The sequence below is a fragment of the Lepisma saccharinum genome, chromosome 28 (genome assembly GCF_977018435.1).
Source record: "Lepisma saccharinum chromosome 28, izLepSacc3.1, whole genome shotgun sequence".
Taxonomy (NCBI): Eukaryota; Metazoa; Arthropoda; class Insecta; order Zygentoma; family Lepismatidae; genus Lepisma; species Lepisma saccharinum.
This window is the reverse complement of record NC_139256.1, coordinates 23,412,008-23,472,955: the sequence shown is the minus strand read 5'-3', so window position 1 is coordinate 23,472,955 and position 60,948 is coordinate 23,412,008. Positions and strand designations below refer to the sequence as shown.

The 60,948-nt window shown below is 38.0% G+C and overlaps 4 protein-coding genes across 4 annotated transcripts; 1 reads left to right on the top strand and 3 right to left on the bottom strand.

Annotated features, from left to right (window-relative positions):
- Positions 1–4,472: 4,472 nt before the first annotated feature.
- LOC145980688 (uncharacterized) lies at positions 4,473–10,092 on the top strand. The gene is made up of 2 exons (XM_083113746.1): positions 4,473–4,530; positions 9,326–10,092. The coding sequence occupies exons 1-2, from the start codon at positions 4,519–4,521 to the stop codon at positions 9,977–9,979; spliced, it is 666 nt and encodes a 221-aa protein (XP_082969872.1). The 5' UTR covers positions 4,473–4,518; the 3' UTR covers positions 9,980–10,092.
- Positions 10,093–15,290: 5,198 nt separating this feature from the next.
- LOC145980685 (uncharacterized) lies at positions 15,291–19,864 on the bottom strand. The gene is made up of 2 exons (XM_083113743.1): positions 19,831–19,864; positions 15,291–16,720 (listed from the first exon to the last, which is right to left on the bottom strand). Exons 1-2 carry the CDS (start codon positions 19,840–19,842, stop codon positions 15,515–15,517), a joined length of 1,218 nt encoding a protein of 405 aa, XP_082969869.1. The 5' UTR covers positions 19,843–19,864; the 3' UTR covers positions 15,291–15,514.
- A 9,557-nt stretch (positions 19,865–29,421) lies between these two features.
- Positions 29,422–34,310, bottom strand: LOC145980682 (uncharacterized). Its single transcript, XM_083113739.1, has 3 exons — positions 34,259–34,310; positions 29,973–32,580; positions 29,422–29,486 (listed from the first exon to the last, which is right to left on the bottom strand). Exons 1-2 carry the CDS (start codon positions 34,268–34,270, stop codon positions 30,013–30,015), a joined length of 2,580 nt encoding a protein of 859 aa, XP_082969865.1. The 5' UTR covers positions 34,271–34,310; the 3' UTR covers positions 29,422–29,486; positions 29,973–30,012.
- An 8,969-nt stretch (positions 34,311–43,279) lies between these two features.
- Positions 43,280–50,317, bottom strand: LOC145980690 (uncharacterized). Its single transcript, XM_083113748.1, has 3 exons — positions 50,222–50,317; positions 47,965–48,517; positions 43,280–43,352 (listed from the first exon to the last, which is right to left on the bottom strand). The coding sequence occupies exons 1-2, from the start codon at positions 50,231–50,233 to the stop codon at positions 47,999–48,001; spliced, it is 531 nt and encodes a 176-aa protein (XP_082969874.1). The 5' UTR covers positions 50,234–50,317; the 3' UTR covers positions 43,280–43,352; positions 47,965–47,998.
- Between the last annotated feature and the right edge of the window lie 10,631 nt (positions 50,318–60,948).

The following is a 60,948-nucleotide window of genomic DNA, read 5'->3' as shown; positions in this document are numbered from 1 at the left end:
CTCTATAATCCTCTGTTGGACTTGTGTTGAGTCGTCTGCATATGTTTGTGATTGTCGATTTATCCACCTTTATCATCTTCTCACCATTCATCCTCATCTTCGTTAATAGCAAAAAGTGGGAGAAGCAAAGTAAAATAAATCAAATCATTCATTATTGGTTAGCACATTGCGCTACGACGCAGGGCTAGGGTGACCAGACGTCTACTTTTGTGGATAGAGTATAGCATTGACCATAGCAAATGTCCTGCATAGAGAATGTCTCCACACATAACGATTATCATAAAAGGCATATCACGTGGAGCGCGTTAAGTATTCAAACAATCTGGGAGCTGAACACGATCCCTTTTCCGACTGAGTCATTAGTACATTATTCAAACTCTTTGTTTCGCCCTCTGAGAATGTTGGAACGCATTTAGTCCGTTCCTCTTCGATTGATTGATTTGATTAATTTTCCCTCGCTTTTCTGCCGCTTTTGGCTAATGATGATGAGGGAAGATTTTGATGAAGGGAGACTCACAAAGAACACCGATGCCCAGGCCAGAATTCGAACAAGAGAAATTGTGGCACGGTGTTCTAACCAGTGATGTGCCGTAGACTATAAGTTTACGACTACATGCGTTGTCTACACGTAATCTACGCGTAGATTACATTGGGTTGTAGTTTACATAGACTACGTAGACAATCTAAAGTGCATTAAAATTAATTTTCAAGGCTTTTACGAAAGGAAAGTGACATTTTCAACTATATTGGTTCTTAACGAAATGAAAGAATCCTATTTACAACACAATTTCTCTTTTATCAACAACTATGGAAGAAGATAAATAGTATGCAAAAAACAACAACAGATGGCAGTCGTGAGGCAAGAGTGGTATTTTTCCCATAAAACACTAGAATATTTCCTATATTAGGTTTCTCCCTAGGTGAGAAATTGTCCGAATTTGGAAGAAAGAGTATGAAAAGTTCTCTTCACACATCAGCAACTGATACGCAGTATAATTTTCTTTTAATTCCACGGCGCCCTTTGCTAAGTTATCACCTTTCGCCATGTTGTTTACATAGATTACCTAATCTAGGTGTATAAAATAGTCTACGTGTAGAATGTAGACTATCGTTGTTTACGCGTAGACGCACATCACTGGTGCTAACCAATCAGGCCAGAAATGTTCGTGGCATTAAAATCATATTTCTTGACCCAATCCAAACTACCTAAAATTTTAATTCGGTTTTTTGGAAAGGTCGGTATTGCTGCTACAACAATTCTTGTCTTCTTCTCCTTCTTCTTCTTCTTCTAGCCTAACCTAACCACCACAGATTATTTACTACCCCAAAAGGCTACCAGCCAATGGGAATGCTTGAAAAGGTTGTAGCAGCAACCACTACCATTTGAAAATAAGTTCAAGGGAAGTTTACTTAGGAGATTGCTTTCGTTGCTTAAAGGAAAGAGGACATTATTGAAAAAGATCATCTGAGAACTATATGTGAGCAAAGTGTTGGTAATTTTTTTATTGATTAAATTATGATTAATGGCAAATGTGTTTCCATTTTTTACAGTGTCCTCTTTTTCCGGACTGTGTCCTCCTTTTTCGCCATTCTTTGTCCTCTTTTTTTAATGTATATGTCTGGTCACCATAGCTAAGGGTCCCAGGTTCGAATTCCGGCTTGAGCATGGATGTTCGTTGTGAATGTCCCAGACGAAGCAAACTAATGATCTAATCATAACTGGTAGTTTGTATCCTGTGTCTCTTCTAAAATAGTCAAAGCAGAAATTAAATCACATTGTGCTACAACACCGATTAACATTTTCAGTGTGCAGAGAACATCAACAGATAGTACTTTCCTTAATAACGTCTTGCGTGTTGAGACATCGTTTTGTTGCCAAGAAAAACACCATTTCCTGTTATGTACAGTCACCGGCAATATAAATGGGACACTTAGATCCTGAAAGAGCCGTTACCCTGCATGGAGTTTGTGTGTTGCCTAACTCCGAGGCGACAGCCGAACTTCGCCTTACAGTTAAGCAACACGCACAACACATTGCAGGGAAACGGGTATTTCAGGATGTAGGTGCCCAATTTTAATTGCTCGTGACTGTACACGGCCATTCAGCACAGACTCAGGGTTGCCACTGACATATTTTTTTCCTGTAGGAAAACGACAAAATATTTAGTGTTCTACAGACGGATTATGTGACCATTCAAGACAGTGACTGACGAATCGAGTGTGATCACTTCTAGAGAAAACGTGTGGTACTTTTGTCTAATACAAAGCATAAATAGGGGTGCGTACATGATTGAGGGATGAGAGGTTACGCCCAGCGACATCTGTTAGCATGACTCTATTGCTGTAGCACATTCTAGTTTTTGTATGTTACCCGGCGGAAAACACATGACAGTGGCAACCATGACTACATCACATTGGTACTACGATAGAAAATGCAGTTCCGACACGAGGTCTTATACCAAAACGCTGTGAAGAAAAACTGTTAGTCTTCATGTCTTCTACGCCCTGTATAATGTTGTCGTGTTGCACGAGGACACCCTGTATATGGTGTTTGTATGGACTCCAATGCAGAACTTGTTTTCTAGAAACGCTTAAAAACTCTTCATAAGGCAGTTTACTATGGTTACACAAAAGGAGCGGTGATTCAAAATTAATCACAAGAATTGTGATTAAGAATTGAAGACTACATGTACTTGATGGTGTACGAGTCCACTGATATTTAGACATGTTGGAATTTAGTATTTGTTGTTACTTTTAGATGTCTTCGGAGTATGTGATCACTTGATTTTAGATACTATACATGTAGATTGACTCGTATATTAATTTATTATTATTAGATTAATTGTAAAATCTCCATTTACTGTTAATTCTTAGATTCCTAACCAATTGTTATGTTTACCGACAAACATGATTTTTAATGGAATCTAGGCGCTGTCGTACACTTGGTTTCTTTAGCCTGCAGTGGCATAGTAGAATGGAATTCATAACTATTACCAAGAAAACTGTCCCCCAATACGCTCATTAATTTCGTTCTATGAAATGCGAGATCCAACAACTGATACACGACTCCAGCGAAACAGCATAGACAGCATAGACGTTCCTCAAGAGAAAATGAACCAAAAGATAATGATTGACAATTTTTACCCCACTACTGAACACGTTGGTTCCCTTCCAGATGACCACCCTTAGGATTGATGTTTGAATCCGAATACTAAGGGTTTGGAATCCTGGAAGCAATATCTGGATTCCCAATCTTGGATACAATATCCGAATCCCAAACTTTTGCCCCATAATTTCAATACCGAATCTACGTGGAATCCCGAATCTAGTATCCAACATCGGAATTCTGAATTCTGGATACAATATCCTAATTCGGAATCGTGGATACAATAACCTATATTAATTCCGAAACTTGCATTCAATATCGTAATTCCGAATCTTGCATACAATATTAGAATTTCCCATTTTGGATACAATATCTGAATTCAGAATCTTGCATATAATATCCTAATCTCGAATCTTGAATACAATATCCGAATTCCGAATTTTAGATCCAATATCCGAATTCCGAAATTGATTCAATATTCGTATCCCGAATGTAGGATCCAATATCCGAATTCCACATCTTGTATCCAACACCCGAATACCGTATCTTGGATACAATATCCGTATTCCGAACCTTTGATGGAATATTCGAATTCCGAATCTAGGATCCAATATCCGAATCCCGCATCATGGGTTCAATATCCGAATTCCGATCTTGGATACAATATCCGAATTCCAAATCTTTGATTCATAATCCGAAATCCGATCTCAGATTCTATATCTAAATCCCGAATGTTGGTTCCAATTTGCAAATCTCGAACCTTTCCAACATCAGAATTCCGAATCTTTGATTCAATATCCGAATCAATCCCTAATATTGGATACAATGTTCGAACTTCAAAACTTAGATTCAGTATCCGAATTCGGAATCTTGGATTCAATATCTGAATCTATTATGTTGTATAAAATACCTGAATTCCAACACACATAAAAAAATCTCATTCATAAAACACGCTCCCTGCAGCCCCTACCTAATCTCAGCCTCGATGAGAAGAAAACCGCACGTTTCCTACCCACGCAAAATAGACCGCCGTGAAAGAAAACTTAATTATTCCCATATTTGCTTTAATAGAACGACAATATATACGTTTCACCGCAGCACCATGTGGGGAACTTTATTATATCACACGGCTACTTCCTGTAATCTGTCCGCCGGGTCGTTCATCTCTTGCCACGAGCAATGTAAATTACGAGCACCAGAAGCAATCAGTGCATAGCGCCATCAAGATTTCTAATTGTTTTCTTTAAGGGCGTAAAACCACAATTAACAAATCAGGAACTTTATCATGTGATCGTCACTTTTTCCTACCATGCAACGGTAAAGAGTAGAGGTATATAAGCGCTAGTCTCCGTCTCCAAGACAACCACTTCACTGCTTTTACCTCTTCGAGTATCACCGCCTGGTAACCAACAATGAGGATTCTCGTAAGTATATGAACTTTCAAGCTGGAACGGGCGATGTTATCTGTTGAGGGATTGGTTTGTGAAAGGATGCTATTTCCTCGTAAATCTCAAGAGGAAATTACTGAAAGTTCTTGTAAGCTGCGGTCGTGGTACGGAAGATAGGGTGGGATTATTTCCGTAACATATCTGGCTGTTTTGCTTTGGCTGCTTGGAAGCGAGTCTTAATTCCGGAATCAGCAAATCAACGAGCGCGCTGCTGACGTCATTTCAAAGGAGCGCCTATCGCTAACACTGTTGCTCAAGCTCTAGGCTGTTGGTAGGCTCGCTAGTTGGACACTCTCAATAAGCTGGAGATGTTACGAAGATAAACGGAGTATAAGAGTGCCGGATTCGTATGGTTTCTTAAGGTGAACTATATCCAAGGGTGTAGGGGAAGATTCTCAGGTCTCATCCTGTCTACCCTGTAGTGACGGTGAAGGGGAGATGGGCGGCTAGGGCCCCCCTTGGACCTTCGATTTTGGAAAAAAATAATTTCGCTATGAATGGCATCACCACTGTCATATTCACAATTTAGTTTTAACTTTCCAACCCCTAAGAATTTTTGTGCCCCTTCCCCCATAATAATCGGACATTCTGCTCTCATCAAATATTTCTTGCGTCACTACTGCTCTACCGTCTTCGAAACTGCATTCATACAGGCTAACGAGGTTTTGGTGTCTAGATACTTCTCTGTGGGAGGCGCCCTGTGTTTCCATATACCTCTATACACAAATCGGTATGAATACTTTAAATTCGGATATTACCTTCGATAAAGTGTTAATATCAGTAGAAACCGTTTCCATAACATAACGTTCCGGAAGTCCTGGCATTCATTTTGGTTAAAATAGGCAGGCGAAAAGGCACTTATAATGTGATAAATAGGCACCAAAATGAAAGAAAAATATGCACAGTGTAAGTGAAAAAAGTGGAAAATTCCAAGCCACTAATATCTATAATTTCATTCAGATAATTACAGTCTACATTGTACATGAAAACACATTTCTACTTTCCTTTTTTACCTTGATTGCACATAACCGCTGGTTTTATTTTAACATTCATAGATGTCTCTATGAAATAATGATTTTTATAACTGCAAATGATCCCTCTACTTCGAACAGGCTATTATAACTGGATTCATATTGTCAAGAAAGGAATTTCCATCTTTAAGAAAATCACAAATTGTTTTCAATTTTTTCAATTCCTCATTTGTACGTTTGCTCTCTTCCGCAACAGCTAACCCCTTTTCTCCAGGCACTTTCATCAGCTGGTACACCGATTCCTCAAAGACTTTCTTTGATGCTATAAGAGTTTCACTCCTTTTTGCAGCTTTGTAATTGTATCTGGCAACACTACAATGCGCTTACAAATAAGAATTTTGAAAGAAAAATAAGTTATATAATTTTGTGAAAAAACATTCTAAAATGTAATTGAAAATGTCAAAAGGGAATTAAAATTTAAAATAGGGTACAAAATAGGCAAAATGTAAAAGCTTCTAAAACATTAGCCACAACATAAAAAAATGTATATCAAGACAAATTTTATCAATATATGCACCAGGAAAAAAACAGGTATTTTGCCAAATTTCCAGCCTCTATCCATAACGCATATTTCCTTTAATTCGTTATTGTTAATAAGGGGCTTGTTCAGTGATGTGCCGTAGACTATAAGTTTACGTCTACATGCGTTGTCTACACGTAATCTACGCGTAGATTACATTAGGTTGTAGTTTACATAGACTACGTAGACAATCTATAGTGCATTAAAATTAATTTTCAAGGCTTCCATGAAAGGAAAGTGACATTTTCAACTATATTGGTTCCTAAGGAAATTAAAATAATCCTATTTACAACACAATTTCTCTTCTCTTCTATCATCAACTATGGAAGAAGATAAATAGTATGCAAAAAACAACAACAGATGGCAGTCGTGAGGAAAGAGTGGTCTTTTCCCTATAAAAGACTAGAATATTTCCTATATTAGGTTTCTTCCTAGGTGAGAAATTATTCGAATTTGGAAGAAAGAGTATGGAAAGTTCTCCTCACACATCAGTCACTGACACGCAGTATAATTTTCTTTTAATTCCACGGCGCCCTTTGCAAAGTTATCACCTTTCGCCATGTTGTTTACATAGATTACCTAACCTTCGTGTATAAAATAGTCTACGTGTAGAATGTAGACTATCGTTGTTTACGCGTAGATGCACATCACTGGGCTTGTTACACGGTAAGGAGTATAAACACTGATGTAACCTAAGATATAATTAATCGATCAACCTGTACTGTCAGAACTTACCGTAAATTTTACAGTATTCAACCGTTAAAATTTAACATTCTGCCTATTACTTAAAAACAACGGGAGGAAAATTTTTCTTCATAAGCGTAGGCACATTCATGACGTCATTTCTTTGTTCCATAGCTAAAAAGTGACGTAAAGATGGCATCGAGAAGCTCGTGTAATATTTAGTACAGACACACGCCCACATTTGTTATATATACACAGGCTGATAGTACAGCAATAGCACAAAAAAAGGTTCCAAATTTAAATTTGCATGTTTCATCTTGCACAAGGACAGATAATGATTATGAATTGTTGCTATGTGTACCATAATATATTTTTCAAAAGGAATCATAATATTTACATTAATTAGTTTAAGTATGGAATAGCTGTTAATGCTTGGTATTCAAAATAGAACACAGTCAATTTATTCCGCCATTTAACTACTGTAAAAAAATGAACATGAATAAACTGATGTAAATTTATTTATTCAGCTTTTAATACTCGTATATAAGATATAATTGTTGCACACAACTGCCATTTATGATCATTATCTATCAGTATACAAAATAAAATATGCAAATTTGGACTATTTTGTATTATGTCTCAATGCTGTACTATAGGGCTGTGTATATAATATATATTAGTGTGTGTGTGTGTGTGTGTGTGTGTGTGTGTGTGTGTGTGTGTGTGTGTGTGTGTATAACCAAGCAGTTACCGACGTCATCTTTACTTCTGATTCTTACCATAGCACAGAGAGATGACGTCATCTTTACTTCTGATTCTTACCATAGCACAGAGAGATGACGTCATCAAGTTAAAAAGAGCTCTAACCAATAAATAGATGACTTCCTGTTTAGTCAAGGGAACTTCTATTTACGTTGATCGATACTATTAAAAGTTCCCACAATGTGCTTCCTTGGGCAATATTTCGTTGCACATCAATAAGTAGATGCATTACAGATATCCCCGACATGCTGTGCCAGACACAATTAAAGAGCAAAGGCAATCCGGTACATCTTCATTAAGAAGACCAATCGTTCGAATCAAAGGACCGTGACAAATTCATCGGAATTTTCTTCTGGATTGCAGCACGTAGACAAACGAAAGTTGATCCAAGAGAAAGTACATTGTGTGATTGACTGTTACTAAACCGTGACGCTTCACAAAATATATGCATATTCGTGTTCGGAGTAGCACAAGAAAGTAAAAAAACTGACTCTCTGGCAGTCCTATACCCGAAGAACTGGTTCATCTCAGTGTTGTCTCTTCCGTCTCGTCTTGGCCTTCCTGGATCTCCGACCATCAGGTTTTCCAAGAAGGGTTTTGCAATATATTGTTTCTTCTTCCATGGTCTAATATCGTAAGATTTTGTAGGCTTAACCTATTTTACCTCTGTAGTGCATAAATTGACGTAAATAAAAAAAAAATCATATTATTTATTACATTCCCAAGAGAGGAAACAGTTTTCCGATAGAGCAATAGTTAATCTCTCGGTTACATTAGTCAATAGCAGTGGAAATTGCATTGATTCCAAACCCAGTGTAAACTGCTGACCCGGTATATTAGATTAAGACATTTCTTTTGCTAACTGTAGAAACGAAGTCCTAACCCTCTGCCATTTTTTGTTTATTATTGTTATTATTATTATTATTATTATTATTCACACAGAAAGAGCGGCAGTGGTCCATTTTCGGCCTCTGTGGGACTAGGTGGACAATACAGTGTACATTACGACACCAGAGTCCCTGGTTCGAATCCCGTTAAGACATGTTTGTTTTCAACTGTCTTGAATGGGAAAAGCAGGGAATTGAGTCAAGTTTGAGAATGATTGGGGAACCTCAGTTTAGTGGTTTTTCATTTACAAAAAAATCGGTAGGGTCTCTGACTGCTATACGGCAGACACGGAATCGATTCCCAGGGAGAATGATTTCAGGTGGGAATGTTCAGCCTCTAATCAATGTGTACCTTGGAGGGAGATAACAGGAGCGTGGTGCTGAACACACCATCTCCACAAATGCCCAAGATTATGGATGTGCGTAGCCATGAGTGCTGTGACACAGAGAACTGCCTTAAAAATCTCTTCCTTATAACCTGTACATTTGTTCCTAAAAGAAGGTTAATATTTGAAGACTAAAATTGGTAAACGCTGTAAGTGCCACAATAATTCAAACACCGTTTTCCACGTTAAACTGTGCAATGTACCATGCTTTATAATGTGGTAAACGTGAAATCTGGCTGGTAGCCCTCTAAGTAATTCAAAGAGGTCACTAGTGTGAACGTTCTTAAGGGCTGATGTGCGAAACGATGCGATTTCCCAACACTTTCGTCTTTGGCACTTACAACGTTTACCACTTTTAGTCCTCAATTGTTTCTTCTGTTTAGAAATAGTCTTTGGAATTCGCAACCTCAAACTTTTCAGTTACGGTTGTGACAATATGTGTTTAAATATACTTGCACACATTGAATAAAATTAATTTTTTATTATTATTTTTATTTCCAGGCATGTGTCTCCTTCTTGGCTTTGGCCATAACAGCTAGTGCAGAGGAAGGGTCACTGGAAGAGAGGACGTTGGTGAAAAGAGGTATCCACGGATTCGGCTCAGGTGGTTACGGCGCAGGCGGTTACGGCGGAGGTGGCCTTGGTGCAGGTGGCCTTGGGGCAGGCGGCTACGGCGCAGGTGGCCTTGGGGCAGGTGGCCTTGGGGCAGGTGGCTACGGCGGACAAGGAGCGATCGGCCATGTCCACCACAAGCACTTCACCACCATTGTAAAGAACGTCCCGGTCCCAGTACCGAAGCACATTCCGGTTCCGGTCGTCAAGAGCGTTCCGGTCCCTGTGCCCCATCACGTGCCAGTTCCAGTTGAGAAGCCAGTTCCGTATCCAGTCGTGAAACCATATCCAGTTCCAGTCGTCAAGGAGATCCCTTTCGTAGTCGAGAAGAATATCCCAGTGCCAGTGCACTACCCAGTTCATTACCCTGTGGAGAAGCCCTTCCCAGTGTACGAACCCAAATCCTACGCCATCCCTCATGAAAAGTACATCCCCATCAAGGTACCAGAGGTCGTTACCATCACCAAGGGACACCATGGAGCTGGATTGGGAGGTGGCTACGGAGGCGGTTTTGGAGGTGGTTTTCTTGGCGGTGATATCTAAGCTGCTGAGACTTTTCCCTTATTTATATGACGGCGTCGTCCCTCGTCTTTCACCCTATTTTTTATACTTTGTTACGCATCAAAATGCAATTAAAGATACATATATAAACTGATAAACAATGTTATTTTACTCATTAAAATGTTACCTTATTTTTACACTGTTACCGTAAAATTTACAATATTATACCGTTAAAATTTAACAGTGTGCCTGTTAATATGCTAAAACGGGAAGCAACCGTTATTTTCTTGTGCGCAGGCCTATTGTCTAGTTAAAATAAGAAGTATAGATGGCGCTCAAAACCGTTGGAATATTAAATACATATATACACTCACACATATTACACACAGCTAAGTATAGTGTAGTATTGAGACATATAACTTTTTCCTCAAACATAAATTTGCACATTATAAGTTGTGTAAAGAGAGATGACGATTATGAAATGCAGTTTTATATATCTTAAAAGTACTTTATAATGCTGAAGGAAATTAATTAGGATAGCTGGCCGGTAATACTTGAAAAAAGTCTATCGCTGATGCTCATCTTATTGTAATTGGATAGCAAAGAAAATTGACGATCCAGACCCTCATTTTTTTTCTGTCAACTATATACAGCACATTGTGTTGGTTTGGTGGCTGAATGTATTGACTGGACAAATCATGATCCCACCAACGAAGTTTACGTGTTCGAGTCCTGGTACTGGCATTATAATTGTTTCTTGATAGTAATAATTAATCATGATTCATCATCATCTTGTTGATTAGTCTAAAAATACATGAGAGCGACGTAAAATAAATAAACAAAATGACACGGTTTACATAATATGCCTTCAAGTTATCAAATACCTGCATCGTACAGAAGTCTATTGGTATCCTTTTCGCAGACGCCAGGACTCGAACCCTAGGATAGTCGGTGACGAAATCGAGATTCTAGTAGACACCGCTCTCGCTCATATTAAGTACAACAAGAAAATCGTCTTGAAAACATCTGCTATCAATCTTATTTTCTCGTGTCCGCAGTGTGTTTTCCAGTTTGGTGGCAGTGAGTTTCTAGATCGACCTATTGAAACTTGCCAATCGATATCTCTCGATTGGAACTCTTTATCGATGCCTGTCCATGGACGTCAGAAAAGGGGTCAGGGTTAATCTTATAGCTGGTGCTGATGGGGTGCGGAATGGAATTTAGGGGGTGCGATGTTGAAAATATAGAAAACATGAAACATGCATGCATGTCTTAGTCACAACATCAAAAACTAATCATTTTTGACTAGGCTTGTGTGAAAATATGCCAATGAAACTCAGGACTTCTACTGACTTGCTTATTTTTGACTTGGTTTGACCACAGCAGCCACATGTATTGTAATTTGAAAAGAACAAAGCCTGTTCAAGGTAGGCCAGTGACATACATTGTGGCGACCTCCGAAGTGGAATGGTTAGAACTGCACGCTACGACGCAACGACTCCCGGGTTCGAATCCCGGCCTGGGTGATCTTTGTGATTTACCTTCATCAATTTCATCCTATCATCACTCATCTTCCTCTTCGCGATTAGCCAAAAGTAGCTGAAAAGCAAAGTAAAATCAATTGATTGATTTGCTTTATTTTACTTCGCTTCTTGTGCAACTTTTGGCTAATTTGCGAAGATGGGGATGAGTGAATGGGCACTCACAAACATCCATGCCCAGGCCAGGATTCGAACCCGGGACCCCTGACGTCGTAGCGCGATATGCTAACCACTCCGCCACGGCGGCCGGCATAATATATGTTATCAATCAATCTTTCAGGTTAGGATCAACAACGTGCGAATGCAAGAATAGCGGTTTCACTTCAATACCTAACATAAAACGCCCACTAATGACTTGGTTTTAATAAGTCATCATATTATATGACACCACAAGAGTGAATAGTGTTTTCGGGTTGAGAATAGGTTTTACTGTAAATTAGGGGTGCGGAAAAAATTAAGGGGTGCGCAAGCACTCCCTCGCACCCCCCTTGCCCTGCCCGGATGGGCGTTGCCAGAAATGTTTGTAAAGGGGGGACGGTGGAGGATCAGATTGTTGATGTAATATTGAATCGTAGAAATAATATTATAAAATAATAATAACTGTGGTTGGAAGTTATTATATTTATATTGGGGGCACTTTTTATTTTACACCTAGCACAATTATATTATTTTTCTATATTTTTCATATTTTGCTGAACAAGGATATTTTACGTTAGCCTTCTGTAAATCAGTCTTCTCAACTAGGTATAGTCTACAAGCAGATGTGTATGTTGCTAGGGAAAGAAGTTAGAATAGCCAAATGTTTTTTTTGTAACCAAACATTTGTTTAAAAAATAGGCGACAAGCTTATTATTATTAACCAGCATCAAATCTTTTGTAGCAATTGTTCAACTTTTAGTAATAGTGCATATTTTAGAATTACCAAGAATTTTTGTTAAAATTACCAATTAGTAAGTAAGGGTACCAAACGTTTTGTTTACAGTTGAGAAAACTTAACACTAGGAGAAATTTAGAAAGTAAACATTATTCCCCCCACCTCTTCCCCGTCCGACCCTTCTGAACGTCTTGAAATTCCTGCGAACTTTTATTAATTTAACTCCGCAAATGTAATGTATTCTCTGTCCATCATAAGAGTGAAACCAATGCAAACAAAAGCACGTGACTTGTGCTGTTTTCCTATTGCTTAATTCAGCTTGCGCAAAGATATATTGATCATAGTCATACATTTCATAAAATAAGGTCTCATAATTTCAATTTCACTAAAGTAGTTTAGTTAGAATAAAGGGGACTATATTCAAACGCGTATTAGTTTTGCGCTATAGTTGGTACCAGAATTGGGCAAAACGATTTCTCAGAAATCACGTTCACTTGTTTACAATGACTAAGTTCTTGCAGTGAACGAAGAGTAGTCATGATCTTCTCGGTAGTCTTCATAATATCTTGAACTTTCAAGGAAACGCAGGTCACATTTTAAACAAAATCTCGGCTTATATGGGACTGTTTCTTGTAAATAATATCAATGACGTGTTACCAACTCAATATCTTTCAAATAGTATGATTACTTTAAGCTTTCAACCAGGACTAAATCTCCTGACCAGAAGAAATCTAAATACCAAGGCCTTCCTTCATACATACTTACTTCAGTCATTTCAAGCTGGACTTATTACACGAGAAATCATCACATTTGAGCAAGTCCAGGGACTGACAACACTGACAGTGAGAATGAAGTAAGGCAGAACGGTTTCCTGGTCTCTGAAAAGTTAGCAAATATATAGACTAGATGGTTTAAAAGCTAGCCTTTATTAAATTTTGTATTGTTGACTAAATTTCTTGTCAACCTTAACAAATGTGCACGATTATTAAAATATTTAAGTTCTCGTGAACGATCATATTTGTTTGTGCCCTATTTAAACAAATAGGGTTGCTGAAAATTAAGTTGATTATTACAGATACACTTTTTTCTCTCTATGTTAAGACCAAGATCTTGTAATTACTTTTCTTGCATATGGATAATAAACCTTTTCCTGCTCCCACAAAAATAGGCAATAATTAGGCTGGAGAGTTCAATGGACTAACCGATCTCTAACTACGCACTGGTAATGATCAGGCTGGAGAGTTCATACGAATTAACCGATTAACCGATTCTTTCTTGCATAAGGTTGGCAAGGTTAACCCGAGAAAGCCCTATGTCACCTGTAGGTGACAGCTTTTTAATATTTTTTTATTGTATGCTGTGGCTATGTCAAACTGTTCATTGACTTTTTCTCAACTGAATTGTTGCATTTTTGATCTGAGGGACATCTTGTGGAACTTTCTGGAACTATTGCAGTAAAGATGGCTGCCCTTAGGAAGGACGACACATCACCTGCTCCTGGAGAAGGACATTCAAAAACATCAAAATGGTAAGATGATTAGAAGTTTATTACTTTTACTTACTCTTAAAGGTTTAAGGTTTATGTCTGGTAAATATAAATTTTCTCCCTGAACAATTAGTTGGTAAATTTGTAGTGTCACCTGTAGGTGACATTGGGCTTTGGAAGTCATAAATGTATAAAGGACTAAGACGTAATTGCATTGTAGTGTTAATTTTAATAATTATAATTGTAGTAATAATATAATTACAATATAATATTGTAACAATGATGTAATAATAATAATAATAAAGTATAATTTTAATAATTTTAGTCCTCCAGTGAGTAATGATTTATAGTTATTGTAAAAACAAATATAAAAACATTGAGACTTGAAAAATAAACACAAAGAAAATGCTTTCCTCATCAATAATAATGATAAATCTTGGGGGCAAAACACTGCTATAGTATCTTATACTGATATACACTGTAATGTTGTGGTATGTGTATTACAGTCTAGTACTAATAAAAAAATAATACAAATTTTTGAACTTGGAATCTACTATCATTTCAGGTTGAATATGGATGAAGCATTACAACTTATTGAAGAAAATGATGATGGCATTGATGAGGTTCTTTTCCCACCTGATGATGATGGATTCACAGATGAAGACAGAGGGGATGAGAATTGCACAGATGTCAATCGCCTTCCTCCAGCAATGCTTCTTGCCGAGGAGTTATCATGATTCACAAGAGACCGCAACAATTGAAGAGACAACAATTGATGCTAGTGGAATCGGGAGGGCATGTTCATGGGTGGCGTCGATCGTTTCGACCAGAACATTAACTCCTTGAGGGTCAGTTTCAGGGGTAAAAAGTGGTGGTTCTCCTTGTTTGTCTTTGGAATAGATGCAGCATGCCACAATGCATGGTTGATTTGCAAGAAAGTGAATGGCAAAAATGTGACTTTCCGACGATCACTGGTGGAATCATACTGCCGTTTACATGGCAACCCTCCTTACAGAAGTCCCCAAATTGGTTCTGTATCCTTGCGTGTACCAAATGAAGTCAGACAAGACAACAACATTGCCGAACATGTAAAGGTAGAGTGTTCTCAAAGAACATGTGAACACTGCCACAAGAGGACACGGATAATATGTATGAGGTGCGGTGTAGCATTACACATACAATGTTGGTACGAATTGACACCCCTGTATTTTCGAGCAGGATAATAAAATCTTTATTTTTTCTTCATTTTATTCCATTTTGATGCAAAACCAATCAACCCTGTTAATATGATCACAAAACTCACAGAAATAAAGTCATGGGCTTTCTCGGGTTTAACGTTCTGATTCTTGCATAATTTTGGCAAGGTTAAATATGTTTCGATTCTTTTTAATAATACATACACAATATATGAATTTTATATTTTATTTACATACAAAACTATACAATGAGGGCTAGTGGTAAACATGTTTACGTATGACACATAACGACAGAAATATCAGAAGAGAAGTAATCAAACAAGGAAGGTTTTGAAATGATTCATTCATTTATTATGACATCTCAGTTTGCCTGCCATCTATGAGTAATAATATCAAGTAATCTTCAATTGTCTATGCAGGAGTAAAAAATTGATGATTCCATGTTCTTGGCACATGTAGATGAGAGAAAGAAACTGTATTTTACTTTCCGAAAGTTTGCATAGGATAATAGACAGGAATAATGAAATATTGTAGATGCCTGGGTAAACGGGGTGGTCTTTGCTGATTCATGAATGGAGCACTGGGGTCAGGAGTTATAGGATTCAATGGTAGAAAGTTGGGGTAGAGGTGTGAAGCAGCTTGTCTTTTCTTGTGAAAGTTCTGATGGCCATTGTGGTTTGCTGGCGATCTTATCATTGGCCTCCTTGCTGGTTTCATAGACGTTGGTCTTCTGACTCTTTTGGGATGAGTGGGTGGCGGTTTTATCACTGATTTGAATCTAGGGTGAGAATTAGCCTTGGGGGTGTCACCTTTACCTCTAGCATGGAGTTTCCTCAATCGAGCTTTCCTGAAGAAGCGTATTTTCTTTGGGTCACGTGGTATCATATTTAAATGTTTCCGGGGTTGCTCTATGATATCATAGATGTTTGTTGGTTTTTTGGGGTATTGCTGAATCTTTGCTCCATAAGGAAGCTTGTCTGTAACTTTAAAACCAGGAGCCTTTAGTTGGGTGGTCATGCTTTGGGAGTTTTGCTTTGACTGCGCTATTAGTAGACGGGTGCCATTAATAGGCTTCCAAGGGTTGTCGTGAGAAATTCTAACAATTATATGACCAGTACTATTATTATGATTCGTTTCTTGTTTTCCTAAAGCATTTGATACAGAATTAATCGACATGACACTGAATGGTTTATTATTTAAACTTTTTATAGGTTCCCATTTGTTACTATCACCATGGGAATTCAATGGGACATCGAACACCTTGGTGCCACTAGCTTCAGAACTGTCCCCGTCGTCAGAACCAACAATGAAAACATTCCACGGTACTTCAATAAACTCATTGTTGTTGCTTTCCAATGGAACATCTTCACTGCTTGAACCTAGGATGTACACATTTTCTGGATCCTTTCCCATCTCGTCGGATATCACCAGACTGTAGAATTTTTCGGCGTCTGATGACGTCAGGTTTACATTCGCGAATTTAGACTTAGATTTAGACTTCTTGCCGTTGAGCACTATTTTCAGGAACATCTTGCTGCCTTCCTTGTAAATGCCGGATCTCCTATTCATCGCCGTTTCCTTTTGGTTCCCATCATCCTTTGCGTTCTCCTCTTCGCGAGAACTGCTGCCTTCATCGTAGACATGTGCTGGTGCAATATGTATAAAGGCAACAGTGGAAAGAAGAACCTGAAATTATGATAATTATATATGTAATGGTGATTCGTATACTTCAAGCTTAAATATTGTAGACATTGGTTAGCACATCGCACTACGAAAGGAGGGATCCAGGGTTCGAATTCCGTCCTGGGCAAGAATGTTAGTGCGTGTCCATTCATCAATTGAAGCATTTCACCGAATAACGCTGTATGGCACATTTCAGTGAATGCGAGAACAATGGATAAAACCTGTTGTATGTTACTGGACTACAGTAGAAACAACATAAAACGTTATGAAAACAAAGTAGCAATCTTTGGGCAGTATCCGACCTTATGACTGGCCAGCTTGTAGCCTGTAGAAGCGGAGCCGCAGCATGATTCCACTGGTAACTCAGCACATTCCCAAAAGTGCCATTCAGCGTTATTCGTTGGGCAGCTACAATTTCATCACATCATCACTCATCCTCATCTTCGCAAATCAGGCAAAAGTGGCACAAAAGGCGATGTAGAATAATGCAAATCAATCTCTTAATAAATTGGAGTGTAGCATGCTAGATTTCTTGTCTAGTCTTACGGCGGACGGCCTACATGCTGACAAGGGAAGTGGGCAACCAGACAACAGCAGTGGAGCCGAGAGTTATGACGTGCGGGAGGAGGTGCTGCGAGCAACTCGTTCCACAAGCTGCTGTGTTTCTTATCGCGCTGGATTGGTCGCTTCCTCGCTCCCCACTTCCTTTGCCAGCATGAAGGCAGCCCGCCCTGAGACCAGAGAAGAACTATAGTTCTACCGAAAGCAACACGAGTCTCACGATAGCGCACATTGATTGATTTTGATGTTTTAAGTCCACTTTATGCACAGTAAGACTAATCGAGACTGGACCTACAGTATAAAGTGGGATCCGAACAACTATATGCCACCACCGGGTATCGAAACCGGTACCCCTTGATTGCAAGGCGACGACGCTACCACTGCGCCATCGAGAAGGCTCAGAGATTGTATGGAGACAAGATTTGACAGTTTCATCTTGTCTTTGTCTCGAAAGGTCTCAAAAGTTTGTTTCTTGTTCACTTTGTGCTCAGACAGGCTAATCGTGACGATCGCCGACCTATGTGGTGGAGTGGTTAACGCACGTTTCGTGGTTTTGATTCACTGCCTTGACATTGGTGTTCCTTGTGAGAGTCCCTTCATCCGTCATAAATCATTCTCATCGTCGCGATTAGCCAAAGTGGAAGAAAGGCGACGATAAATAGCAGAAATCAACCAAATCGAGACTGGACTACAGTTTATAGTTGGATCCGAACCACCATCTAACATGCCTCTACTGGGTACCGAATTATTTCATTGCAAGGCGACAAGAGATACCACTACACCATCAGGGAGGTTGACGTCACTGTCTCGTCACGAAATGTTTAGCAGAAAAAACATGTACTTTAATTTACCGCACAAATTCTCATAGGGAGCTTTCAGACCACAGCTTCATTAGGTTAATTTTGTAGAGTGATTATATGATGAAGTTGATAAAGCAACACTCACAAAGAACACTCATGCCCACCCAGGATTCGAACCCGGGACACCGGGGGTAGAAGCGCACCGTGCTAACCACTCCGCCACGGAGATTGGTGCATATATTTTCATAGGATTTGAAGGTCATTAAAGTGAACCATTTCTCTTTCAAATAGTGTCCCTCTTTTATACTTTATTCCACCACTACACTCAGATAATTAAATGCATCATATCGACTGATGCATCAGAATGCATCGATTGATGCACTAAAGTGTGTTTTGTAGCTTCTTCAAAGAATCAGACCCACATTCGATGCATTTGGATGCATTTATGTATGTCGTGAAAGAAACACCAAAGTACATCATGATTCAAGTGAGGATTTCTTTCAGTCGAATTGCACTTTAATGCATCAGCTGATGCGTTTTGATGCACCAGAATGCATATTTTTTCATGATGCACTTAAACGTTTCGTCTGAGCTTCATAAAGTCTCACCTTGTTTGGGAATCTTCTCGTGAGCTGACTGCTGTACTTACGAAATACAGTTTTGGCATAATACTGGTGCACAACCAATGGAAACTTGCTGTTCGTGCATAACTTCTAGAATAATTAGACTAGACAATGTGAAAGTATCGGGCGGTATTTTTGTCGACCCTGCGAACGATCGAAATGCCGCCACCCGTATCCAAGGGCACCCACAGAATTTTTTTCTCAGGGAGGGGGCAGAGTCATACAATTTATTATTATTATCATTATTATTGCTTTGTTATTATTATTACTATAATAATAATAATTATTATTATTATTATAATAACCCGTGGCTCGACAACCCTCGGAAGGACCTTGGCCTATCTCTGGACTACCACTCTCCATCCAACAATCCTACCTAGAGGTGTGGAGATCTTCAACCAGTAATGAGGTGAAGTGGCGTCAGCACGTCGAACCCTCAGCCGTAATAGAAGATTTTTATTACCGGGTTACGCTACTCACTCGTAGCTCCCCAATTTCCTCACGATGGTGGGTTGCCACCGGTCATATACACCAGCCGAGAACCCAGAGACTGAACCTAGGCGGACTCGAATATATGCACAGCGCTTTAGACCGCACGGCCTCGGAGGAGGACGCTATATTATTATCTCTTTTGTTTTTGTTATTATTATTACTACTACTACTGTTTTTTAAAATTACATTCATTTGTAATTTCCACAATGTGTAGATCTAAAATAGACTATAAGTTTAAATGTAAGCCTACTTAAAAATAATAATAGCAATTATAATAATAATAATAATAATAGTTTCTGTAATTTACGGTCTGTAAGTCATGTTTTCTATGTTATAAAATGTCGCTACAATTCCACCATTCGAATTACATTAACATTTTCCAGAAATCTCAGGGGGAGCAAGTGCAACCTAGCCCCTCCCTGCGGGCGCCCTTGCCGGTATAGGTAAATGAAATCCAACCGATACTTTCCGATACCGATACCACTAGTATCGGCCGATACCGATACATCGATATCGGTTCAGTCCTGCTCAGAAATTGCAAGCAATTTACAAAACACATTAAACATATACAATTTATGATAAGCACAATGTCACAAGTCTAAAATGCAATAACAGAATAAAGAAGTATAATTCTCACCAATAAGTTCATAGCTTTAACACTGAGCAGGTTTATTCCAATACTGAAGAACGTGTACCAAACACAATCTTATATTAGTTTATGCATCACAGAATTTTGCACTTTCCCTGAAAGGGAATTTTCGTTTTACACGGAACAAAGAATAATAACAAATTATTTCTTTGTCTTGAGGCAAAAAAAGTACTCGGCCATTATCCTTTGATTATTGTTCAATAACAGGTTCTGATATCATTGGAAGAACGGAAAAATTCCTCCTGTTGACGTAACAATCGGTGCTTACGTAATCAATATGATCTGCATATTATATTGTTACGCACGGAAAATCTTGAGTCAGTGTTTTAACATTGTAATCAGCTCCCCTTGCGAACTTCGCATGTCGGCTTGTTAATATAGAGATTGCGAATAGATAAATTAGTAATTGAATGCGTTAAGCTATTCAGACCTATTAGGACACAAAAACAGCGGGATTGACTTGATAATTTGATGGGGGCAGAATTAACATACTATTATGCACAAACAGTGATGAATTCAAGGGGTGGAACGGGGGGATAATCCCCCCACACGAAATTAAAAAGTCCCTCCAGAAAATTTCAGCAAGCTGGCAGAGTGTTCGGACAATAGATAAGAAAGTTGGCAACATTGTTCACTTTGGCTCTCCTATCATTCACTTGAATTTAACGTAGAAAGTACATTTTCTTGCTTTTTCGTTGTAATAAGGATTGATTCAGTCCTCTTTATAATTAAAATCAAAATAATGAACGCATTTAAATTATCGTTCGTTGTGTTAACTGCTACATTAAAAAATAGGATGGATCAGGATACATTTCAAGCTTGTGTGAAGGTGTCACACAAAGTTTCATTGATTACATCATCTGCATATATGCTGTAGAAAGCACAGATGCCTTAGTTTGCTGTAAATGTAAATTATTGAATGCTATAATATTATTTTACTGAGTCTCATAATCTAATTCTTAAAATGATAGTTAGTTATACCTAATTACACTTAATTCAATTTTTTTACATATAAGACACAAGGGACAATTTTAAAATTTTAGTATTATTTTATTAGTATTATATTTTGATGCCTATGACACCCCCCGTGAAGTTTGATGCCCCCCCGGATAAAAGTGGTTTGATTCAGCACAGCGCACAAGGCGTGGCTACGGGGGAGCGAGGGGCAGCAAACAATGAGAAAAAGTGTAAAAGTATAGATGCCTCTTTACAGTATTGGCGCCCTATTAAATTAATTGCAAAGAAATAGTTCTACAATTATTTTTGTTCCCTTGTGTCACAATACGACTGTTTCTCTAAGAGTGAAATTAATTGTTTATGTTTTTTGTAATTTAGCGTCGAATTTCTGTCACTTTTGGTTAATCGTAACATGGAGAGTCATGACTGATAAATTAGATAAAGCACACTCACAAATATCTCCCATGCTAAAGCCGCCGAGTTAGAAATTAGATCACATTACGTTTTGTGCCGCCGAAACTTATTGCCTGTGGCTCTCATACCGAAGCATCACTTGGTAAGGAACCTTTAGAAATAAATTCAACTGTTCCTACCGAAGCGACGCGACAAGCTGCACGTCGTTTTCTCAATAACGTTGCATCGGTCTGGAGATAGCACATACGTAGGAAATGCTTCTGTACGGACTGGATGGGTCCCGTGTCGCTTGTCACTTCGGTGCGATACTTTCCTGTCGCGTGTCGCTTGTCGCCTCGGTCTGGAAGCTCCCTAAGAAGCTTTGATATATATGATTTGTTCACAGTGATGTGAAATAGGACAATGCTTGTTTAGTTTTAAATGAAGTCCCGTTTGGTTTAAATGTACTTTCCTTTCAGATAGGCCTGATCGGAACTGGACATTGAGATGTAAGTTGGGTCCGAAAGACTGTGACATAAAACCTTAACTAGTTGTCCAGGATAGGAGAGATGGAAGGCTTGTGTTGCTGCAGCCATAAACCTTCGGGTTTAAGAAGGCTAGAGAGAGTTATTTAGTTAGTTACAAGGCTTATGCTATGTACCAAAAATATAAATAAACGCATTCAAGCCTTCATATATTTATAAAATTACAATTAATGATCATTGATTATGTGGAACTTGTTTCCAAGAAATTTCCAGGTGTAAAAGTAATTAACAAGTACTTTTTGAAAAACTGTAGCTGCTACTTCTTCAAAAGTAACTTTCCGAACAGTGGTTTCTTACAGTATTAACTGGACGGGTTAAAGTTAGAGTGGTGTAAGTCACTTTGTAAAAAAAAATAATTTAGACACAGAAACCAGATCGCGATAAATCAATCTGTGAACAGAAAACGTGGAGTACGTCAGAGATTCATTCAAGTGGCTACAGATGACATTTCAAGTTCTAGTGATAAAGCAGCTGTTGTGTTGATCAGCAAAGTGCTGTGAGCAGTGATGTGAGTCTACGCGTAAACAACGATAGTCTACATTCTACACGTAGACTATGTTATACACATAGATTACGTAATCTATGTAACGAACATGGCGAAAGGTGATAACTTAGCAAAGAGCGCCGTGGAATTAAAAGAAAATTATACTGCGTATCAGTTACTGATGTGTGTGGAGAACCTTTCATACTCTTTCTTTCAAATTCGAACAATTTCTCACCTAGGAAGAAACCTAATATAGGAAACATTCTAGTGTTTTATGGGGAAAAGACCACTCTTGCCTCACGACTGCCATCAGTTGTTGTTTTTTGCATACTATTTATCTTCTTCCATAGTTAATAATAGAAGAGATGAGAAATTTTGTTGTAATTAGGGTTCTCTTCATTTCGTTAGGAACCAATATAGTTGAAAATGTCACTTTCCTTTCATGAAACCCTTGAAAATTAATTTTAATGCACTTTATATTGTCTACGTAGTCTATGTAAACTACAACCCAATGTAATCTATGCGTAGCTTACGTATAGACAACGCATGTGGACGTAAACTTATAGTCTACGGCACATCACTGGCTGTGAGTCAGACTCTTTGCTTTTTTTACAAAAGTGACTTACACCCAGTGATGTGCGTCTACGCGTAAACAACGATAGTCTACATTCTACACGTAGACTATTTTATACATGTAGATTACGTAATCTATGTAAACAACATGGCGAAAGGTGATAACTTAGCAAAGACCGCCGTGGAATTAAAAGAAAATTATACTGCGTATCAGTTGCTGATGTGTGTGGAGAACTTTTCATATTCTTTCTTTCAAATTCGAACAATTTCTCACCTAGGAAGAAACCTAATATAGGAAATATTCTAGTGCTTTATGGGGAAAAGACCACTCTTACCTCACGACTGCCATCTGTTGTTGTTTTTTGCATAATATTTATCTTCCATAGTTGATAATAGAAGAGAAGAGAAATTTTGTTGTAAATAGGATTCTTTTCATTTCGTTAAGAACCAATATAGTTGAAAATGTCACTTTCATTTCATGAAACCCTTGAAAATTGATTTTAATGCACTTTAGATTGTCTACGTAGTCTGTGTAAACTACAACCCAATGTAATCTACGCGTAGATTACGTGTAGACAACGTATGTAGACGTAAACTTATAGTCTGCGGCACATCACTGCTTACACCACTGTAACTTTAACCCGTTCAACTATCTTGGAAGGCAAGTTTTTTCAAGATCCTGTACTAATGAATAGTACCCGTGAGGTATTAATAAATACATCACAGTTCCAATTTACGTTCAATTAACACAGATGGTTTAAGGTATCATCCCAACATTCGCGACTAATGGGTGGGGGGAAACCATAGAAAGAACCCAATCAGAATGAATGGCGGTTGGATTTGAACTCGCCACCTTCTGATTACAATTTCAAAATAGAATCCACCATCCTATTACTAGACATTTGATTAGAAGTACGTCCGTATCTCGAAAGGGATACGAAACAACGACGTGTGCTTTAGCGGCACGCTACCATAGTCGCTAGACCTTGAAGGTCACCTCAGCTACTTTAAATTCAGATGGAGTCTGGTCTGAGACAAAGAAAATTCCAGACATATTCTCTCCTGTTGCGAAATTTTGCGAGCTTATCAACTTTGCTAAATTGGTTAATTAAGATCTCTGCTTGAGTAAGTTTTGATATCTGTTCTGATCATCAGATAATTTGAAAGGTTGGTTTCACTTGGATCTGGCAAGAGGATGGTAATATCTACGTCGTTTTGAACATTCTACAGGGTGTTCCAAAAGTCTGTAACCATACGGTTTTCTACAAGCTGCTCGAAATTACCCCTGTAATTCGTCATAGGTTCAGCCCAAGCTTCCATTTCATTAACAATCGGTTGATGGTGGTAGCCAGAGGCGCCGACTTGTCAAAATTATCGGGGGTGCTCTGATCACTGTAATAAATGAATGAATGACTCACTCCCTCCCTTTAAGTTTTGGCCTCAGTGTTCGAAATCTCGTAAAAGCCCATGAATTTCTCAAAAATATTAAAATTCGTTCGAAAGCAAAATGTCAATTGTTCACGGATGGATATGTCACAAGTTTCGTCAACCATAATAGCAAAATATTCCCGACTTTTATTATCTGCTACCACGAAGCTCAAAACAGATCTTCCTAATATATCAATGATCTCGTTCTGAACGTCATGTGAGAGCCATTTGTAGCCCGAACGTCCCATCCACTCTCCTAGCTCATACACATCTTCTTTTGAAACTCCTTTTAATAAAAATGTTAACAATACTCATAATTATATACTTAGTATATAGTAATAAGTCATGTGTTTTGCTGTCTCTGGTCATAGCCCCCCCCATACCCAAAGTTGATGGTTTAGCGGTCTCAGCCCCCCAAAGTTGATGGTCTAGAACATTTCAAATGTGTATTTAAAGTTAATTTCATGTGGCACAATTCAGAGAAAACTTTACAACAGAAGCAAAATAATACATTAGATTCTCTTAAGCAAAATTATTTGGGGGGCTCTGCCCCCACATCGATAACATTGGGGGATGGAGGCTCGAGCCCCCCAAAACCCCATGTAGTCGGTGCTTATGGTGGTAGCATCAATGTGCTGACAAGCGTGCATATTTTGTACGCCAGGTGCTGTAGATCGCAAATGAAGGAACTCACTTTTGGGACAACCTATATATTTCCTTATGATGGTAGACGTACTAAGTAAATATTTTAGGGAAGATCTGAGTCGTAGCACTAATGGCTCGACACTCGCTCTCACAAGTCCCCCCCCTCTCCTAATGACTGACTGAGGTCGGACCTGACCAATTCGAAATGAAATGACCAAAATTAAGAATGTTTATGTACTCTGTTCCGTATATATCTGGAGCAAGAGAAACAAAAAAGTGTCTGCGCAAGTAGTGATGCGAAAAGGCTCCACCAATGAACACGTGAGAGGGAACTTGATAGCGTAGAGGTGGAAAGCAACTGCAGTTCCAGCCATTCCAGCAGCGTGTACTGCTTCGCTCTGCCCCGCTATGCGCGGCCTTGCTCCAAAGATACGCGGAACAGATTATAGGCCTACATCATAGTGTGATTGAGAATGGCAGCCTAAGTCACAAAGCAAGAAGGAACTTGCCCTGTCCGTGCTTATAGTCTCTGGAACCTCCCCACGGTCTTGATCACCTCCAGCTCTGTTCTGATCTAATCTGACCCTTTCCCGTGCCCTTTTGTTCTGTCTGTATTCCGCTATCACACCTCACTCACCCCGACAGTGACCGGACATTTACCTTTGAAATTTCGTTCTCATCATCTTTGAGTTCCTGCACCGGCAGACATTCCACGTAGGCTTGACAAAGACTTGAACTCGGCTCTTTAGCATACCGTGTCAGTTAAAAAACAGCGAAATAGGCGAAATCAGGGATCAACGGCACGGTATGCATTTTTCGCTGAAATTTCTGCGCTGTACAATTGCATGAAGTGGTTCATGAACATTCCACTTATACGAGGGTTGTGGCATAAGTCATGGCAACTATGTTATTTTCGTGAGAATGCAGGACAGGCACGAAAATCCAAAATATACAAACGGAAAGAGCAGTGTTCAGTTGTTGTTTTAAAACCTACAGCTTAAAGTTAAATCCGAACCACTATGTGCGTCCACCAGGTATCAAACCCTTGATTACAAGGCGACGACGCTACCACTACGCCATCGGGGAGCTCTTGGAATGGGCAGTGTATTGTAATATGGAATGTATGAACAATGCAGATCGTGTGTATCAGGTGTAGGATAGGTAAAGAAGCAAAAGATCCTTAAAGATAACAAAATAAATTTACTATATGTGCGTGAGCGTGCTTTCGAATTTGAAATAACGATTGTCCAGTTTCGTCGAGTGTAGTATGAAAATACTTTGTCGAAAATTGAAACTCGTGTAGATAGATAATTACTCGAAGCGAGTCTTTATGTTGTTGTGTAACCTAATATTCTGAAAGAAAGCTCAGAATATACTTAGTTTATACTGAGTTTCCTACACCGGCCGCTAGATGGTTCTGTCAAAATGAGTAGAAGAAGCATACGTTTTTGTACAACGAATAATGGTACGTTTGATTGTAATCATAGGGAAAAATTGTTCTTTAACACTCTTCGAAAGATATGGAACATTAAAGCTACAAATTAAAGAAGAAAAAGCAATCCAGTGAATAAAAATGAATCTCCCATGAGCAACCTTTTTGATTCTGGAGATCGGTTAGTTCGTATGAACTTTCTAGCCTGATCATTACCAGTGCGTAGTTAGAGATCGGTTAGTTCATTGAACTCTCCAGCCTAATTATTGCCTATTTTTGTGGGAGCAGGAAAAGGTTTATTATCCATTTTGCCTTGACTCAACAGGTCACTAGGTACCGTGGCTTGCCGCGAGTTGATAGCTTCCTGGAGATGAGGCCTTGCTCGAAAAGGTTTATTATCCAAAAACGGTTAGTTCATGTGAACTTTCTATTCTGAATGTGTATTTTGAGATCAGTTGGTTTCTACAAACTATCCACCCTAGCTAAAAGTAGCCACATTATAACAAGTAATTATGAATAAATTATTTAACAAATCGTTTGGTAAGACTAAATTATTTGGTTTTCCTAAACAAATGGGCTACATTTTGTTAGATTTACCAAAATAATATTTGGTTTTGGTAACCAAAATATTGTTTACGACAAACAAATAGAACTTGACCAAATCTTTTGGTACTGGTGAACAATTGTTTGGTTGATGCCTATTTAAACAAACGATTTCTTCACCACTACCATTTTTTTGGTTAATCCAAACAAACATTTTTCTCTGTGCATGACTTATGCGACAGCTCTCGTATAGATATATTGGTATGTGTTTTCCGAAAGCTTATTTCGCTTTTCTGTCTCATGAGGATAATCCAGGATGAATAATAATTACATTAAATTGATGAAGGGTAGGGTAAAATCCTACCGGGATTCGAACCTGGAACCTTCGATGACGAGAATCGTGGGTTTACAACTAACGTTTGTTAGTTAAACCTATTAAGGAACCATCTCCGTTGTCCCTATACATACAATTAAATTTACGAAGACCCTTTTATAAATTGATACAGCATGTTGTGATTTGTACTTATCAACTGAATAATCATTTATGTTTGCTCATTGGCTTTGAGGGGCCAGAATCGAACTTTAACTCCAACTTGGGGGCGGAGAAGAACCAAAAAGTTTTATCCCATAAAAATAGCGTCCAGGACTAATTTTACTAACGAAATCATAAGACTTACTTCTTACTTCGCTCCTCAAGGCCCAGGAGGTTAATAAAATTAACATTATCTCGTAAAAAAAAAAAAACTGGACTTGGCTGTTGCCAGATTGCTCCCATAATGTTACGTCTAGGTATGTGTTTGCTTAATTTAAAATTGTGCATGAAACACCATGAAAGGAATCACGACACCAATAAAAAAAATTATATTTTTTACCCAAGATATAGCACACACACACACACACACACATATACATATGTGTGTGTGTGTATAAGGTGTGTGTGTGTGTGTGCAATAGTGTTTTGAATTAGTGCCGTCGTGTCTGTACTTTATTTCAAACAATAGGTGGCGCCAGAAACTATAATCTGATTATGAGTTTGTAGTGCGGAATTTATGAAAAGGGGTGCGTTGTTTATATAATTAGTAAATATACATTTATATGTGTTTTTCCATGTATACATGCAGATAATTATTATCATAATTTGTTGTTATCTATTGCATTATATACTAATAAAACTATGTAAATATAGATAAATAAGTTAATTAAGGAAACAATAGACGACATTATATATTTCTAGGAAGGATAAGAGGAAACAAAATTTCGCGAGTTTTGACTAGTTTAAAATTAATTAGTTTTGACCAATAGTAGTTTTAAAACGATAGTTATATTAAAACGCAGCTTATGGCTTTGTTTGGAAGAATTATAGTTACAAGTAACAATTGCTTGTTTTGTGGGATTCTGACTGTAAATAGCTATTAATAAAAGTAATTATAACAGAGTTGCAATAACAGTAACATCATCAGCCGTTTATTTTCAGCTGCTTTACAGCACTTAAATCGTTACTTTAGAATTTGCAACGGTGAGGGGAGCTGGCAACTCTATTTACAACTGAATCTTCTCTGGATGCTAAGGTGAAAGGAATTCCGTGGAATCGCTTAAGGTAAGAAATCTGGGCAGTGTTGAATACCAAGTCTGCGCTTTATCAAAATTCCTTATTTCAAATTGCGCGAAAGTTTCACTGTTTTGGATGGATTCCTGCATAGATTTGGAACGTAGTAGTCCAGCTAGAAAAGAAGGCATTGTCTAGGAAATACAGGGTGAGACAAAAGTCCGGCACCACCCTTCTAATTTGAAAACGACTTGCCGGAGGGCGATGAAATTTCGGATATGGGTAATTGTGGTGGGCACACCAGTGTGTATCATGGCGGCCATCTTGAAAGCCACCATCTTGGAATTTGATCTTGAAATAGAAGAGGAAGATATGGGCGCAAAGTGGAATTAATGCCACTACATGCAAAATACCGTGGCTGGTACACGAATCAAAACCATTCAAGCTGATTCCTTGTTCCAACATTTTGTATTTGTTGTAATAATACAAATGTAATAAATATATTCTCTACCAGGAACATAAAAAACACATGTATGTCTTCACATATTTTTTAATTTATTACAATTAATTAGCATTAATTGTATGTAATTTCTTTGCAATATTATTTCAACCGAAGTAACTGCAAAAGTAACAGTTACTTCTCAATTTTAAAAAGTAACTGAGTTACTTTCTAAAATGAGTAACTGTAACAGTTACTATTTGAAGCAAGTAACTATGACTGTAACCCAGTTACATTTAAAATGGTAACTTTCCGAACATTGGTTTATCGTGACTGCATTACACTTTAGACAAGTCTATAGCAACCAGAAATGGAGGAGCAGACGATATTATTACAATCTGTACTAATTATACCTACTTATTCACATACATGTATTATTCTTCATATTGTACAAGGATTACAGCAACTCCATCTATCGCACATGCTTCAAAAAGCAATTTAGAGGGCTACTTTAAGCAAATAATAATATTTTTGAAAAGGAATTTTATGTTTATTTTTCTAAAAAGTAAGCATACAAAATATCATACAAAAAAACATGGAGAAACAAAATGCCGTGCTGCTTCCTTCCTTGAGTTTCTTATTTGTTTTCTTGCAGGCATCTGTAAATAGAATGTATAATCTTTAATGAACTTTACAAACATATACATATTTTCATACCTAACCTTAATCAGATGATACATTGTACTCCGAAAATAGAGCAGGTCTATTTTAACAACATCGTTGAAATATAGATGGAACTATAAACTGCATATATTACACAAGCACATCTTGTTTCAGTTAATTTTACGCTACGAATTTTATTGTTTCTATAAATAGCATTAATACTATTTCCCTATACTGAAAGTATTATTTTGAAATACGCGCAATTATATTTGTACTAATAATATATAATCCGTGAACTCGTTAAGATAACATTCAGCTTTATTAAGTTAAATTATTTCAAACATATAGAAATTAACAGACGCAATTATTTACTTCTTGGAGTATTTAGAAGTTATTAATATAGGTAGTAATTTAGTGTTTGAAACATTTTAATATTAGGCATATCGAAGCATTAAAGAAACTATTCAGGTTTATGTACTTACCATAAGGACTAGAGAATGAATTCCAGGTGTTTACTTTTACTCAGACACTTCTGCCCAAATTATAACCCCTTCCGAATCCGTGTGGAAAAGCAGGCGAACCTAATCTGCCCTCAATCTCATTACTTTCATGCACCTTGTAACCTTGATTGCTTTCGCTTCCTAAGAATCCACCATTACCAGCTTGCCCTTGTCCAGAAGAAAATCCGGAATTTTCACTGCCAATGCTGTATCCGTGTGCTCCACTGCTTCCAGAACTTCCACCTACATTACTTCCAATTCCTCCAGCAGTTACACTTAAACCTGCAGAACTGGCAGTTCCAGAACTGCCTGAAAAGCCTCCGTGAAGACCTCCAAAATGTCCAGATATGCCTCCAAAACCATGGTACTGTATGGAGCTTCCAGACGAACCCTCATTGTTTCCGGAGACAGCAAATCCTTGTGATCCGCCTCTAACTCCTTCTAATCCTAGACCACCAGCTTGACCTCCAATTCCTCCGGCGCCTCCATCAAAGCCACCGGAACCTCCTGCAGATCCTCCTAGGCCACCAGACTGTCCTCCAATTCCTCCATCAAAGCCACCGGAACCGGAACCTCCTGCAGATCCTCCTAGACCACCGAAACCGGAACCTCCTAGGCCACCAGACTGTCCTCCAATTCCTCCTGCACCTCCGTCAAAGCCACCGAAACCGGAACCTCCTAGGCCACCAGCCTGTCCTCCAATTCCTACTATTCCTCCTCCTGCGTCTGCATCAAAGCCAGCGGAACCTCCTGCAGATCCTCCTAGACCACCAGACTGTCCTCCAATTCCACCTGCGCCTCCATCAAAGCCACCAAAACCGGAACTTCCTGAAGATCCTCCAAGACCACCAGACTGTTCTCCAATTCCTCCATCAAAGCCACCAAAACCGGAACCTCCTGCAGATCCTCCTAGGCCACCAGACTGTCCTCCAATTCCTCCTGCACCTCCGTCAAAGCCACCGAAACCGGAACCTCCTAGGCCACCAGCCTGTCCTCCAATTCCTACTATTCCTCCTCCTGCGTCTGCATCAAAGCCACCGGAACCTCCTGCAGATCCTCCTAGACCACCAGACTGTCCTCCAATTCCACCTGCGCCTCCATCAAAGCCACCAAAACCGGAACTTCCTGAAGATCCTCCAAGACCACCAGACTGTCCTCCAATTCCTCCATCAAAGCCACCAAAACCGGAACCTCCTGCAGATCCTCCTAGGCCACCAGACTGTCCTCCAATTCCTCCTGCGCCTCCATCAAAGCCACCGGAACCTCCTGCAGATCCTCCTAGGCCACCAGACTGTCCTCCAATTCCTCCTGCGCCTCCATCAAAGCCACCGGAACCTCCTGCAGATCCTCCTAGACCACCAGACTGTCCTCCAATTCCTCCTGCGCCTCCATCAAAGCCACCAAAACCGGAACTTCCTGAAGATCCTCCAAGACCACCAGACTGTCCTCCAATTCCTCCATCAAAGCCACCAAAACCGGAACCTCCTGCAGATCCTCCTAGGCCACCAGACTGTCCTCCAATTCCTCCTGCGCCTCCATCAAAGCCACCGGAACCTCCTGCAGATCCTCCTAGGCCACCAGACTGTCCTCCAATTCCTCCTGCGCCTCCATCAAAGCCACCGGAACCTCCTGCAGATCCTCCTAGACCACCAGACTGTCCTCCAATTCTTCCTGCGCCTCCATCAAAGCCACCAAAACCGGAACTTCCTGAAGATCCTCCAGGACCACTAGACTGACCTCCAATTCCTCCATCAAAGCCACCGGAACGGAAACCTCCTGCAGATCCTCCTAGGCCACCAGACTGTACTCCAATTCCTCCATCAAAGCCACCGGAACCTCCTGAAGATCCTCCAAGGCCACCAGACTGTCCTCCAATTCCTCCTGCGCCTCCATCAAAGCCACCGAAACCGGAACTTCCTGAAGATCCTCCAAGACCACCAGACTGTCCTCCAATTCCTCCATCAAAGCCACCGGAACCTCCTGCAGATCCTCCTAGGCTACCGAAACCGGAACCTCCTAGGGCGCCAGACTGTCCTCCTGTTCCTCCATCAAAGCCACCGAAACCGGTTCCTCCTGAAGATCCTCCAAATCCACCATTGAATCCTCCGTAACTCTTGGTATGATAAGCGATTACATGTACCGCAATAGGTTCATGCTCTTCTTTGTGAATAGAGACAGACTTCGGAACATAAACAGGGTAAGGTTTGTGAACAGGATAGTGAACAGGATATTTTACAGGAACAGGAATCTTCTTCACGACATGATATGGAACCTCCTTGACGACATGAACAGGATAGGGCTTTTCAACCGGAACCGGAACATGTTTCTCTACAGGAAATGGGATCGTTTTGGGTACGGGTACTGGTACGTGCTTCTCTATAGGAACAGGTATATTCTTGTGGACTGGATAAGGTATTTTCTGTATGATGGTGTGGTAGTGCTTCTCGTAGCCCTTGAATTCTCCGCCACCTTGCGTAGAGCCTGGTCCACCATTTCCAAGGCTAAGTCCTCGCTTATCAACCTTCGACTCCTCTTCTGGCTTATCCTCTGCTCTGGCAATAAGAGCCAGTGCCAAGATTATTGCATACACCTTGAATCGAAATAATAACATCGCATAAGTTATAAATAAAACCAACATGAATAAGTAATTTAGAGTGTGGATCTACTGTGTGATCTTCTTCATACAAATATAAGCAGAATGCGATAAGAATGATTCAAATTTTTTAAGACATCGTTATCTTAAGAGTATTATTGTAAAAGGGTAGCATATAGTAATTTTCTTAAGAGTATTTAAAATGAAAGTATGAACAATAGAAACTTACAGTCATAGATGTGCTGTAGACTATAAGTTTACGTCTATATACGTTGTCTACGCGTAGATTACATTGGGTTGTAGTTTTCATAGACTACGTAGACAATCTAAAGTGCATTAAAATTAATTTTCAAGGGTTTCATGAAGGGAAAGTGACATTTTCAACTGTATTGGTTCCTAACGAAATGAAAAGAATCCTATTTACAACAAAACTTCTAACATCAACTATAGAGGAAGATAAATAGTATGCAAAAAACAACAATAGATGGCAGTCGTGAGGCAAGAGTGGTCTTTTCCCATAAAACACTATAATATTTCCTATCTTAGGTTTCTTCCTAGGTGAGAAATTGTTCGAATTTGGAAGAAAGAGTATGAAAAGTTCTCCTCACGCATTACTAACTGATACGCAGTATAATTTTGTTTTACTTTCACGCCGCCCCTTGCTAAGTTATCACCTTTCGCCATGTTGTTTACATAGATTACGTAATCTACGTGTATAAAATAGTCTACGTGTACAATGTAGACTATCGTTGTTTACGCGTAGACGCACATCACTGCTTACAGTACTTTACTTTCAAGCCAACCAATAAAAACAATGTTAGAGAAAGAGTCTTTCCTCAAGAAATACACCTTAATGTAATTGAGGGTCACAACAAATTGAAATGTAGTAGTATAATAAGAAAAATATGTATAAATGTTCATTGTTAAGAACGTGTTCTATATAAAATAGGATGTAAAACCCACAGGAAAATATTTACCTAACTTTTCATTATCTTAAAACTTGTATTTACCGCACAAAAACAATAGCAATTATTTGTTATTATTTAGAATAAACATATATAAATTAATGAAAGCCGAGGTGTTCCAGTTAGTAGGCCATCTGACTGCCACATTGGAAACACGGGATTGATTCACGGATTCGGAATTGTAAGGGATGTGTCTTTCTGAAGGCAGCCAAACATAATATTATTTTGCAGACTAACGAGGTTATGGTGCCTGGACCTGCAGTCAGGATAATCCCCTGTCGTGTTTATGGGACATTGTCCATCTGTTTGCCATTGTCCATGCATTCATCTCATCGCATCAGCATTCATCCTCATCGTCGCGATTAACCAGAATAAAAGTGTCGTAAAATAACTGAATTCAATCAATCAATCCGAGGATTGGTGGGAATTTCCCAAGCAATTTCCCTGCATGGAAAGGCTGTAGGGTTCACCAAGCCTCTTATAAATGGATGCAGGAGCGCGGTGCTGATCACATAACCTCCACAAGAGGGAGGGCGATATTGTGTCCCACATTCACATACCACCATATGGTGAGGTTTCCCGGAAGTATTGCAGTTCACAGAAGGTGTATGTATGTCTATTAAGTTAATGTAGATCCTTCTACACCATGAATAAATTATTTGGGACGTGCATATTTCTTTCACATTACCGTTACCACTGCATAAACTTACCACATGTTTCATGGCGATCAGTTCAAGAGGAGCACGGGTAAGCAGAGGCGATTGCAAGTGGACTGACTGCTGGAAGGAGCCATTGTCCACTTTATATAGGTGAGATATGGAATTGACTTTCATTGTTGCTAAGATCCCATGCTTTCCTGCACGGGCCACTGCCTTTCATCGTATCAGTGAGCATCACTCCCTTGGTGACTGGTCGTGTGTGTGAGCATGGAGGCAATATGTTTTTGTGCTTGCCTTTCATTTCATTATCAGATTATTGCTAGATTAGAAAAAAATGGAGGAAGCTAATCTGGCCTTTCTTCAGAAAGGAATTTATTCCTCTTGGTTCTTCAGAGCATATACTCCACTGGATGTAACTTATATGAGCCACGTAATCATGCTCTTCGATCTAAGATTTTATGTACAAATGCATACAGATTATGCCGCCTGAGTGGCTGGGCACTTTGATTCGAGATAAACTTCACAGAAAGAACAGTTATTTCCGGCCTGAGGCCTGGGGAATTCAATATACACGGGGCTGATGACTTAAAATTTTCAGAGATCTGAAAGATTAGAGATTATTGTTCCTCCCTCTAAACTTACTTACAATATAAACATTATTACAAGTAATACATAATTACTTTATTAATTTCACATCTTGAAGAGTAAAAGTTTCTAAATTTGTGTTTCCTTTAATTTCGGATATGGCGCTCATGCAACGTTCAATATATTTAACTACACAATTCAATGTCTTTGATATCTATTATAATACACTATGAAATTGGCAATTTTTAATAATATCCAACAACATTCTCTGTCATAATTTCCATTTGTTTACTTTTAATTGCTGCAGTGACTTTACATTATGTTACTTCATATAAAATAAAATGAAACATTTTGTGTAAATAAAACATTAAAATGCTGACCAAGACAAACTTTTATAGTATTAAAAATATACATAAAAACGTAACCTTTCAACCCTCTAACAGTGTCTTCTTCAGACGAATATTCACAATAAATTGACAACCTGAATTCTTAGAAGTTGGCAACCTGAATTCTTAGGAGTTGGCAACCTGAATTCTTAGAAGTTTGCAACCTGAATTCTTAGAAGTTGGCAACATGAATTCTTAGGAGATGGCAACCTGAATTCTTAGAAGTTGGCAACCTGAATTCTTAGGAGTTGGCAACCTGAATTCTTAGAAGTTGGCAACGTGAATTCTTAGGAGTTGGCAACCTGAATTCTTAGAAGTTGGCAACCTGAATTCTTAGGAGTTGGCAACCTGAATTCTTAGAAGTTGGCAACCTGAATTCTTAGGAGTTGGCAACCTGAATTCTTAGAAGTTGGCAACCTGAATTCTTAGAAGTTGGCAACCTGAATTCTTAGGAGTTGGCAACCTGAATTCTTAGAAGACCCTGTTAGAAGGTGGAAACGTTACGTTTTTATGTATAATTTTTATACTACAAAAGTTTCCCTTGGTCAGCATTTGATTGTTTTATTAACATGGAAACAAGGCTTAACAGTGTTATTTTTATGTAAACTTGTAGGACCAACACCCACTGACTTTTTCTGTAGTTTGAGTATTTATGTTATATGTGTGTTTATGTTTTAACAGTATTTTTTACCTTTCTTACAATGCATATGTATTTTCTGTACTCTCCTTTTCTTCTTTGTGTTTTCACTTTCTTTGGTATTTTAAGGTTTTTAGTTTTTAATGTTTCTCAGTTAGCTATTATAATCAATTTGTAAAATGTAAAGTATAGATGGTTAAGGGGAGGAAAAGGCTTGTGCCTTAACTTCGCCATCCAAAATAAGAAATAAATAAAATATCACTTCATGGCTTCACTCTATTATTAAACGAAGTGCCTATGAATTATCTTTCATTGAAATATTTGGAAATCATTTTTATGTAGTACTTTTTTTTAGAATATGATTAAAATAATTTTGGATATTTCTAAGTGTGTAAGAAGTCAGGATAAGTAAGATTAGTTGGTTGATTGGAAGCACCATCATCTTATAAACTCTTAATAAACCGAATATAAACATTTTTTTTTAATCTGGTGCGGGACCCTCTGTAGCGCTGGGCCTAGGGCAAGAGCCCAAGTTGTGTCCTCCCTCGCCTGGGCCGGCTGCGCTTTTTCCAGTCAAGTTGTGAATGCGGGTTCATTTCTTGCTCTCTGATTGGCTGCTGGAAAGTTACTGTGCTCTGATCGTGAGAATATCTTATTTGCGCTGTAGGTTAGGTTAGATTAAACCGCGCTTCAGGCTAAGTTTGCAGCAGGTTTTATGTATCTTCCGTGTCAGTCTTGCCTCAACCGCCGAGCTGCTTACATCGCAGACACTGAGAAAATCCACATATCCACAGTATTGCCAACATCACAACACATCAAAACCCTCATGCATGTCAAGCGGAATATATTTGTGTTTCTTTTTGTCTCCTGAAACATAACATTTTAGAAGTACTTTCGGCGCATAAATTATTTAAAAAAATGTGTCATTACTTAATATAAATGCGAAATATCTTCGAAACATGAGAGTATTTTTCCCAGGGGGGCAAACAAGTCACATTTCCCCCAAAAGAGTGTAGTTCCCTAATAACATTGCTTAAATTTGAATTTATTGTGTTAATGCAATAATTAACACATATTATTGTGGCTAAAATGAAATTATATGTGTGAAATACATAAGTTTTGGTTGACTTTCATTTTCCAGGGAGGGAACGGCCCCCTTGCCCCCCCTTCCGGACGCCCATGAGCATGTGTGTATATTTCGAGCACGCAAAAATAAAAATAAACAAAGATATAAGTAAACAACGACAGGCTCTCTTGAATTTAATGACAAATTATTGTTTTTGGTTTATAAAAAAATACGTTTATGAAAACCTTTGTTACTGTAAGACACACGCACTTCAAGTTATACCAGCAAAAAAAAAAGTATGATTTGTTATTGTGGATATATACAATCAGGTGCATTGTCTGCTGCTATTATTCTGGTTACAATTTATGAATCACTTCACTAAACCAGGATTCAAATCTTGGTCTGTCCATTTCTTGCTAATCATCCATCCCTTTCCTTGCACGGAACAGTCAGTAAATATATGCGCCTTCAACAAAGACGTCATTGCCGTCAGTGGGTGAAACAATAAGCCTCCCCCTTCCCCTCTCCCTTTCTCGTCGGTTTCTTCAGCCCTGTCGGTGGTTTTGCATGGTGATATATATATATATATATATATATATATATATATATATATATATATATATATATATATATATATATATATATATATATATATATATATATATGTAAAAATCAATATAACGCCCACGCCCCTCCCAGAGTTAAAGCACGTCTGGTCCAAATAATAAACATGTTTCTTCTCACGGGGATATCTTTTAATACCGGGGACATTCTTTTGTAGTCAAACAACAAACAATCGTTTCCTCTTCCTAAACTCAAACCGCAAATCATTCAACACCCGGGATACAGTTCGGCAAATCACCTCACGCCCTGTTTTACTTTGATCTTGTTTCCGTAAGGAGGATTATGCATTTTAAACAACTTGCTTGATTTGAAGAGCTTTTCCCTTCGGATGAAGCCCACAATAACACTCGCTGAACAGGAGACCTTGCTTGATTCAGCCATTCTCGCCGCTGTATAGCACGATTATTAATCACAATAAACATAGGGTTAAAATAGTGGGATGTGCAACACTGGTATCACGGATTCCACGCGCTCTGCAAGGTATTCAGTCTTGCTCGACTCGCACTTGGGCTTCAGGGATTCTTCAGCTCAATACAAACTCCAGTTGGCGAATCTGCGGATCCAAGTTCGTCTGCACAGTGATTGCAACCGATCAAGTCCACACCTGCTAATGGATGTATTATTTTGTCTGTATTTTACAAATTAAATAACTGTTTTCTTGCAAGTATGCAGTTGTGTCGGAATAGAACCCGTCTCAGTGGAACTATCTTGCGCGCACGTTTGGATCCACATATGCGAAAACCTGCTGCAAGGTTAACCTGACGCTTGGCTTAGAAAGCAGCAAATCTGAAATTAGAAATAAGATATTCTCACAATCAGAGCACCGTAACTTTCCAACAGCCAATCAGAGAGCAAGAAATGAACCCGCATTCACGAGTTGACTGGAAAAAAAAATTCGCGGGCCGGCTCTGCTTGCAATTTTCTAATTAGTGTTTTCCTTGTACAGCTACCGATAGGTTCCGCTGCAATCTTCATGTCTCATTATGACACATTTTCTCATTGCCACTACATTGAAAGATTTGCAAAGGCAAAAACAAATAGTTCTATTCTATTTCCGTTGTAAGAATGAAGTCAATGTAAACAAGTTCACGCGCCTTGAGAGAAATTGTATTGGTTACTCCAATGCAGGTGTGCAGGAATCTTGTTCGTTAGGAATATAGTACGTGTGATAGTAGCTATAGCTGGTATGTCAATCTTTCGATCTTCTTTTGCATTTTCATTTGTCAATATTCGTAGTCCGTGGCGTTTTTGAATGAATGGAAGATATGATTTGATTTGCTTTGCTTTATTTTACTTCGCCTTTTGTGCCACTTTTGGCTAATTTGCGATGAGTGATGATGTGATAAAATTTAGGAATGGACACTCACAAACATCCATGCCAAGGCCAGGATTCGAACCAGGGACCCCTGTCGTCGTAGCGCGAAAGGAAGATATGACTACTGGTGATACGTTACTAGTGTGGTACACAATCATGTACTACCAGGTGTTTTGTCTGCAATTATGGAATATGGCCTCTGTGACGTCATAAATCCAAGATGGCTGCCGCTTAACATACTAACAAATGAAATCGATCATAACTCCTTTAAAAGTGTTTTTTGACAATTTTGTATCAAGACATTGCTTGTTCGAAATTGAAAAACGAAGAAAAAAGTTTCTTACAGTTTTATTCATATCTCGCAGTGTTATGGAGATATCTCCAGCGAAACTATTTCGTAACCTTTTTGCAAGAATTCTAAGCAATATTTTACACTTTCTTATTATGGCAAATGAAGGAATGACTGCATGTGACACGTTGCTAATGCCTGTAATTGTGATGGCGCATGGTTTGCGTGACGTCATTAATCCAAAATGGCTGTCGCTTCTGACATTAATCAAGAAAACCGATCATATCTTCTATAGGAGTGGTTTTAACCGTTTGTAATGTAAACTCGTTGGGTTTTTGCACAAAGGGAAGACGTGGAGTATGGGAGATGACTTCATTTACAGGCACGCAAAAATATATTAGCAGGTATTATGCTGAAAAATATGTCAGAAAACATAGACGACGTCAGAAATTCAAGCTGGCTGCCATGGCGGATCTGTAGGAAAAATATTGTCCATCCCCTCTTCTTGAGTGCTCTTATCATTTATTTCGCATTTGACTTCCGCCCTTCTTTTACGAGAAACATTTTTATTGTAAATTAATACAGTAATTTTCTTAAAAGGTTACAGTTAAGTTATAATGGTTTTCATTATTTAGGAAAAATCATGCCATCAATACAGTCACCATTTAGTGAAACCCCTAGACACATGAACTCAATCACTGACCTGTAAGCCAATGTTTTCACATTTATGTTCTTCCCCACCACATGGATACAGTTCAGTACATCCCAGGGACTGGCCTCGACATCTGCATGATACAGAACATTTCCTCTTTTTGCAAACGCAGCGAATCTGCTGTAAGAGTTTCTGGAGCATAAGGTAGTGTACGCATGGCACATACAATATTCTTGTTAGATGGGGCCCAATGTGAAATGATCCGCATGATCCAATGTAAATAACGCTGTGTGAATAACGCAAGTTTCATGAAAATCTGTCAACAGTATAACCAGAGAAGTTTTTAGACTGAGTGGCCGCCATCTTTGATGACGTCATAGTGGGCAAATGTAGCGGTGCTGGGTGTCTCCCAAGTCAATAATACTTGGGACATTGAAGATAGCTTTTGTCGTTCAGATAAATCGTCACAACATCCATGAATCTAAACCGTTATCTGTGCTCTAAGTTGCACAGAAGGGGAGCTATTTCAAGCACATGCTACTCGGAGGACTAGCAGTTCATTTGAAACCCAGTTCGTTTATATAAAATTTCTTTGAAAAAGTTGAGCTAGAGAAGGTGTTGTTACATAGCATTCAGATCCAGTTTATAAAGATTTTTCAAACCATAAGTGTTTTAACATTATAAATATGTTCGTGTCTCACCCTGTCAAATGCTTGCGCATAATGTAGTAGAGCATTTGCATGTGAAATCAACCAATGAAAAGGCACTTTTCAAACTCACATATTTTGATTCATTTGAAATTTGCCATACTAGGAAATTATGCAAAGTTGCAGATCCATATCTTTTGTATTTCTGAAATTACAGTGTTGCAAACTGTGCGATTTTGACCATTTTTTCTCAACATCTTGTTAACTTTAAATTGCAATATTTCGGCAATCAGAAAACCTATAGGAGTAATTCGGACGGCGTTGGAAAGGTCTTGAAGGGCTCTTTCACATAGCATGCCTATGTCAGGGTAAAATAACAATTTAAGACGGTGTATCAAAAACGGCTCCTTTAATTTTATTCAAAAATATACGTCATACATACACTATTACTCAATAACTGTACAAAATTTGAAAATGGGACGCCAATGGGATCCAGTGTTATGTTACATTTAGGGTAGGTTAGGGTAGGGTAGAGTAGGTTAGGTAATATATAACATATTCTTATAGACAAATTCCTGATATTAAATAGAAAAAGTCTAACAAAAATTAAATACAATATTGTTTGAATTAACGTACATGAATCGAATGTTTAATTTCGCAGTTATTATACAGGCTGATTCAAAAGTCCGTTCCCATAGGTAATTCCGTTATTATTGTACAGAGCGAAAAATGGAAAGAGGGGGAAGTTGTTGCTTGAATTTTCAACATATCGTACACCGTTTAGGCTGTACACTAAAAACAAATTAAATGTTTCTGCTAAAGTAAAAAAATGTGAATGTGTGACACGTGCAGTGACATTCAGCCTGATTCTCATTTATGTTTTTTTTTTATACTTTTCTAGAGTTCTGGGGAAAGGAGGGGTGTGGGCGTCACATGTTTAGGTTTTTAATTCTTGTTTATTTTGGCTGTTATCGTCGTAAATTCTTAATTTACCCTGTACTGTATGGTATTGAGATGAAATGCAGTATTCAGGGCCAAGCATGTGGCATTTTCGGCTACCAATGAAGCTCATACCAGTGTACAGCCTGAACGGTGCATGATACGTTGAAAATTTGAGCAATTAACATTGAAATTCAACTATTACAAATTAATATCAAATGAATAAAAAATTTAAGGTTGAGGACTTTGTTGATTTCGCATGGAATGGCCCAGTGACTGAACCGTTGCTGCAGCCGAGCTGTCTTGGTGCATAAGTAATTACAGGTTGAAAAGCAAATGGTGTAGTGAAGCATTACAGGCAAATTGAGTGTTAACAATAAGCCTGTCAATTTATTCACTAAGGCGTATAGTAACACAGCTAGAGTGGGATTATTTCCGTAACATCTCTGGCTGTCTTGCGTTGACAGCTTGGAAGCGAGTCTTAATTCCGGAATCCACCAATCAACGAGCGCGCCGTTGACGTCATCTCAAAGGAGCGCTTATCGCTAACCCTGTTGCTCACGCTCTAGGCTGTTGGTAGGCTCGCTAGTTTGACACTCTCAATAAGCTGGAGATGTTACGAGAATAACTTGACGATACTTATTAATTTTAAACCACTGATTAGAATAGTAATGGATCCAAAGTCTGTGAATAATTCTTTGGAAATAAGAATAGTACTATAGTTCCTGTTCGACTACACCAGTGGTCCTCAACCCACGACCCCATGGCTTTAATTTAACAGGCAGGTAAAGTTCGTAATAGTTAATTTGCTTTCTTTCTATACAAAATTACATAAAATACCGTTGCATTATATCCTGTGCTGCAGTTACTAACTGCAATTCAGAACTTGACCGTGTTCTTTGCAATAGTTATCCCTGCCCAGTGGCGGTAATTTGGGGGTGCGAGGGGCCAGTTCCCCCCCACTTTTCGCAACTTTTGTCCCCACCCTATGCTAAATTATATCTACAGTGGGAAATGTGTCTTTACCCCCTCCAGTTTTGGCAACTTGCCCTCCTCCCCCCTCGGTTTCATCAGAAAATAATAAAGCAAGTGAATGTATATTGAACTAACTATTTGCAATGGTAGCACCATAGGCCCGACTGTGTGGGGGCAAGGCACTTTCTGCACCCCCCCTCCCAAATTCACGTAGAAGAACATATTTTATATATATTTTCACACATAAAATTGTATGCCAACCTTGGTAATTAATGGTAATTATCCAAATAACAACTTTAAACAACTATTAAAAATCACCATTCTAATCAGTATATCAAAATTTACCTCTCCCCCAAAGTTTATCTTAAGTTGGTGCCACTGGGTACCACTGCCTCTTTGAATGTAACTGGAACATTCTGGGCGGTCACTCACTAATAAAACGTGAAAATAACCTGCTATAGGAAACACATTGATAGACAAGATTGACCACGGGACCCGTTTATAACAATGCGACGATGTTACTACTACATCATATGGGAACCATATGTATATCTATATATCTGTGTATATAATCTGTAGTCAAGAGATCCGGGGTTCGATACCCTGCAGAGTCTCGTAGAGGTTCGAATCTCACTTTAAACTGTAGGTCCAGTCCCAATTAGCCTTTCTGTTCACAAAGTGGACTTAAAACAACAACAATGTATAAGCGTCCCTCTCCCCCTCCCCCCTCTCTGTCTCTCTTCTCCCCCCTCTCTGTCTCTCTTCTGTATGCGTGCATACAAAATCGTCTAGGGTTTCCACATTAGTGTATTTTTCCTTTGTGGCATTGTCAAAAAATTCAAGATTAAAATATTGCGACAAAGGTATTTACAATTTTAAATAAAAAATAAATAAGGTCAATTATATTGTAAACAATGTATATATTTAATATAGAAAACCATTAAAAATAAAATAAAACACAAAATTAGGATCCCTCTCATCTCTACGTAACAACAACTGGCGCAAATATGGTCGGTAGTTACTGGATATCCTGGAATGTAAAATACAAATAGTTTCATATTCCTATGAGAGAATTATACTGCACTGATAAGTTGCATAAAATACTGCAAAGGGACTAAAAATTATTAATATAAGCATTGGCGTATCCAGGAGTGAGGAAAATTGTAATTTTGTTCATTGTGCTTTTTACGTGGAAAGTAGAACAAATGATATTCGTTTAATATATATATACAGTAGAGCGTCGATTATCCGAAGTAATTGGGGGACATGGGTGTTCGGAAAACTGGTTTGTTCGGATAATCGAACTGTACATGTTTATTTGCCAAAAAGAAGTACTGTACAGTAAATTTATTCATAAAAACAGGCATCTCTTTAAGTATGTATTACAAAGTAACGTACAAAGGCAACTTTAGTAGGAATATATAGTATGTGGTACAGTTTATTAAACAAAAATATGTACATATTACATACGCATTTTGCATGAACAATACACACAGTACACAAAATTAACGTTTAAAAAAATCCTTTATTTTGGTCTGTCTAAGCAAGCCTACACGCTTACGAGCAGCTAAGTCACGTACTTTTTTCATTACAGATATCTGAAAGTGAGCGAGTACACAGTTCGGTTAAGCGGTCGTTCGGTTGACCGACGTTCGGATAATCGACGCTCTACTGTATATTCAAAAGAAACTTTTGGGAAAGTGATTTTTCCAGGGCTGGAATCACAGGCTTTTTTTTGTCTCCATTTATAAATTTCATCATATCATCCCTCATCATCGTCGTGACTAGCCAAAAGGGACAGAAAAACAACGTAAAATAACCTAATCTATATCAATCCTGGGAAAGTGTTGTTTGCCCCCTCCAGAAAAGATGTTATCTTTCTTGCTTGCCCCTCACCCTCCCGATAAATGTCTTGGCACGCCCGTAATCATTTGTAGTACTGTCATCTATTTTCAATGGGTGTAGACGGTGTACTTTACCAAGGGTAAAGTGAGATTACTTTCATAACGTTTCTGGCTGTTTTGCATTGGCAGCTTTGGAGCGAGTCATAAGTCCCGGAGCAGCCAATCAACAAACGAACCGCTGGCGTCATCTCCACCCAGCACCTATCGCTATCCCTGTTGCTCGCGCTCTGGACTGTTGGTAGGCTCACTAACTGGACTCGCGCGGTCAGTTGGAGTTGTTATGAAAATAATATGACTACTCACAACTCTCTTTAACGCAGGTCACCCTTAAACCTGCATTTTTGCAGGCCAACGATCTTCGACGCACACAATATTGTCCATTTGTGATTACCTCATCATCTATTTAAGTTAATCACCATTCATCCTCATCGTCGCGGTGAAACAAAAGTGACAGCAAAGTGATTTAAAATAAAACAAATACCTACAGCATATTTCATAGATATTCCAACGATACATTAAAATATTCCAACACAATATTTCGTTACTGAAATATATTGTGTCAAAACGTAAATAATGTAGCAAAAAAAGAACAAGTTGATTTAAAATTTCCAAAGTATATCATAATTTATGCTGCGTAGTTAGTTCAAATAATTTGTGAATCTATGAAATGCAATTTCTAAAATCAATTTTTTTTTTCTAATACTGATTACTTGAATTGGGTTTATTTTTAAAACTTTGCTTTCATATCAGAACATTTATTTGCGAAGGAGTATCAATATATAATTAACTCTCGGACTAAGGACATATATTAATTTAATCGAGCTCGCCTACCGTTTGATTTGGAAAGTTATTTAAAGTGGTATAAATACTTGTAACCTTTCAGACATAAAATACCTTATAATTAAGTTACGATTTATTGAAAATACAGCTCTGTTAATAGATTATCACTTTCATTTTTTCAATACTTTCCTACAAAAAAAATCTAAATATTTTTCATTTACGTAGTCACACCTTCAAGAAAAGATATTAGTGAATACAGAGTCCTCTGTCAGCTTTCACTAATATAAATGGTTTGATAGTGATCTTAAAGCCAGGTGGAAGAAAATGTGCTAGTTTTCACCTTAAAATTCATGGCATAGAGTAACACTTAATTTGTCACCTCACATTACTTAGCCAGTTAAATGAAAATGCATTTAAAAAAATGATGACAATTAAGATAGCGTAGACGATTGGTTGATAATAGATACGATAGATGGCAGTTGTTGTGCAAGCTGAGACATTTTGATGTAATGCATAGCTTATAAGACAAATTTAAAAACTGTTAATATATTTATAAGTAGTGTACACGCAATATAAAATACACCTTCATTCTTTGAATTAAATATTTCTACAGAAGACCATTTAAGGAAATATCCACATCTCGTGTTACGAAAGTATTAGAAAAATCAGTAAAGTAAAGTTATACCTGAAGTGCTTAGCAAAGTCCTGGGTTTACTTTTCTTCTGATTCGTCCTCACTGTCGTTATCTTACAAATAGGAAAAATACTAAAATAACTGTTATTTAATACCATGATTTCTATCATTGTGAAAGTGTCTACTGTTTCACTGTCATCCAGGAGTAGGTTGCGCCGCCCACTACTATCAAATTAAAAATCATTGATACTCGAGTTTGGACACCAATTTAAAAATTAACCAGTAAACCCTACGTAAAAATGAGTTACAGTACATCAAAATTTAGCTTATTCAATTCTGTATTAATCTATGCTAACCATTTTTCTCGGTATACCCTCGAAGAAAAAAAAAGTGCAGTTATTTTTGTGTTTTCCAAACGGCCATTCTATTTGAAATTATATAAAACAAACACTTGTGGTCCGACCGTGATGAAATTTAAATACGATGCAAGTAGAAAAGTTTTAAATCCAATTCTTAATTTTCAGATCGGTCAAAAGAGGTTCTTACCAATTTTTTTAAACAACTTTCTCTTAGTATTGGGTAGTCCTACAAATACGAGTTTCGTCTTGTTTTGAAGCTCATTGCAGCTCTTTTTAAATCCCACTATCATTGTCAATTCACATTGTGAAACAAAGTTTTATTCAACGAAGTAAAGATGTGTGTTAAACGTGGCAACATCGCACGAGCTGACACTACAGCGCTTGAAAATTGCGGGCTCTCACTGCAAGCGGTGTTGCCATGTTCAGCACACATATTTACTCCGTTGAATAAAAATCTGCATAAAATCAGTTTCGCGATGTGAATAGACAATGATAATAGGTTTTAAAGACAGGTGCAAAGATCTACAAAACAAGACTTAAGATCATATTTATAGGATTGCCCAATACTAGAGCTATTGTATACTCTTTCGGCGGGCACCCTGCATGCTGGTAAGAGAAGTGGGGAGCAGGGAGTACGCAGAAGACCAACCAGACAACGAGAGTTACAACGTCGCGGGAGGATGTGCTGCGCGCACCTTGTTCTACAGGCTGCTGCTGTTCTCATTGCGCTGAATTGGTCGCTTCCCACGTCGGGTCGGGTACCCTATTCTACACCCTCGAATTTTGAATATTTTTTTTTTCATTATGAAGATTATGTGATCCTATTTGTGAATTAAGAAAAATTGGAGCGCGTACAGCCATTTAAAGTTGCGATTTTGTCGTTTCAAATTGTTGAGTCAAAATTTCCCCCCCGGTTCCGGGCTCCGCCCCTGGGGTAATTGACTTACCGCCCCCTACCGCTACCGCTGCCCCGCCTGTATCTATAGAGTCCCTTTTAAAGGCATGTTAGAAATTGGCCGAAGTCACCTGCCCCCAACACTATTTCTCACTGTTTTCCGCATTGACACATGAAGATACAAAAAATGAAGGCTAAAATTAAAACCAAAGAAGGTAACTTACCTCTTTTTACCAAGGCCAGGTATTGAATTGTGGGTCGAAGTTCAATTTCAAAGTCCAAAAATGAAGTAACTCCTACGAGGAAAGTCCTTGTTGTCCTTTTCCACAGAATACCAACATCCACTTCCTTCCCATCATAAAAATTAGAAGTCGCAAATTATCCCATCCCACAAGTCATTTAGAAAAAACAACCCTACCCTTTACGGCATGCAGTTGCCAAAAAAAAAAAATTATTTCCAATTTCTGAAGTCGCATAAATGAAATCCAATGTCTGAAATGTCCAATCCGCCAATATATCACACAAATATCATATCGCAAATGTTCCTATTGCACAAGTCAATCATAAGAAGAAAAAGAAAAAATCAGACGTGCGTCTGTGACATCAATCGATCATCCGAAATCTTCAGACTTGCGACTGTGACATGAATGCATCATTCGCCATCATAAAGTTGTGAAAAACCTTTTTGACGTTACGCAAGGAATTTTAATTTCATAAAAAACGTGTTTCGTAGCACGTAGATCTAAAATATTACTTTCCGCGCTATTTAGAAACATCGTTTATTATGAAGAACTAATTTTTGTAACGAGAATATTTGAAATGTGCGAAAAATCGAGGGTGTAGAAAAGGGTACCGGAGCCCCCACGTCCCTTACCAGAATCTAGGGCGCCCGCCGTACTGTGCAAGAGCTACAGGGAAAAGTTGTTTCACAAAATTGAGAAGACCGAGTTATGCAAACGAGTTGTGGCTGCAGTTGCGTTTTCCCCTCCATGACCTCACTTTCCCTCTTACGCAGAGACTTGTTTTCGTTCGTTTGCTCCAGATATTTCCTGGACAGAGCTGTAGATTTACCTTCTATTCCAGTGAAATTGATTCCACAGCATCTCTATCCTGGTAAATGCCTACTACTTCTTGTATAAGGTCCATCCGACCTTCCGTCAGTCCGATGTCCGCTGTGGAAAACATGCCTAGCCTCCGCTTGAACTTCAATAGGTGTGTGTATCTCAGTCGGTACCGCCACTGACTTCGTAACGAAGAACACATACGGCCTGGGAATCCCGAAATGGACAGGGTACGAAACGGGGTATAGAACTTCTCTTTCCACAGTGTATGGAACTTCCTTTTCGACGTGCACAGGATACGGTTTCTCGATGCGAACCGGTACGTGGAGTATCATTTGCGCTGGTACGCGGTGTTCTTCCGAATCTGGTACCCTTCTGGCAACCGCGTGGCCATGTTTCGTCTGCTTGTGAAACTGATGTTGCTTTCCTCCTGATTGTCCCATGGGGAGTGCATCAAGGTCTGCCTCGTACTGGGAATTTGCTCTGATTGGTCCACTAGAGAATCGCTCGCCACTCTCCTCCGTTCTGGTAACAGCAATGAAAACTGCAACAGTCAAGACAGTCTGCGAACAAATAACGTTATATGAGCGAAAAATATTGGCATTACAACCATTATTGTGTATTAACAGACACCGCAATGAATACATGCGTTCCTAATACAGCTAAAATTATGTTTGACAATTAGATTTTTATCAGATTGTTGTCATTATCACTGTAACTATAATTCAGACATTGTAAACGTCACCATTAATCCTCTAAAATGGTATAAGCGTACAGTTTTGAGCAGATGCGACTGTAACTTGTAATCAATTTGACAAAAAAAATGTCCAGACATGATTAACAGGAAACATATTTATATTTGTTAGATATGTAAATATATATTTAGTTAATTTAATTAGAATATATAATTAAATATGGGCTTACAATTGTGAAAATGGTGATTTTTCATTAAACAAGAGGCTCACCTAACTGAGCAAAATGCATGTGACTTACATGACATTAATTATAATGCAAAATTCAAGTACAAAATGTGCTTTACTGTGTTACCAAGACGATGGATTACCAAACTAGGCTTACATGACTTTAAAATTTAATGCAACATTTAAATACAAAAATAGCATTATTTTTTGGTACCAAAACAATTGATCACTTTTTCTTTTCACTGCCAGAAAATGAATAACTTTTTTATGTTCCTGAAGACTGTATTAACAAATTGCGTTCATTATCGTATATAGTAATGGGAGTTTATTTAAAATAATTACTAGATTTCACCGCGAAAGTTTAAGCATGGATTAGAATAACAGATGAATTGTCTATTGTCAAGATTTGAAATGAACAAAGTACAAAACAAACAGAATACAGATGAAGGAAAAACGTTTGGTATTTAACACAAAAAAGAAAGATGTATTTAAAGCATGAATATAGAATATATGTAGGGAAATATTTGAAAATATGAAACTTGTATGTAAAAGGAATTAAAACATATATAATATGTGCTAAAAGCTAATATATGTAAAAATATGGTAAATATATAGCCTATATCATGATTCGCAAATATAATATAAATTAACATTGATATTAGCATAATATGAAGATACGTACTTACATATAAGTCTGTTCCCTGACGATTAGATACAATATTTATGATAGTGGCAAATTTATCAAATAGGTGAGAAAATTAGTGTAGTATACATAAAATGAAATAGAAAAGATAGGAAAATAAAATGTATCAAATAAAGAATAAATTGAGAGCATGAAGTAAAAATAACTGAAAGAGAATTGACGGAAATAAAGAAAATATGTAAAGAATGCGAACTTAAAACTCACACTGGATCCATAAATATGACACAACTGAACACCACAGGGCATAATACAGAGAAAAGGAGGAACATAAAATCAAGGAAGAATCACAAAACGTCTATCTAGCAGTAAACAGATCAAAACTGAGTATTTGTTTTAAGAAAACCATAACAGGTGGCGCCAGAGTTGTTAATAATCAAAATAGAAATATTAAAAGATATTAAAACAGATACATTTAGAAGGACCTTTAAACTAAATCTGGAACAATACAGGCCAAATAATAGCGAGTAAGATGAAACACTTGGAGAGGATTTTGAGGTATCTAGCAGCATAAAATTGAAAGATTTCCGTAAGATTTTTGACTAGTTGCAAATAAATTAAAGATACACAGTAACATTCGAATGTATGATTTCATAACAGCCATAACATTGCAGCTACAACTTAACACTTCTCGTCAGGGTACTCACCAAACAATTCATGGCAACGGACGAGCTACAAAGCCTTAAAGCTACAACAGAGAGATTGGTTGTAACAAGCGTCACGTCTGCTTTATAGCGCCTTTGTTTGTTGTTCGGATGGTTGAAGACAACCCCTTTCACCGGCTTTAATAATACGTTCCAACAAGCAGAGGCGAGATTGTAAAATGGTAATTACGCGTACCCATATCAAGCACAATTATACAACCAATTTTCTTCTTGGTGCAGTACCTCTAACAGTGCTAATATCTATCGTAGACATCTGCAAGATTGTACTTAGCACGATACCCTTAATGCAGAATTTCCTTTGTTCTTTTGTTGCGTTTTCTTAATGAAAGTCTTGATGATCTTGTTGATTGGTGTCCTGATTGAACCAAATCCCAATCATGCGAAAGAAAATTTTAAATATTAAACAAATATCTGAAAAAAACAATAGGATGAAAACGAAAGAATGAAGGGATGAAGTGGATGAATGATGCAAAGGAAAGTAATATGAGTAAGAGGCAGTGGCGGCGCCAGTGAGGGTGCTGACGGGGTGCGGAAGGAAATTTAGGGGGTTAAAAATAAAGAAAATATGAAATATGCATGCATGTTTTAGTCCCTAAATCAAAAATCAATCAACTTTTAGTAGGCATCTAAGACAATATGCTAATGAAACTGAAGAATACTACCGACTTGCTTAATTTTTGCCTGAATTTAGCTTAACAACGACGTTTGGAAATTTGAAAAGAACTTATTTAAGGGAGGCCAATGCAAATATGGACGACTGGAGGATTTTATTCATGGAAAGGCAAGCAAGATAATGCATTTTTCCACTGAGAGGGGTTGAGGTATATTTCCCCTCCAAATTGTGTTGCTCATTCGCTCTAAAAAAATATCCTTCAGTTTGAAGTTACCATGTTCCTGCAATGATCTTACAATAATTATTATAAATGACCGTGACTGATACGTACACTTTTAGATTGACATCCCTTGCTTTAAGTCCACTTTATACACATATAGGCTAACCGGGACTGGACCTACAATTTAAAATGGAATTTGAACCACTATGTGCCTCTACAGGGTGCGGGATCCCTTGATTACAAGGCACAACCAATTGAGGTACAAAATTCCGATATTAACCAAGTGTAAAATACTGCTGTACGTTGGGTTAAAGAAAGTAATCGCTACATTGCAACCTAATGTTCTGCAATTTGAAAAAGAAAATAACTCAATAAATACGAAATTATGTAGTCACTTTCATGTAATTATCAATTCACTTATTTTGGAGTGTTTTACCTTTCTGAAAATGTTCCGTTGCTTTGTTACCCCTCGTTACATATGGGTTCGTTTTACATAATACATAGCCCACCTACCTGCCCATATGCTGTGATGTCGGGGCAAATCGCTAAGTACACAGCAACTTAGTTGATTGATTGAATTGGTGTTTTAAGTCCACTTTATTCACAGTAAGGCTAATCGGGACTGGACTGGACTACAGTTTAAAGTGGGGTCCGAACCACTATGAGCCTCCACCGGGTATCGAACCCGGGACCCCTTGATTACAAGGCGAGTACACAGCAATTTAGTTAAATCCCTTGGGACGCACTGTCCCCCAACAACGAACTATAACATTTCCTCGCGTAAGAGTCTTTGAAAAAGTCTAAAATGGTACATTTACCTAGAACGAATTGACAAGGAAAGTCCAGTTAAATAATTTCTCAAGAACGACCTGATGATACGTGAAAGCAACTGAAATATTTGTTCCAATGCGACTTGAAGAAAAGAGGAAGAATAAGTAGGCGGACAACAAAATCGTGTATCAACAGTGCAAAGAAAAACATACAACGGACACTGAGCTATAAATACATTTATCGAAAACACAGAGACTACTTGAAACACAAGAAGAAACATTTCTTAACAACAATTCTGAAGAAATTAAGACAAGGGCCGCTGATCTTTATAGACTGCCGGAAGTACAGGAAAATAAATGCGGAATCTCTTTGAGAGTAGGCTCAATGCTTGCCTGTTGTAATAATAACAGCAGTCTCACATCAGTACCTAACATTCGGCCCCCAATATGACGACGACATGACATAATATGGCACTGTAAGAGGTAATGTTTTCGGTAGAATATAGGTTTTGGATAGGGTGGCTGAAGGGAGTGCGGAAGTGCGGTAAGAGGAGAAGAAGCAAATGGAAGTGTAGAAATTTAAATTAAATAAAATGAAAGGAAGGGCAAAGGATATGAAAGGAAACAATACGAAAGAAAAGGGAAGACAATGAAAGGAAATGAAAGAAAAGGGAATTCAATGATACGCAAGGAAAGGAAAGGGAAGACAAGGAAGCATAAGAAGGGACAGGAAGAAACAGATTCGAATCGAAAGGAGAGAAAAGAAAATGGAAAGTAACTTAAAAATACGATACGAGAGGAAGGATACAAAACAAAAGAAAAGGATGCAAGAGGAAAAGAAAGAAAAGGATGCAAAGCAGAAGGGAAGAAAAGGAAAATGTTGGCAACGGAAGGATGCGAAAGGGAAGACAAGGAAACGATATTAAAGAAAAGGATACAAAAGGAAAACATGGAAAAGGATACGACGCAAAAGGAACGTGAAAAAGGATACAAAAGGAAAAGAAAGAAAGGGATACGAAGCGAAAATAAAGAAAAGAGATGGAAAGCATACGAAGAGCAAGGAAAAAAGAAGGGAAACGAAGGAGAAGGAAAAGATACGAAACAAAAGGAAAGGATATGAAGCGAAAGGAAAGGTAAGGACAGGATAAGAAATGAACGAAAAAGAAACAAATAAAAGACAATGAAGAAATGCAAAAGAAGTAAGGAAAATTAATGCAACGGATGAAAAAACAAGAGAAATGTGAATGAGAAAGAAATTAAATGAGAAAAGAATACAGTAAAGGCAAGAAGAAGTATAAGGCAAGAAAGTAATGATGTAAGAGTACAGAAGACGCGAGGAAATTATTTTTGAAATAATCGTGCAGTATCAATATGTGTGTAAATTGTACCGTTGGAAGAAAATCCGGCTAATACAGCGCTGTACAAACAAAAAACTGCATCTTTTTAAGGTTGATAACGGCCATATTATAAGTTCGCATACCAGCGTCTGCAGCGTAATACGCAGTAATTATAATATTTCAGAGCCAAATAAATTTAGTGTTCTTCCAAGTGCATTTGAGCCAATCTCCCTGGCAGAGTGATGAGCACAGCGCGCTAGGACACCATAGGTCCCGGATGCGAATCTCGGTCTCGGCATTGATGTTATTTATGCCTCTTCATCAACTTCGTTTTATCATCACTCATTATATTCTTCTCTGTTATCCAGAAGTGGAAGAAAAGCGAAGTAAAATCAATCGACCTATAAAGTGCATTTGAAGTAAGTAAAAAAAAAAAAATTCTACCGAACTATTAGAATGTGTTACGCCCTAGCACATTTTCGTAAAAATTCTAAGAAGTTAAAATGTACAAGTCGAAAGTTTAAAAGGTTTAGTATTACGAAGATTTCATAATGTTGGTTATAAACTTATTTGTTGAATGAACATAACTTTGTGACGTAAACGTGAACTCACCAATCAAGAATTTATTGTTCTATTGTACGTAGTAACCTTTATGTGATGAACTAATGGATGAAGCTTGTTTGACAGATGTACATAACTTTATGATGTAAACGTGGATTCGCCAATCATGAAACTATTGATGTTAATGTGCTAACCTTTTGGTGATTAGCCAATGGCTTTATATTTAAAATTATAATTTCTCACTATGGAAAGATTTGAGGACTAAAAGTGGTAAACGTCGTAAGTGCCAAAAGCGAAAGTATTGGGAAATCGCATCGTTCCGCACATCAGCCCGTAAGAACGTGCACACTAGTGACCTCTTTACACGCCCTTTGAACTACTTAGACGGCTACCAGCCACTTTTCACGTTTACCACATTATAAAGCATGGCACATTTCACAGTTTAACGTGGAAAACAGTGTTTGAATTATTGTGGCACTTACAGCGTCAACCATAGGGAAAGATTGGTTAACCTAAAAAAAATGTTAATTCTACTTGTATATTTCGCAAACCTCTACCCCGTATTTTCAGAATATTTGCATATAATAACATAGAATATTATGTAACAAATTTACAAAAGACAAGGGTTCAAGGTTGAGAACATGAGTATAAATACCGCAGCAAATTGAAGGGCTTTAAGTTTATTTTCTTTCTCGCAGCCTGGGGTTGCTAGGCAAGTCCGGATTCCAAGTCCTAGCTCGAACCTCAAAAGTATAATTCTGCGACAACAAATTAGTTAATCTTAAAAGCATTAATTTCCATCCAAGTTTAATGCGTTCAAAGTACTCAAACTCCACTTCTCGAGATCTTGTCATCCTGATTTAAGTAACCTCGTGGAATAGTGAACTTTAGCTGTAAAATTCATTCAGTGGTTGGTCATCTCTTGAATACCTACCCCGGAGATAAACTTCAATGTAGGTCATTATAGTCTTCATGTCGCCGGATACAGGATTAGAGGGATAGAGGCAGAGATAAATTTTAAGGGGGAAAGATACATTTTTTGGGGGGGCAAGATCGTCATAAAAAATACTTGATATATGTAAATATACATAAAATGTGTCCTTCTATACGTGAATTTTTGAGGGGACAGAAAGTGACTTGCCCCCTCCAAAAGTGGATTATGACGTTTTTCAAGCACTCTAGGCGTAATATACGAATATTACACGTCCCATTGCTTCGGTAAAGCACAAACGCAACCTGGGATAAAGAAATAAGAAACTATTTACAATTTTTCGATTTCAGGCTTCAGCCATCTTATTTCATTAGTCGTGATGATATTTTTTTCACCTCATTGTTTATTGATATTTTTCTTTCCAGAATCGAATACAAGTTGACATAATTTCTACAAAGTTTTATATTAACAAATTTGAATAGTTTTTTACAATATTGTCTGATTTTAACTTATTATTGAATAATTTGAAATAAAATAAGTTTTAAAAATATCGCTACTATGTTGGGATATGGCTTGCTATGGAGAACAATAGATGGCTCTGAACTTATGAGTATTTTTCTAACATATTCCTTTATTGTTTCTGAATGTTTTACTGTGGTAGAAATGAGTTAGTTTCTTGATCTTTTTTACAGAATTTAGAATTTTATTTGAAAGTGAGAAGATAAACCACATGTAGGAAGATAACATAGTTTAATTTCTAATTGCCATAAAGAAAAATGTATGTAATTTCCTTTTATAAAAGTAATAAGAAATTTTTTTCTTGCCAAATGATTCCCATATGAATATCATTTGCATGATATTGATATAGGATAGAGGGCTACCAGGAACATAACAAATAAAAATATCAATTAAAGTTCCAATTAATTAACACCTAAGTCTAATTATCGTTCCAATTTAAAACTTAGCAATATGAGAACTCTAATAACACTCACGTTCATAGTTCGTCGCTCTCGAGGTTAATCGCGACAATGTAGACCCCCGTGGCGGAGTGCGAAGCGTCACAGTGAGTTAAGACGCCAAGGGGTACCGGATTCGAATCCAGTCTTGGATATTGATGTTTGTGAGTGTCCATTCATCAATTTCATCATATCATCACTCATCCCCATCTTCGCAAATTAGCCAAAAGTTTGATTGATTGATTTGGCGGTTCAAGTCCACTTTATTCACAGTAAGGCTAATCGGGACTGGACCTACAGTTTAAAGTAGGATCCGAACCACTATGTGCCTCCACCGGGTATTGAACCCGGGACCCCTTGATTATAAGGCGACGACACTGCGCCACCGGGGAGGCAATTAGCCAAAAGTGGCACAAAAACCGAAGTAAAATAATGCAAATTACTCAATGAATCAAGCACTCATCCTCATCTTTGCGATTATCCAAAAGTAGCAGAAAAGCTAATTAAAGTAAGCCAGATGAATCAACTAATTAATCGCGACCCTAAGACGTCATGGATTCCAAATCAAGATTCCTGGTTTCCAGCTTATTGTTTGGTAACATTTTTTCCGGACTTCTGGAGCTTAGAAACAAAATTTATGAAAAATATTAATTTTTAATACGTATTTCTTGGAACGAATCAACATAGAAATTCAGTTCGAGCTGTTTATTAAAGTTGAAGGTCAAAACATTGGATCAATTTGGCTACTTTTGACATATTTTGAGCCCTCATATGCCCTCTTTTGTCCAGATTAAATTGGGTAAAGTTGTTTTCCATTAATTGGGTGGAAAATCTCTAGATTTTTATTCGCAAATGAACGGTAACGGTTTGCTATGTGGTTTTTTATCTTTACCTGAAAGAATAGTTTTTGTAAGTGTACAGTCACGGACACTGCTGGGTTGTAATTATTCCATTGAAAGTCAATGCATTCATTACAACCCAGAACTGTCCGTGACTGTACCATGTTCATAGGTGAGGAAAAGGTAAAGTTCTCTGTGCATGAAGGCACATTTAGGGGATGTGCAGTGGGGGAGGATCCCACATACCACATATTCTCGATCCCGGCCATTTTGGAGGTGATGTGATCTGCACCACGGCCGCATTTAACCCCAGATACCCATTTATGTGAGGCTGGGGGAGCACCAGAGCCGCTTTATGCAAAGACAAGGCCGAAAAATTACCGGGTCTGCCGCTTACAGACTTTATTTTTCTACCAACTTTTTCTTTCACTTTTTAATTTTCGAGAAGTACAAGTTACAGTTTATATTAACATGGTTGTGTATAATATACCTTCCTTTTATTTATATACAGGGTGTACTAAAAGTCCCATTACCCCCTCTTTGAATTGTAGACAAACCTGAAAAATGTTATTTTAACAGCTTGCGTATGATGAGAGGATGGTATACCATTAAATCAGACCAATGACCACCATTTACTCCAGAGGATCTGTGTGCAAACCGCCATTTTCATGGCACAGTATTATTCGCCTCGAGGTGCGATGTGAAATCCTCCGTAACTTGGCTGGCGTGAAGGAAGCAAACGCACTGCGAACAGCTTCTTGAAGTTCCTCAGTTGTCTGATAATAATTATGGGCGACTTTCTGTTTGATGTGATGCATTATCACAAGATGACTTCGGGGTGGCCATTTTAAAGGTTCTGGTAAATTTGGCGATCCTCGTCCAAACCGTTTGTCTCTGAACACATCATTGAGGAATTCTCTTAAAATGGCCACCCCGAAATCCGGATCTGACATCTTATGTTACGGAGGATTTCACATCGCATCTGGAGGCAAATAATACTGTGCCATGAAAATGGAGGTATGCACACAGATCCTCTGGAGTAAATAGTGGTCATTTAATGGTATACTATCCTCTCATCATACGCATGTTGTTAAAATAACATTTTGCAGGTTTGTCAATTCAAAGGGGGGTAATGGGACTTTTGGTACACCCTGTATAAGTTTTAGGAAATTTGCATAATTCTTTCTGTTATGAACAATAGAATTTTGCATTAATTCATGACGTAAGAAATATTTAAAATTACATGCATAATTAATAGTTTCATATATAGTAAGTAGAACTGTTAATAAGCCATTGCACTTCTTTCCATTTAGTGTTAGGATAATACTTAAAATCTATATAGTATAACAAGCTGTTGGTGTACAACATATTCTGCTTAACATTATTCGTAATTGTTGCCACATGGGACTAGGATGATGACTAGGGGTCGGAAGTTGAAGACCTATAAATTGCCAAAAAAACTATAAAAAGATCTAAAAATATAAGAAAAGGACATAAAAACAGAAAAAGAACATATAAATGTGATCCAAATTAATTAATAACTTCAGTTTTAATTACATATTTAATGAATAAAGTAAATACAAAATTCTGGTGGTATGGAACACACAGTGCGAAAAACTGAAAGCTTCAAAAAAAGAGAAAGTTGCCACTTACACCTTCCAGACAATTTACGGTTAAAGGACCTTGTACCGTACCTGCTTCAGTCGTCCAAAAATATTTTTCTCTCGTTTCAGGGATGGTTCAAATATATTTATTTCTTTTCCTTTCCTTACTACAGAAAGGATGTTTAAGAGGCGATGAACTGATGATGATTCGAATTGAGAATGGGCAGTAACAACGTAGTCGAAATAAGGTGAAGTTGCATAAAAAAGCCGTTAAGACCTTAAAAAAGGCTAACAAAGGACCAAAACGCGGAAAAAGGAAAAACAGGACAAATAAAACCCACCTTTTTCTGGCCTACAATGACCCAAAATGAACATATATTATGTTGGGCCTCGTCTTCGGACACTAGGGAAAAAAAAGGATTTTTCCTCATCTTCCGAGCCCTAATGATGACATTTAGTTATTCTGTGTTCTATTGTATCCTCTTCAATATACATATTACATAAAAAAAGTATTGCTGAATTGTAATCGATATATTTTACTTTTGCTATCATATTTATAATGCAGTAATATATACCATAATGACTGAACCTGTAATTGTTAAATGCTTTGCCCAAATATTCGCCATACAATATTCCATTCCTTATAGTCTGTTGTTCTACTTTCGTTAGCTGCGTATTTAGGTCAAGTTCCTGGTGATTCAAGTCATTGTCTTACAGGTTTTGTATCGTACTTCCTGCTCTTATTCTTCTACACACATGTTCTACAATGGAAACCAGCAGAATAGAGAATGTACAAAACAAGTTCCTTCGATTCCTAAGACTGAAAAAAGACGGCGTTTACCCCAAATATACTCCTTATCATACGCTAAAATAATACTTCAATGTACAGGGTGGCTCAGAAAGTCACTTAACACCCTCGGTACAAGGCCGCTGCAGCGTGCAACATGGAAATGTTGATGACCAATCGTTGCCAGGCTAAGGGGGAACCACATTGACGCCACCTGCACGGTCGGCGGCCATCTTGATGTCCGCCATCTTGAATTCAACTTTAGAATTTTAAATGAGAAGGGGGTGATATGATATATCAAATCAGGCTAGAATTTCACGAGAAATGCAATGGTGAAGGTTTTTTTTTATGTATCTTTAACCAGTAAAACGTTATGACTGAATTCTTGTACCAATTTGCTCCCTTTCGAGGTGTTAGAAAAATGTCTCAAAATTTGTTTAGGGCATCGGTAATGCATCGAGATCAAAGTGATGTCTGGGGAGAGATGTTTGGACAGAAACTGCTTCACAACGTACCCATAGTGTTCTGGTGTTCCTCCCTATTGAAAAAGACTCTGTAAAAAGTACCTTCATCCATAAGGAAGGATGAAAGAACCTGTTTATTTAACAAATCCAAGTAGCCCTAAGCATTTAAGGTTCCGTTGATGGAAAATTGACTAACCAATCGTGTTCCACACAGCACGCCGCACCATTAACTTACCAGCACTAACCATTCAGCTTTGATCTGTCGAAAATGAGTTACCAGATTAAAAGCATCGAATATTCTGTTTATGAACTTCCTTATGAACACAAACATTAGCCTTGTCTCTGTGAAGGACTTTTCATTTAATGGAAACGTCACACTGTAATTGTTCGCGACACCATTCATAATGCACAGCTCTTCATGGATGTATCCGATTAAAATCGTGTGCAATGGCATGCGAACTTCTCTCCCTAGACGTCACTTTGATCTCGATGCATTACCGATGCGCTAAACAAATTTTAAGGCATTTTTCTAACACCTCGAAAAGGAGCAAATTTGTACAAGAATTCAGACATAACTTTTTACTGGTTAAAGATACGAAAAAACCTTCACCATTGCATTTCTCGTGAAATTTGATATTTCATATCACCCCCTTCCCATTTAAAATTCTGAAGTTGAATTCAAGATGGCGGACATCAAGATGCTGTTGCGCTGTTGGCGTCAATGTGGTTCCCCCTTGACCTGATAATGATTGGTCATCACCATTTCCATTTTGCGCGCTGCAGTGGCCTTGTATCGGGGGTGTTATGTGACTTTTTGAGCCCTCCTGTATAATCCCTAGGCGATAGAAGACACATACATCAGTTACTATTCTTACATAAACTTTTAAATAACTCATTAGACTCCTCTCAGCTGCTCTCAGAAATCCTTTTTTATGTACCATACAATAAGGTAAGACCACGGAAAGAGCTGTTTCAAGTACCGAGAGCTCAAACAAAGTCAGCCAATGCGGCACCCACTCGATGAATGTGTAGGTTATATAACGAAATTGCAAAGTCATATGATAAGATAGACAAATTCCAAAGTTTCGAAAATTCAAAAGGGAAACAGAAACTTATTTCCAACACCAGACTTAACCTTGTTTAGTAGTTCAGTCTCTTTATGTACAGGCGCGAAAGAGTCCATCCTATTTTTCTTCTTTCTTTTTGTGTTATTTACTAATTACTATCATTACATCTATATATAATCGTTTATATGTAAAGTGAAGCTCATATGTTTTCCCTGGTTATTTTCTTAGTTATCATGTGTAAGTTCTAACCTCAACTGTCAGGTTACTACATTATATTTCTTTTTCATATCTAATCTTATATTATTTTTTACATTACTGTAACACATATTATCATAGTATTGTACCTTATGAATTCTGCTGATTGCATATTTGTGTACCAAACAGTGTTATAATACAAGACACTGTAAGTGGCCATTTGCCTGAAGTGTCATGTCTTTAAATACTTGTAAATAAATAAGTAAGCATAGTTTCTTGGTATAGTTACCGTGTTCATTCGCAAGGTCAAGGGAATTGTGTGCAGTATTGATCGAAGTAGTTTCGCTGTGTAGCTATCCGGTTGT